General features: G+C 37.5%; 1 protein-coding gene and 1 long non-coding RNA gene across 2 annotated transcripts; both read left to right on the top strand.

The window, feature by feature from the left end:
- The first annotated feature begins 37,727 nt into the window (after positions 1 to 37,727).
- LOC141664410 (autophagy-related protein 18h-like) lies at positions 37,728 to 38,687 on the top strand. The gene is made up of 3 exons (XM_074470352.1): positions 37,728 to 37,864; positions 38,018 to 38,311; positions 38,543 to 38,687. Exons 1-3 carry the CDS (start codon positions 37,835 to 37,837, stop codon positions 38,597 to 38,599), a joined length of 381 nt encoding a protein of 126 aa, XP_074326453.1. The 5' UTR covers positions 37,728 to 37,834; the 3' UTR covers positions 38,600 to 38,687.
- Positions 38,688 to 38,781: 94 nt separating this feature from the next.
- On the top strand, positions 38,782 to 40,494 carry LOC141664189 (uncharacterized). The gene is made up of 3 exons (XR_012551873.1): positions 38,782 to 39,013; positions 39,454 to 39,792; positions 40,404 to 40,494. It is a non-coding gene; the product is annotated as an uncharacterized LOC141664189 (long non-coding RNA).
- Positions 40,495 to 72,089: the final 31,595 nt, after the last annotated feature.

Here is a 72,089-nt window from a genome sequence, read left to right as displayed (position 1 = left end):
ATAAATCAAAACTTGAAGAGCCAGTGACAGGTTCTGATACTTCTTATGAGTCTTGAGTTGTGGTAGGATCTTCAGCTTGCTCCCCCTGGACGGGTGCATTTTCCCTTGGAGTAGTTACCATAGTTTCAATGACATCAGGATTTAACCCATCAGAACTTACAGGATCAGAGTTTAAGTCATTAAAATTTACAGAATCAGAATTTAAATCTTCATTTTCAAATCTCAGCTGATCATGATCATTGAAATCTTCAAGTCCAGTAATCTTCTTATCATCAAAAGATACATTGATAGATTCCATGACAACCCTTGTTCTTAAATTGTAGACTCTGGAGGCTTTTATGGAAAGTGGATATCCAACAAAAATTCCTTCATCAGCTTTTAGATCAAATTTTGACAGCTGTTCAGGATGAGTCTTAAGAACAAAACACTTACATCCAAATACATGAAAGTATTTCAGATTTGTCTTCTTTTTCTTCACCATCTCATATGGTGTTTTTCCATGCTTGTTGATGAGTGTAGCATTCTGTGTAAAACAAGCAGTCTACACAGCTTCAGCACAAAAGTAGGTTGGTAACTTTGCTTCATCAAGCATAGTTTGTGCAACTTTAATGAGAGTCCTGTTTTTTCTTTCTACAACTCCATTTTGCTGTGGAGTTCCAGGTGCAGAAAATTCCTGTTTGATTCCATGATCTTTGCAGAACTCTTCCATGATTGAATTCTTGAACTCAATGCCATTATCACTTCTTATAATCTTGACAAAATCTTTGACCAATTTATCCAGCTGTTTGACATGATCAGTTAGAATAGATACAGTTTCATTCTTCTTTTGCAAGAAAAACACCCAAGTGTACCTGGTGAACTCATCCACTATAACCATAACATATTTCTTCTTTGCAATAGACATGACATTGACTGGACCAAATAGATCAACATGCAATAGGTGATAAGGCTCAAGAATTGAGGATTCAGTTTTGCTCTTAAAAGAAGATTTTCTTTATTTTTCCTTTTGACATGAATCACAAAGGCCATCAGGAACAAATACTGATTTTGGCATACCTATCACAAGATCATTCCTTACAAGCTCATTTATGTTATTAAAATTTAAAAGAGAGAGTCTTTTGTGCCAATTCCAGCTTTCTTCAATTGATGCTCTACTCAACAGACAGATTGCAGAACCATCAGTACTTATTGAAAGTCTGGCTTCATAAATGTTACCATGCATGCAACCTTTCAGAACCACTTTGCATGTAGAATTACTTACAACTTTACAGTGTTCTTCAAAGAAATCCACATGATAACCTCTGTCACATATTTGACTCACACTTAGCAGATTGTGTTTAAGTCCTGAGACAAGAGCTACTGTTTCAATGATGACATTCCTAAGATTTATATTGCCATATCCCAGAGTTTTTTTCATGTTGCCATCTCCATAAGAAACTCCTGGGCCAGCTTTCTCCATAAAGTCTGATAGCAGGGCTTTATTTCCAGTCATATGTCCTGAACGTCCACTATCCAGAACTAGGATATTTTTCCTCCTGCCCTGCAATCACAAAGACCACTAATGGTTAGTTTTAAGGACCCAGACTTGCTTGAATCTTTTGGCCTTTTTAAGTTTGTTAGCATTTGCAGCGAATTTAGTTTCAGAGTTTATGCTAACATGTTGTTTATCAGAATTTATATCAGACTTTACACTAGAAGGAACAATCTTTTTTTAAAGAAGGTTTTATTTGATAATAATCCTAGTACAAACTATGATATTCCTTACAAGTATAAATGGAATGCCATAAACTACCACAATGAAAACAAGGATTTTGTGGCTTAAGCCTAACAGACTGACTCTTAACTCCTGATTTAGGAGGTAAAGAGTTTATATCTTTATTCTTCATGCAAAAAGAAGCAAGATGGTTAGAGTTTCCATGGTTATAACATTTCTTTCTAGGAGCATTAGGAACAGGCATATAGTTATTGCTTTTATTCACACCTTCCTTTCCATTCCTGTTTTTCCTAGCTTTCTTTACCTTGTTGACATTCCTAATCTCTTTCAGCTTATACTTAAGCTGCTTTTTAGTCATTAAGCCTATGTTGACTTCAGCTGGTTTATCCTGTTTAAATTTGTCAGAAGTTGACTTATCTTTGACTTCTGTCACAGACTCTTTCATCTTTTCAGAATCAGACTTTACAGTTTTTGCTACAAACTTAACAGGATTTACCTTTGGATTAACAGTCTGTTTAACAACATATGGCTCAATTTGTTCAGTTCCTTTTTCACTTTTATCATCGCCATAACCTAAGCCCTCTTTCCAGTTTCCACTACTTAACAAATTCTGAGTTGATCTGCCAGAGTTAGTCCAAGTTCTGATAATCTCTCTTTCCTTTTCTAATTCAGCTTTTAAAGATTTATTCAATTTCAACACTTCATCTCTAACATATAAAGCATCATCTTTTTCTTTCTTAGTTTGATGAAAAATAACTAACTTCTTTTCTAAATAATCATTTCTCTTTTTATAAGCAGAATTTTCAGATGTTAATCTTTCACATGTTAAAATATGATCTCTATAACTAATAAATATGGTTTTAAGATATAATCTCAACTCAGTAATATCATCAGTATAAAAGCATAAGTTGTTTGAGGTACCTTCAATTCAGCAGTTTCAGGGCTGCTTTCAGCATTTGTCATCAAAGCATAGTTCACCTCACTTTCAGAATCTGAAGTGTCTGTCTAGCTTTTCTTCTTTGTGACAAGTGCCTTGCCTTTTGTCACTTTTTCCTTTCTTGCAGTCAGGTTATATGTGGCCTCTTTCACCATAATTGTAGCATTTGACATTTGAGTTGTCTCCTCTGTCAAACTTTGCACCTTTGCCTTCAGACTTTCTGAACCCTTTCTTATCAGAACTTACACATATCCTGGAAAACTTCTTGCCCTTTCTGAATTTCCTGTAGGCTATCTTTGTGATACCCTTCACCATTAGAGCACACAATTTCATCATCTCTTCATCAGCATCCATTTCAGGTAAACTTTCAGTTTCTGAATCATCATCATCAGAATATGATGACTCTGAATCAGACTTTAAGATGAGAGCCTTTCCCTTGCCCCTCTTTGAGACAACAACTTTAGGAGATTCCTCCTCAGCCTTAAGAGCAACTGTCCTTGACTTTCTTCCATGCCTCTTGCTCCTTTGATCCATCACAAGTTCATAAGTTTTGAGCATACCATAAATTTCATCAAGAGTAGTTTCATTAAGGTCATAGTTGTCTCTTATGGTAGTTGACTTCAAATCCCAATTTTCAGGAAGAGCTAAAAGGAATTTTAGATTTGAATCTTCAAGATCATATTCTTTATCCACCAGTGACAGATCATTCAAGAGTTTGACAAACCTGTCATATTAGTCAGTTAAAGACTCATCAGCTTTTGAGTCAAAGTGCTCATACTCTTGAGTGAGTATTGTCCTCATGTTCTTCTTGATTGCATCAGTTCCTTGGCATCTTTTCTCCAGAGCTTCCCATATCTCCTTTGCAGTCTTGTAATGAATTACCCTGTTTGACATGTGTTAGGTCACACAACACTGTAGAAGGGGGTTGAATACAATGTAGAATACAATCAAATTGATTTAAAGCATAAGTAACAGAAAACAGATGTATTCGATATAATAAACTTTGTTACAAGGGAACTGTTCTCTCTCAGTGATGAACAAATATCACGAGAGCTGCTAGGTTACAATATATGATCTTCTCGATGATCGTAACTCTTATAGAGTAAACCTATGTCTGTGTTTATATAGACACACAGTTACAAGATAACTTCTAGTTGATATGGAATATAATTCTGTCTCCTAAAATATATCAACCAGATATCTTATATAATTCTTCTAGTCCTCTAACTCTTTCCATGCATATCTTCTTCTTGTATTAGTCTTGATCTTCTTTCCTGTAAATCAGCATCCTTCCTTAACTGTTAGTCCTCCAGTACTTAATTCTGATATCCATCTTCTGATATTATCTTCTGATAATCTAAGTCCTGATATCCTTAAGTCCTGACTTCCAGTAAGTTCTGATTCCAGTAAGTACTAATATTTCCTGTAAGTTAAGATCTGAAAACTAAACATGAAACATATTAGACATGACATCTCAAATATATCCAACAATCTCCCCCAACTTGTAAAGTATGCAAGAATATACAAGTTAATAGATTTGATGATGTCAAAAACATTTAAGTTCAAATGCAATAAGAGTTTAATAAGACTATTAATTACAACTTACAAAACATCCAGCTTTACTAACATTATTGAATCAATCTGAATCCATAATGATTCTTAACAAAATCATTTATCAGATTATCTTTAGCTTTCTTCAGAACTTCAGCTAACTGTGCTTTGACTTGCATCAGTTCTTCTTCATTACTATCACCAATTTGATAAATGGCTGTTCTGAGAGCTTGAATGGATGTTCTTTCAAGTCTATCACCAAGTCTGATAACCTTAGGATGTGAAGAGTTTTCATTATAACATAAGCATCTTCCTTTCAGAATAACTTCCACCTTAGCAGAATTCTTCAGCATAGGAATTTCTCTTCCATCATCTTCAGTAATCATTGGACTGTAATGAGAAGTCTTTGTACCAGAGATTTTGAATAGATCTCTTATAGCCTTCAAAATATATTCTGATCATCTTCTTGTAACATCAGATTTTACTTCCAGAAGATAGTGAATATGTTGAAGTTCTCTGATAGACTTCTTTAATACATCAGTATCAGCTAATCTATAAGTCCTTCCATCATTGAGAAATAAGATCAATTTCTCTTTTAGATTCTCTTTATCATGAGCATCTATCACAACTTGAGCAGACAACACCTTGTCAAGGTGCCTTTTTTTGATTTGTTCATATGGTTTGTCTGTCAATATGAAAGGATCTCTTAGAGTAACCTCTACTCCTGTTTGAATCTTCTCTTCGTCAGAACCTAATCCTGCTCTATCTCTAGGTTGCTTGGCTTTCAACCCAAATGTAGCAAGTTGATTAATCATGAGATTGGATTTTGGTTCAACTGGAGTAGCTTTCTTCCATAACAGCTTCTTCTTATCAGCAATTGTCATTTTATCCAAATCAACTTGAGCATTATCAGTAGTTGATGTCTTGATAGCTTGATTAGAATTTGTTGTTTCTTCTGTACCTTCATGTCCTTTATTCTGAATAACAACTTGAGCAGTTTCAGAGGTTATTTTAGAATCTTCAATTATATTTCTTCTTTTCAGAATTTGAACAGTTTCATCTTCAACAAGATTATCATCAGTTACTTGAACCATTTTGCACACTGGTTTCATCAGAGCTTGAGAAGTTTTCAAGTCCAGTGACTTGGTTGGTTCATAAATTTTTCCTTTCCCTTTGTCTTTGGGATCACTCTCAGTCTGTGATCTAGTTTTGATCTTTGAAGTTTCAGAATTTGACTTTTCCTTGATCACAATGCCTTTTTCCTTAGGCCTAGGAAGTTTCTTTGCATCAGAAGCTTTAGACTTAGGATTTGTCTTCTCAGCAGCAAATCTAGCTTCTTCCTCCTTGAGAGTTTCTAAATCCATTCCTGGATTGTGTTTCAGAAATAATCTTCTTACTATCTCCTCATCAAGTGTCTGGATTTTAGGATCTTTGTAATAAACAGTAGTCTGCTTCCCCTTTAACTTCAGAGTTTGCAAGAACTTCTGAGAGTCTTCAGATCCTGACTGAATCAGAATATCAGAACTTGACATCAGACTTTTCTTATCACCGCTTGACTTCAGTCTTTGAGCATTCACAGCATCAGAAGTTGACTTGTTCTGAATAGAAGATTTTTCTTGAACTTTTCTTTGACCTCTGCTCTTTTCAGAGTTTCCCTGGTCATCACCTTTATCATCCTTTTTCTTCAGTTCTTGAGTAGGTGAGTATTTGGACTTAACTACCTTCTCCCCCTTTTTGGCATCATCAGGAAGCAAGAGAGAAGGAAGAATTTCAACTGAAGATTGAATTTCATCCAATTGAGTTGTCTGAGAAGCTTGATTAACCAGAACCTCAGCAATTTGGGCATGTTGCTTCTCTTGAGTTTTCTCAATGGCTGCAACTTTTTCAGAAATAGGTCTGATATACCTCTGTTTGTCAAGCTTAAGCACCTGATCGAGCTTATCATCTTGTTCTCTGAGTGTATCAACCTTTTCATGAGTAGCAGTACGTAGACCTTGAAGATGATTTGTAGACAGAGCTTTGATCTTGAGTTGTGTCTTGAAATCATCATTTGTGAGCAACTCATCTGCTTTTGCAATATGCTCTGTCAAAATTTTAGATAATGGAATAAAATCTGATTCATTCCACTTCTTGGTCCACTCAACACCTCTGTGAGTATCCTCCCAAGGAATAGGTGCTTCCTTTTCAACAAATTTCTTCACTAATTCTTCCTTTCCCATAATAGGTACTGGAGTCTCAGCAGAAACACTGTCATCAGAACTTGAGGAAGACTCATTCTGTTCTGAGAGCTCAACAGTGTGTGAAGCAACTGGAGATTCAGGAATTACATCATCTAAATTCTGATCAGCAGAATTTATCTCCAGAGCTGGTGTCTTTGATGTAAATGGAGCTTCCATATACATAACTTCAGGTATATTCAAATTATGAATATCTATTTCAGAAATATCAGTTTGTTCTTTAGCATCATATGTAGCTTTAATATGAGAGACAGGAGGAGTAACAACTGTGTCATTAGCAGTGTCTTTGGCTTGAGCTAGAAGGGCTACAATAATAATTGGTTCTTGTAAGATCAGAGATTTCTGATCCTCTTCCTCAGCTTCTTCAGTAGCCAAATACCTCCTTGCCTTCATTTTCTTCAATCTCCTTGCCAATGAAGGAGTTGCTTCAGCAGCATTATAATTTACAAATTTCCTTTTCAAAGTATCAGAACTTTGAGCTGTTGTTTCTTTCTGAGAAGTAACATTCTCAGCTTCAACAATCACATGTTCAGATGCATGAGCTCGTGCTTCAATTGTTTCCTCAAATCATCAAAATTTATTATTGACCATTATTAAATCAAAACATTCATCACAGGATAAAGTTAAAAACGATGAAGTAAAGATTAACAAATTGCAATTAAAACATGCACAGTCATATAATTTGAGAAACAAAGAACAAATCTTGCAATTAAAGGAAATTTCATTAATATATCAGATGAGTACATTTCATGAAATTTATCAATTACATGCAAAAATTACAAAATAGTTCTATTCTAAGATTCTTAACATCAACAGCCTTAGTCCTAGTCTAAGAAGACCTATCGACTAGCTCCTTCTGCCGCTGACGAAGAGCACTGCAAGACGGATGATCCATTCTTGCTGACGGAGAGCTTCTCTCCTTTCCTCTTCCAAACGATCAAGATGGAGGTGGTATTCCATCGAAAAGAAGAAGAGGTCTGTGTGAACCTCTTATGGAACTGAGTTCCAGATCTCTTCAGGAATGGCAGTGACATGCCACTCCTGTTGCCAATCATCACAACTCAACTCGATATTGAAGGTTTCATATTTCAGGAACAGGTTGAAACGAACCATTTTTGTTGATAAGAATAAAAAGAGAATGAGTTTGTGAGAAAATGGAAGATGTTTTGGCTGAATGAATAGTCGGTTTAAATAACCAATAGAATACCAAGGGACGCGAGGAGTGTTTAACAATTACAAGTGAAAATAATGTTTCCTCGACTCCCTAGACTGATGTGTAATAATAACAGTCAGTAAAAGATCTAAAGCAAGAGTTAATGGGCACGAGAAATAATTAGCAATTACCGTGCACATGCAATTTTTCAAGACATACACGTTAACCACTAACCCATAATGATTATGACTGTTTTTAACTTGCCTAAATTTATTCTGATTTAAATATGACTGTTTCAGATTTTACCACAAATAAGTCAAGTAAAGAAAAATGCCACGTAAGCATCAAAAATTCCATCAGGATTTAATATCAGAACTTAACTCATATCAGATTTTAACAGTCATCAGAACATGGCTTCTGTACTCAAAAAGTGAATATCTTTTTCTGTGATTCTTCATACAAATACTTACTTGTTTTCTTCAGAGTTTAATCATCAGAACTTCTATCAGAACTTGTCCTCAGAATTTATAATGACACTTAACTGTTTGTCAAAAACAACTTAATCACCACAGTAATTTTCATCATTTATATGGAGTGAAAGTGTGTGCATTCAGCAAAATATCAGATAGAGATTAAAGTCTGATCAACTTCAGTAAATCTTAGAAATAAGGCATAACTCAAAAAAATGCTTAAAATCTGTCATCAGTCATGATGTCTACTATAGAAAAACTTTATGCATGAGTCCACCTCAACTGTTTGTGCTCATTTTATGCATCTTTTGAAATTCCTTTTTACAGTGGCTTCTTAGTGTAAGTGAGTCACGACTACTTATCAAAATTTATGCTGTAATCAGAGTATTTCTCCAGTAATCATAGAGTGTGAAAAGTCACCAAGAATTTTTTTTTTTGCTTTTCTAATGCATATTACTTAATACCAGCAATGCACTTGGGTCTTCCCTTCCACATTTTTTACTCTAGATCTCAAAGGAGTACCTGACTTTTATTCTTTTCTTTTCTTTTCTTTTGATAAGTGAGGCTTATCAGTACTTAATTCATTCTCAAGATTTACTAACTACAGAATTTGACAGATAAGAAACAAGAATCTAGTTTGTGACTAAGTAATAAGATACACAAAGTAAACTTGACTAGGCTCAATATCAGAATCTGCTTGTGTTAATGAGTTTCCACATAAACAACTACTTCAAATATGGGATTTCTAGTATGTTAAAGACTACTAGGTCAGCATCTAGCACAGTTATCCTCATTGGATTGAATAGTCACAGAACATTCAAAACACTTATCAGAGTATATAAATCCACATCAAATAACAATCAGCATTTAATGAATTTTCAAATTAAGCACAGATTACATATAGATAATACAATCTGTAAACACTGATCATAAAGTCTGATATAAGAGAACAAAAACTAAGCAGATTTAGAGAAAGAACCTGAAACCATTCCAAGTTCATTTACCAATATTATAAAAGTAGCTTCACATAGTGGTTTTGTGAAGATATCTGCTAGCTGTTGATCTGTTGGAAAAAAATGCAATTTCATTGTACCTTCATCCACATGTTCCCTTATGAAATGGTACATTATGTTGATGTGCTTTGTCATTGAGTGTTGAACTGGATTACCTGTCATTGCAATGGCACTTTGATTATCACAGTAAATAGGGATTTTAGAAAATTCTAACCCATAATCCAGTAATTGATTCTTCATCCAAAGAATCTGTGCATAACAGCTCCCTACAGCAATATATTCTGCTTCTGTAGTTGATGTGGAAATTGACTTATATTTCTTGCTAAACCAAGAAACCAATCTGCCTCCAAGAAATTGGCAGCTTCCACTAGTGCTTTTCCTGTCTATTTTGCATCCTGCAAAATCTGCATCTGAGTAACCAATTAGCTTAAAATATGATTCCCTAGAATACCACAATCCTAGATCAGCTGTACCCTTAAGGTACTTGAAAATTCTTTTCACGGCTAATAAGTGAGGTTCTCTTGGATCAGCCTGAAATCTTGCACAAAGATAGGTAGCATACATGATATCAGGTTTACTTGCAGTTAGATAGAGTAAGGAGCCAATCATACCTCTGTAGTTAGTAATATCTACTGATTTACCATTATCCTTATCTAACTTGGTTGATGTGGCCATGGGAGTGGATGCAGTTGAACAATCTTGCATTCCAAATTTCTTCAGTAAATTTCTGGTATACTTGGATTGACAGATAAAAGTGCCTTCTGCAGTTTGCATGACTTGAAAGCCCATAAAATAGCTGAGTTCTCCCATCATACTCATTTGATATCTTGACTGCATTAGCTTTGCAAACTTCTCACACGGTTTGGAATTAGTAGAACCAAATATGATATCATCAACATATATCTGTACCAAAAGTAAGTCCTTTCCATGATTGAGGTAGAATAAAGTCTTTTCAATTGTGCCTCTGTGAAATCCACTTTCCAGAAAGAATTGAGTTAAAGTCTCATACCATGCTCTTGGAGCTTGCTTAAGGCCATAAAGTGCTTTGTCAAGCCTGCAGACATGATTTGTAAATTTAGGATATACAAAGCCTGGAGGTTGTTCAACATATACCTCTTCATCCAATTCTCCATTGAGAAAAGCACTTTTTACATCCATTTGAAAGACTTTAAACTTCTTGTGAGCAGCATAAGCCAAAAAGATCCTTATGGCTTCTAATCTAGCAACTGCTACAAATGTTTCATCATAATCAATCCCCTCATGTTGAGAGTAGCCTTTAACAGCCAGTCTTGCTTTATTCCTTATAATTATGCCATCACTGTCAGTTTTGTTTCTGAACACCCATTTTGTACCAACAACTGATCTGTTCTTTGGTCTTGGCACCAGGGTCCAGTATTTATTTCTTTCAAATTCATTTAACTCTTCCTACATTGCTTGCACCCAATCAGCATCTTGAAGAGCTTCTTCCACTTTCTTTGGTTCAGTCTGAGATAGAAAAGAATGATAGAGAGATTCATTTGAAGTTGCAGTTCTAATTCTGACACCTGCTTCGAGATCTCCAGTGATCAGATCAGGTGTATGTGCTTTAGTCCACTTCCTTGCAGATGGAAGTTGATCTCTAGAACTGGATCCTCCCCTATAATCCATGCTATCTCCATCAGCATTTTATGATACTCCCCCTGTAGTTATGCTCTCTGAGACTTCATAATATGAATTTGATTTTTCAGAAATTGAAGAATCAGAGCTTCCAGAATTATCAAACTTTGGCTCATCAGAACTAGATGAATCAGAACTTGAAGAGCCAGTGACAGTTTCTGATGCTTCTTGAGAGTCTTGAGATGTGGTAGTTTCTTCAGCTTGCTCCCCCTGGACAGGTGCATTTTCCTTTGGAGTTGTTACCACAGTTTCAACGACATCAGAACTTAATCCATCAGAACTTACAGGATCAGGATTTAAATCTTCATTCTCAAATCTCATCTGATCATGATCATCAAAATCTTCAAGTCCAGTAATCTTCTTTTCATCAAAAGAGTCATTGATAGATTCCATTACAACTCTTGTTCTCAAATTATAGACTCTGAAGGCTTTTGTGGAAAGTGGATATCCAACAAAAATTCCTTCATCAGCTTTTAGATCAAATTTGGACAGTTGTTTAGGATGAGTTTAAGAACAAAACACTTGCAACCAAATACATGAAAGTATTTCAGATTTGGCTTCTTCTTTTTCACCATCTCATATGGTGTTGTCCATGCTTGTTTATAACTGTTGCATTTTGTGTAAAATAAGCAGTCTGCACAGCTTCAGCCCAAAAATAGGTTGGTAGCTTTGATTCATCAAGCATTGTTCGTGCAGCTTCAATGAGAGTGTTGTTCTTTCTTTCGACAACTCCATTTTTCTGTGGAGTTCCAGGTGCAGAAAATTCATGTTTGGTTCCATGATCTTTGCAGAACTCTTCCATGATTGAATTCTTGAACTCAGTGTCATTATCACTTCTTATGATTTTAACAGAATCTTTGATCAATTTATCCAGCTGTCTGACATGATCAGTTAGGGTAGATGCAGTTTCAGTCTTCTTGTGCAAGAAGTACACCCATGTGTACCTTGTGAACTCATCCACTATAACCATAGCATATTTCTTCTTTGCAATAGACATGACATTGACTGGACCAAATAGATCAACATGCAGTAGGTGATAAGGCTCAAGAATTGATGACTCGGTTTTGCTCTTGAAAGAAGATTTTCTTTGTTTTACCTTCTGGCATGAATCACAAAGGCCATCAGGAGCAAATACTATTTTTGGCAGTCCTCTCACAAGATCTTTCTTTACAAGCTCATTTATATTGTTGAAATTTAAATGAGAGAGTTTCTTATGCCAATTCCAGCTTTCTTCAATTGATGCTCTACTCAACCGACATATTGCGGAACCATCAGTACTTGTTGAAAGTCTGGCTTTATAAATGTTACCATGCCTATATTCTTTCAGAACCACTTTGCCTGTTGAATTACTTATAACTTCACAGTGTTCTTCAAAGAAATCCACATGATAACCTCTATCACAGATTTAACTTATACTCAACAGATTGTGTTTAAGTCCTGAGACTAGAGCTACTGATTCAATTATGACATTCCCAAGATTGATCTTGCCATATCCCAGAGTTTTCCAAATGTTTCCATCTCCATAAGAAACTTCTGGGCAAGCTTTCTCCACAAAATATGATAGCAGGGCTTTATTTCCAGTCATATGTCCTGAACATCCACTGTTTAGAACTAGGATGTTCTTCCTGTTGCCCTGCAATCACAAAGACCACTAATGGTTAGTTTTAAGGACCCAGACTTGCTTGGATCCTTTGGCCTTTCTAAGTTTGTTAACATTTGCAGCGGAGTTAACATCAGAGTTTATGCTAACAATTTTAGTATTAACAGTATCAGATTTTGCATCATACTTTACACTAGAAGGAATTAAAGCAACTTTCTTCAAAGAAGGTTTTATCTGATAATAGTCATAGTACAAACTATGATATTCCTTACAAGTATAAATGGAATGCCATATACTACCACAATGAAAACAAGGATTTTGTGGCTTAAATCTAACAGGCTGACTCTTAACTCCTGACTTAGAAGATAAGGAGTTTATATTCTTATTCTTCCTGCAAAAATAAGCCAGATGGTTAGAGTTTCCACAGTTATAGCATTTCTTTCTAGGAGCATTAGGAACAGGCATATAATTGTTACTTTTATTCACACCTTCCTTTTCATTCCTATTTTTCCTAGCTACCTTTACCTTGTTTACACTGGTAATCTCTTTCAGCTTATGTTTAAGCAGCTTCTTTGTCATTAAGCCTATATTAACTTCAATTGGTTTATCCTATTCTAATTTGTCAGAAGTTGACTCTGCTATCACTTCTGTCTCAATATCTTTCATCTTTTCAGAATTAGACTTTACAGTTTTAGCTACAAATTTAAAAGGATTTACCCTTGGCTAAGTAGTCTGTTTAACAATAATTGGCTTAACTTGTTCAGTTCCTTTTTCACTTTTCTCATCTCCATAACCTAAGCCCTCTTTCCAGTTTCCACTACTTAGTATATCCTGAGTTGCTCTACTAGAGTTAGTCCAAGTCCTGATAATCTCTCTCTTTTTTTCTAACTCAGTTTTTAGAGATTTATTCATTTTTAGCACTTCAGGATTTACCAAGATTTTCATAAGTTAATCTTTCACATGTTAAAGTTTGATCTCTATAGCTAATAAACTTGGTTTTAAGATATAATCTCAACTCAGTAATATCATCAGTATGGAAGGCATAGGTTGTTTAAGGAACCTTTAACTCAGCAACATCAGAATTGCTATCAGCATTTGTCATCAAGGCATAGTTCTCCTCATTTTTAGAATCTGAGGTGTCTATCCAGCTTTTCTTCTTTGTGACAAGTGCCTTTCCTTTGTCACTCTTCCCTTTCTTACAGTCAGGAGATATGTGGCCTTTCTCACCACAGTTGTAGCATTTGACATTTGAGTAATCTCCTCTGTCAGACTTTCATCCTTTGCCTTCAGATTTTCTGAAACCCTTCCTATCAGAACTTCTTCCTTTCATGGAAAACTTCTTTCCCCTTCTGAATTAACTGTATGTAATAACCCCAAAAATTTGGACTTTTTGTAACCCTTATGAATAGTGATTTTGCTGATTATGCTGAATAAGAAAACTTTTCATACCACACTTTGTAGGGGTTCTTTTATTGTTATTCTGAGATCTTATTGGTATTCTATATGGTATATAAGTGTATGTAAAGATCGTCAGAATCCAAATTCGAACACTTTGATTTTTCCCGAAAATCCACCAGATACCGAAAGAATTGAGTATAAGGTAACAGGATAAAAATGATTTAAATTCAAGGATTATAAGAGAGGGTCATAAAAGGAATATAATGTATTGGGAAAGGTTATGCGAACCCAAGTAATAAGATCCCGAGTATGATCCCTCAAACGATAAACGAAAACGAAAGTTAAGCGAACCGTATAACAGATCAGCGATCATTAGCCAAGTAATTAGGAGTTAATCAAAGAGGTTAGTGATGATGATGTCATCACACCAACAAGAAGAAGACAAGTGTAGGAAGATGACATAAGAGGATGACATAAGCATGACACAATGGGAAGGAATTGTTGGTTGATTATAAGCCACACAAATTTTACCATGGTAAAAGGTTAATTAACAACAAAAACAAAGCAACCAAGCAAACACATTCATTTCTCTTCACCCCATCTCCTTGCTCGCGGTTTTTTGAAGAAAAACAAGAAAAAAAATTTCCAAACCCAAGCTCCACTCAATCATAATTCAAGAGGTTTGTTTCTTTGGATCCTATATTTCATAACTAAGAAGAGCAAATGTTTGAGTGCTTGAATCAAAGGTTTTCTGTCTCAAATAAATCATTTTAGTTTAGGGTGAATAGTAACTTTCAAGAACAAATTTTTGGTTCTTGATTTTATTGGTAAGGTCAAGGTAGCTTAAGCATAGATAAAGGCTTCCATGGGCATTCTAAGGATCTTTCATGGATTAAAAGATTCAAGGAAGGTATAAAACTTCAAACCCTAGTTTTACTTTGAATATTTAGGAGTGGTTTTGATTAGTATAGTTCATGAGAAGCATAATGCTTGTGTGTTTAAAGTTTGGTTGGGTTTGTAGTAATTTGGATGATTGAATCTTGTTTATAGTTAATGAAACTTAAGTATAAGCTTTTAGTTCATGATTGAGAGTAGTATAAATTGGAAATATTGAGATGTTGGGGCTGTTGTAGTAGAGTATGGATGGAGTTTAGTTGTAGTAATGATTGTGGGATTGATTGTGGATTTATTTGGAGTTGTACAAATTTGGTAATCGCGTAAACATAGCCGTCGTAATGCCCGATTTACCTTATACTGCTTTTGTTCTCAACATCAGGACCCGTGAACTCACTGTTAGGTTTTGACCATTGCCATGATTAGATATTTCATGTTACGAGCTTCGTTTTGATATGTGGTTCGCTTAAATCCGATGTACGGTTTAGGAGAAACGACCGTTTTAAGTAACGGCGTTTCGCGACCGAACCATTACCCCTCGCCTTACTTTGAAACCTTGGTTAAGGCCCTTAAATGACTAATTGGAATATGAAACAATTATGTAAAGTGGATTAGGCAGTTGGTAGGGTATTCGCGAAAGCTTCGCCTTAAAATTCGTAACGGTTAATTTATTAAAAATGGTGGAGCCGAGGGTACTCGAATGACTTATGTGATTTGTTAAGCGTAGAAATGACCATAAGCAAACGTTAGGGTTCAATTGGTTAAAGTCTAGTTTCTTAAGCGACCGTGGTTTAATTCCGGCTTATGTTATTGTTCATAGGTTACCGGACCCACTCTAAGCTTAAATCTACCCCGGAGCACTCAGGCAAGTTTTCTACCTGTTATACTGTTGTTGTGATGTATATATGTATATGCATTATCTTGTGATAAGTGCATGATTGTTATTAGCAAATCTTGCGATATATTGGAGCATGCTGATATGGTATATATGCATGTCTGTTTCGTAATCTTGATATCTAATTGTTGATTCAATTGCTTATAAGTTGCATAATACCTATGCTAGAGATAAGCAGTAGTTGCGTATACCCTTAGTATAGGGGACCCAAAGGTGAACATATTTTCTAAACAGGGAGACGATGTTCCCGAGTATATTATATATATATATATATATTTATATATATATAAATAGTTTTCAAAACTATTATTCGAATAAGGTTTATTCGATAACTTTATTTCACTTAATGAATATTATTTTGAATATTCATTCGAGGACTTATGACTCCGCTTATTTTATTTAATGAATATTGTTTTGAATATTCATTCGAGGACTTATGACTCCGCTTATTTTATTAAATAATATTCTTTATTTTATTAAAGAATAATGTTTCGATAATGAAACTTATTTTCGATTATTCAAATAAAGATCGTACTTTCGCATAAGTATATCTTTGGTTATTTATTATTCATTTCAAGTATGAGTTTTAAAACTTCTACTTCAATTATTTTTATAAAGATTATTCTTTATGGGAATATTATTTAAATAATAATATTCAGATATTTTCTAATACATTGGGACTGATTTATTTTATTAAATCAGCATTACTCCAAACATTCTTAAAAATATTTCGAGTCTTCAAAATAATTTTTAAAGGTTAGGGCGGATCCCAAAACTCATTTTTTTTTTATATTTAAGATCTTTCTTTCGAAGGGGATTTAAATACTCGCTCAAAGCCTGAGGGATCCGGCTCTGTGGTGTATTTTATATTCGCAACAAGGTTGTTGTTTTGATAAAAGAGTTTTTGATTACTTACCCAACACTCGGGAAGTAAAATTCTTGGAACAAGTTAATCCATTAACAGGCACCGCCTGGGAAATATCGGTGAGTTTTCCTTTCCAACTAGATACGACTTCTTGGTGGAGCCGTATCAACAAGTTTCTACTTGGAGAAAGGGGGGACGAGCTTTACGTTTCAGAGTCATGGATTTCATCTGAACTAGGAGTGGCGTAAGTGGTCGAGTGGCGCCGGCCCAGCCTTATTATATTGGCCCAAATGGCCTGGTGGTTCCGCTAAGATGGTCCATTCCTTAGGAGTCCAGGGTTCGGTTGACAAGTAAATCCGACTGTTCTCCTCTACATGTAGAAAATTGTGGGGTTGCACTACTGCGACTGATCATCGTGAGTGGTCTTCCTGGCGCGGCAAACTCCCGTAATGAGTTCATCATCCAATTGGATATTTCTGCAACACTACCCAGAGCACTTCGATAGAAAGGCTACGGTTGGGCGATTGTTGAGTATTGGCAGGGTCGAGTTTTCAAAATGATGTTTTCATCAAATGAAGTATCTCGTAACTTTATTTCATTTTGAGGATATTTCAAAGATTGAATCTATTCAAGTCTTTTCTTGTAGTCTCATCTATGTGATGAACTTTTGAAATTGATGATACCTTGAACGGTGGTAGTTCAAGTAGTATCCGGAAAAGATATAAGTATATTGGAGTATCTTGTAACTTCATCTTTTCAACTTATATCTGGTTAATGATTATCTTATGCATGACAAAGATTTTCACAAAAACGTTGAGACAAGGTTAGATATATGAGATCACCTTGCAACGATATTTTAATACAGTTATCAACTGGAACTCTGTGTATATTATGCATGGAAGAGGACTTCCAAGATTTTGAAAAGTATATATACATATATAATGAATATTTTGCGACTTGGTCGCGATAAGATATCAAACTTGGTTCATTTTTTTTACTTGACCAAGACTTTCATGAGTACTATGAGAATGCTCATATATTGTTAATCATTATACATATTATTTCGGTGAGCTTGTTGCTCACCCTTGCTTTCTTCTTTCATCACACAACATCAGATAGACAAGATGAACAGGACCAAGCTCCCAATTCGCGAGCGGATAGGAAACGTTTCGCAGTTTCCTATAGGCGTTGATGTCCCTGTAGCTGAGGTAGGAACTACCAATAGGCTATGCTTTCAACTTTTGATGTACCAGACTTATGTATCTTTATCAATTGTAATAATGGCAAAGAAATGTAAATTTATTCAGAAACCCTTTTAAGGTGTAATGGCATATAATTGTGGAATAAAATGACTCGTGTTATTTTTGGATATTCATCTCTGAGACTATAACTTATGGTGTGTGTGTTTATTGTGGGGTCACAGTACAGAGTAGTTGATTGTTTATTAAGATTGGGTGTTATTAAGGGAAATGGAACTCGTGACAACCCGGATCCCCGACCCCGGATTTGGGGGTGTTACAGAAATGGTATTAGAGCTAAGCGTTATAAACCTCAGAGATGAAGTGACGTTAAAATAATAAGTTCACTAAGATAAATAAGAACTCTTGCCAAGTTCATAGTCGGACTACCTAACGTAGTACTGACAGTTAAAACCCTTATGGGAACCCTTATAAATATCGTGATAGGAGCGTAGTTCGTTATCATATATGGTAGCGGGACTCCGAACCCTGAGGTTGAGGAGCAACAACGCGATGATGTTTTATTAGTTATTGGAGATCAGATTGTGGATCCGATAGAGCGTCCTAACACGGGACCGGATGATGTTCATATTGAGGATGTAGCGGTTGAGAATGTTGTCCTAGAAGGGATTATCGCTGAGAAGGATCCCGTGAAGGATCCTGACAAGAATGAATAAAGGACCACTGAGGAATTGATGACCATGGTTAGGGCGACTACCAGAGGTAGGATTGGCCGGTCACTATAGGAGGTTCATTCAAGTTCGTAAAGATAGTATCCCCTTTAACGCAGCTTACTCATAAGACTGAGAAATTCAAATGGACAGAGAAATGCGAGAACAACTTTCAAGAACCGAAGCAAAGGTTGGTGACGGCTCCTATGTTGGCGTTGCCAGATGGAAAAAGAGATTTTGTGATTTGTAGTGACGCTTCGCATAAGGAATTAGGGTGCTTCTTATACAGCACAACAAGGTAATCGCGTACGCGTCAAGACAATTAAGGGAATATAAAATTCGATATCCCCACCCATGAGCTTGGGCTCGTGGCAATAGTTTTGCCCTAAAGATTGGAGGCACTACTTGTATGGAGAGAAGTGTGAGATTTACATAAGCCATAAGTGCTCTAGGGCATTTTCACGCAGAAAGAGCTCAACATGCGCAAGAGGAGGTGGTTAGAGCTAATCAAGGATTACGATTATGAGATTCTTTATCATCCAGGTAAAGCCAAAATGGTGGCTAATCCCCTTAGTATAAAAGAGAGACTCAAGATGAAAATGTCTTTGGGAGAGTTGACAAGAGATTTTGAGAAAATGGAAATAGAAGTGAAGGTAACCGAAGCCGGTACCGAAAAGCTGTTTGAGATTGCAATACAGCCCGAATTATTGGAGAAGATCATATTGTGCCAAGAAAAAAGTGATGAATAGAGGCAGAGAATAAATGACCGGAGAAGAGATTAATACCTAGAAAGATGATGAGGGAATAATGAGGTATCCCTACAGAATTTGGGTTCCAAATGTTCAAGAGCTTAAGGACTGGATCTTAGATGAAAGTCATAGTTCGAGGAATAAGATTTAGGGCAAACCCTGAATGTGATAGTCAGGGAGGTCGCCATCAAGAAAGAAAGAACCCATAATATAATGAAATGAAAAACAAGGATTTTAACGTATAAGATAACCCTGATTATGGGAGAAGGATGAAACATTTCATACTGAGAAAACAGAAGTCGAGCAAGATAAGGAGACCCGAGACGGTACTCTTATACGAAAATTCATGGACCTCTCTAAACAGAACTTATACTTTTATTCCCAACCATCACCTTGAGGAAACAATGCGATAGGAAATTCTTTCATGACCTTTAAGTCGCTACGCTCTCAGAGTTCCAAGGAAATAGCTGACCCAGTCGAGGCAAGAGCCTGGCTAAAGGAAATACAGGAATCATTTGAGATTATAAATGATTGACGAGTAACAAAAGACTGTTTTTGTCACTTACCCTCCAAAGAGAGAGGCCACCCGCTGGTAAAGGCCAAGAAAGGCACGGAGCTAGAGGTTATAATAAACTGATTAAAGTTTAGTCAATTGTTTTCGGGAAAGTACTTCCCAAGGTTATGGAGGTAGTGTAAAAGCTTTAGAGCCAGAACAAAAACGGACGAGTATGATGAATTATGAATCTAAGTTGTAAAGGTTGTCAAGATTCATTCTGAGGACACGAATCCAGAATGACGGGATGTTTGAAATCAATGCTTATGTTGTGATGGTTCATGTAATGGTTGTAATGGAAATGAAAATAAAAGACTGAAAAGGGGAGGAGTATAAAGGGATATAAAGGAAATAGAGTTGAGAAGTGATAAGGGAGTTATGTATGGGAAACCCTAAGAAACCCTTGCAATAAATATAGAGAAGTGTGTCATCATCAGCGCGATGGTGACTGGTCATGAGATAAATTCAAGGTTTGAAGGCGTAAGCGATACGTATAGTTAATTCCCTTGAAGTTGACAGTATTCGATGAAAATTTGAGATTGATCGATTGATTAATAAGGAAACACGGATGGACTGAGGAGACAAGAAAGTAAGAAATTAGGAAAATTGGATGAAGGAAGTGACCTTCAAGAATGTGATGTGTAAGTAACGCAAGTGAATTGATACCCAAAAAGGGGGATGCCAGACATAAAAGATATCCCAACGTTGAGATGACTGTTGAGATAAATAAAAGAAGTAAATGAGTAGTTAGAACTAAAAGGTTCACGTTGAACACGACCAATATCTTCTAGAACATCCCTGTTATCATTACTGAATCAGGCAAGAAAAGTAGATAACCGTAGTTATCTTTTGAAGGCCATATTGATTGATCTCATTTTGAATACAGATGTTATTGTGAAATTAGGCATATACTATCGAGATGGGAATGATTGAGTAAGATACCCTTATCAGGGATATATGACTTGATTTATCCATGTAATGATGCAAGTACCTTTTTAAAGGTAGAATTAAGGACATAACCTCAATAGCTTGAGATGAACCATGGGGGATGCATGGCATTTCACCCTTAATAGGGACATTATGAGTTGGGTAGTATGGAACGAAGGACTAAGGTAACAACAACCTTTAAAGATCAGTAGAGAAATTTTTCAGAAGTACTTAAACAATGGTTCTAGTATTAGTAAATGGTATCTTGATATGCCCTGAACCTAGGGAGTACCAGATGAAGAATTTAAGAATAACCTTAGAGGTTTTACAAGGAAAAAGGTAATATTCAAAGTTCTCAAGAATAGAAATTTTGATAAAGAAAATATGACATAATTATAATAATGCCAGGTGGGCATGTATTGAACCATAAAAAAGTATAGATCGACCCAATGAAGGTCGAGATTGGTGAAAACGAGAAGGACCCAAGATAAGAGACGTCCTAAGTATGATCGAGAGTCAGTCGTGACAATGTTCACATCTAAAGACTAAGGCAATGACTTATGGAAAAATGGTGATTTTTTTTCTCTCACCAGGATTTAAGAAAAGCATTTTCACATAAGCAGTGATTGAAATGAGGTAGAAAATTTAGTTGAAGGTGGTTAAAATGACATTGATTGTAAGGAAATTTTACTATCAAGAAAGGCCAAAGAGGTGGCCAACACTTTAAATGTAAGAGGATAATTATAGGCGCTCGTGCCAGAGGAATACAGTGATGATGGTTGAAGCCGTGAAGGTTGTATTATGGTTTAGAAGATTGACATTCCTTCTGATGACTGTGCAATACCCAACCTTAATAGTAGTTTGGTAAAGATTTAATTCGTGTAATCGCCATGAGCGGGCTATCTATCTTATAAGGACATATCTTGAGATAAGCCAGGACCATGTTACGAAAGGACTAAATGAACCTTTGAGCTTCATGTCTCCTGATAAAGACATATGATTAAGAATGGTATTAACCTGTTATCGTTGCTTTTATTGAAACTCTTCCGCAATTTTATCTGCTTCATGTCATGAAAGTACGTCAGGATCTGGAGTGTTCTTCATGAATTATGAATGGTGATTTTGTTAACTCCTTAGAAGAATTTGATACGACAGGTATGGACTCCGTATGGTTAGCTATTAATATTCCAAGGAAAATGAATGACGACAGTAGGTCAGTGGTGAACCCTAGTAATACAGCAACGATTCTTTGAATAATGAGCCGATTACAACCGTGAGAGTTGTAGTGTAATGGATGTTGAGATTGGGTACCACTAATCGGGTTGTGGTGATGTATAAGTTATCATTAATTGACTAATTAAGTCGATTATTTATCTATTGAATACTTATTCCTTCTTATCAATAGAGAGTCGTATTACTATACGAGGAAGGTTGCGGTGCAAGCATAGAATTCTAGTAACGATGATGTCTAGAATGAGATCCCAGATTCGATTTTCGATGTCGAGGGAGTTTCAAAGGTGATTGTGTATAAGCTCGAGCAAGAGCATGGGTCCATAGAATGATGGACAGAATATCAAAAATATTTAGGCATGTGAAATACGATGCTATAATACCTGATGTTGATATATATACGTATATGTTTTGTTCTCCTATGACAAACCTCTATAGTTCAGAGGTAGATTCCAAGCCAGATATTTTGTGGCAGTATATTATATATATATACAATTCTCTTCAATTCATTCTTTTCTCTCCTTTTTATTTTGTATAAGCTGAGAAGAACAACCCTTCCAGAAGGGGAGGTATCGCCGAATGACTATCTATCTGTGTGATAGAAGCCTAGTAGGATACCACATGTTGTTTAATTGCTTGTCAAGTACTAAAGGCTGGCCACCTTCTGTACTAACTATGCAATAGAACAAGTGTTCATGATCATAATGATCTCTCAACAAAATCTTTTACTTCTATACGATAGATCAAGTTTTCGAAGATGGAAGCAGCAAAAGGAAGTAGTATCAGTGCGTGGTATTCCGAATCTAACGCGTTCGTGATACTAAGGTTGGCGTGGTTATTAAAAGGTTATAGAATGCTAACGAGCAAAAGTATAACCAGTATAATATTACGAACTGGAAAAGAATGGGTATTGAGAAGCAAAAGCTATAATGCTAGAAGCTATGATGAGGGTCTGTACAATAGACTTGAAAGAATTTGGAATGATCACTTAACGCGGATTGAGTTTTCTTACGATAATAGATCATATGTCAGTATCGAGATATTGCCTTATAAGATCCTTGAGGGAAGAAAATGTCGATCTCCCTTATGTTAGGATGAAGTTGTAGAGCGCAAGATGCTCGGACCCGCAGTGGTCCAAAGGACCAAGGATATAATTGATCTAATCAGAGGACGGCTGGTAGTAGCCCAAGATGGACATAAGAAGTATATTGATTTGACACGAAAGGACAAAGAATAGGAAGTAGGGGACCTAGTGTTGTTATAGGTATTCCTTTGGAAGGGATTAATGAGGTTCGGAAAGAAAGGGAAACTAAGCCCAAGATACATTGGACCTTTTGAGATACTAAGACGGATTGGGAAGTTGGCTTACGAGCTAGCCTTACCCCCGAACCTACAACAAGTTCATAATTTGTTCCATGTGTCAATGCTAAGGAAGTATCATCGGGATGCTAGACACATAGTGGAGTACGAGTAGGTGGATATGCAACCAGATCTGACTTACGTGGAGAAACCAGTAAAGATTAAGGATAAGAAGGAGCAGGTGCTTCGGAACAAAGTGATCAAGCTAGTCAGAGTGCTATGGCAGAATCATAATGTGGAAGAATCAACTTAGGAACTAGAGAGTGCAATGCTAGAAAAGTACCCCCATTTGTTTTCTATTTGATTCCGGGATGGAATCCTTTTAAGGAGGGGAGACTGTAATAACCCAAAATTTTGGACTTTTTGTAACCCTTATGAATAGTGATTTTGCTGATTATGCTGAATAAGAAAACTTTTCATACCACACTTTGTAGGGGTTCTTTTATTGTTATTCTGAGATCTTATTAGTATTCTATATGGTATATAAGTGTATGTAAAGATCATCAGAATCCAAATTCGAACACTTTGATTTTTCCCGAAAATCCACCAGATACCAAAAGAATTGAGTAGAAGGTAACATGATAAAAAGGATTTAAATTCAAGTATTATAAGAGAGGATCATAAAAGGAATATAATGTATTGAGAAAGGTTATGCGAACCCAAGTAATAAGATCCCGGGTATGATCCCTCAGACGATAAACGAAAACGAAAGTTAAGCGAACCGTATAACAGATCAGCGATCATTAGCCAAGTAATTAAGAGTTAATCAAAGATGTTAGTGATGATGATGTCATCACACCAATAGGAAGAAGACAAGTGTGGTAAGATGATATAAGAGGATGACATAAGCATGACACAATGGGAAGGAATTGTTGGTTGATTATAAGCCACACAAATTTTACCATGGTAAAAGGTTAATTAACAACAAAAACAAATCAACCAAGCAAACACATTCATTTCTCTTCACCCCATCTCCTTACTCACGGTTTTTTGAAGAAAAACAAGAAGAAAAATTTCCAAACCCAAGCTCCACTCAATCATAATTCAAGAGGTTTGTTTCTTTGGATCCTATATTTCATAACTAAGAAGAGCAAGTAGTTTGAGTGCTTGAATCAAAGGTTTTATGTCTCAAACTAATCATTTTAGTTTAGGGTGAATAGTAACTTTCAAGAACAAATTTTTGGTTCTTGATTTTATTTGTAAGGTCAAGGTAGCTTAAGCATAGATAAAGGCTTCCATGGGCATTCCAAGGATCTTTCATGGATTAAAAGCTTCAAGGAAGATATAAAACTTCAAACCCTAGTTTTACTTTGAATATTTAGGAGTGGTTTTGATTAATATAGTTCATGAGAAGCATGATGCTTGTGTGTTTAAAGTTTGGTTGGGTTTGTAGCAATTTCGATGATTGAATCTTGTTTATAGTTAATGAAACTTAAGTATAAGCTTTTAGTTCATGATTGAGAGTAGTATAAATTGGAAATCTTGAGATGTTGGGGCTGTTGTAGTAGAGTATGGATGGAGTTTGGTTGTAGTAATGATTTTGGGATTAATTGTGGATTGATTTGGAGTTGTACAAATTTGGTAATCGCGTAAACATAGCCGTCATAATGCCCGATTTACCTTAGACTGCTTTTGTTCTCAACATCAGGACCCGTGAACTCACTGTTAGGTTTTGACCATTGCCATGATTAGATAGTTCATGTTACGAGCTTCGTTTTGATATGTGGTTCGCTTAAATCCGATGTTATGGATTAAAACTAATATATATGATTGCTGTATCTATAAGGAACGTGAGCTTCAAGGCACGATTTTGACTATTCTTGTATTTCGTGACTCAATCTGCCTTAACAAGATGCCTATGTACCTTGCTAATTGCCAAGGATCAAGTCAAAAAATGTAGTTCTGATCTGTGGGGTGAGGACCCTTATATAGATGTTGAGAGTCCTTGAATTGGACTTGGTATAGGAGACTTGGTGGGCAAGTCTCATAATTAGAATGGACTTTGGAGTCCTAGATATTAGGAAACTGATTCCTTATCCTTTTAGGCCCCCTTGAGGCCAATCTACAAGGATTTATATCCCCACTAGGACTTATCTTAATAGTTGTTTTTCTCCCTTATTTATTAATTACGAATTTAATAAATAATCAGGGTTTTTGGGCCTTCTTTGTCTCATCAGGCCTGATCCGGTCCATCAGGCCTGATCAACATGTTAACCTTTCTGGTCTGAATGTCATACATCTTCTTATTGGGCCTTGGAGCCCAAACTGTAATAACTAATTATGCAATCAGGATTTATTCATCCCTATCATTTGCCCCCCAACTTTTGGGAAACATTGATTAGGTTTCGTTTTTGCGTAAAGTGTGGAGCGACCTACACGTTTACAACGATTGTTCCTTTTATCCAGGAATTATCTTAATTTCCGGGAATTTTTCCCTTACTTCCGGGATTGTTCCCTAATTTTCTGGATTTTTCCCTTAACTTCTAGGATTTATCCTTAATTTCTGGATTTTTCCCTAATTTTTCGGGATTTATCCTTATTTTTTCGGGATTTATCCTTATTTTTGGGGATTTTTCAGATTTCCAGCCCTTTTTCGACCAGGATCCTAGTCAAAATTTCGACCTGGATCCTAGTCGAAGTAGGGGGCAGCCTTGCAATCCTGGTCGAAGGAGTTCGACTAGGATCCACGACCTGGAATTCGACCAGGATCCTAGTCGAACTTTCGAACTGGATCTAGGTCGAATACTCATCCCCCCCTTTTTTTATTCCTGGACTTGAGCCTATCGACCAGAACTCTAGTCGATATTTCGGCCTGGATCCTGTTCGAGAACTCTTTGATTCTTATGCTTCCTGGTCGAAGGATTTCGACTAGGATCCACGACCTGGTTTTCGACCAGGATCCTAGTCGATCTTCGACCAGGGTTTTTATCTGGGTTTTTTAATCCCCATTTTTGAAAAATGCTTGATTCCTTCGACCTCGTTCCTGGTCGAGGTTTTGACCTCAATTCAGTCCTGCTATTCCAGTAATTTTCGGGTGTCTGCTCGAAAAATTTCGGGCAGGATTCACGACCTGAATTTCGACCTGGATTCTGGTCTTTTTTACCCGTTATTTTTGGGTGTCTGCTCGAATGATTTCGGGCACGATTCGCGACCTGGATTTTGACCTGGATTCTGGTCTTCCACTAGCCTTCTTCATTGGGCTTTACATCTTTTAGGGCTTTAATTTAGGGTATTGTATTTTCCAAATCCTAATTGGATTTGGGTCTGGCCTTCTTTTATTGGGCTTTATCAAATCCTACTGGGCCTCTTTATTGGGCTTCACTTCTTTTAGGGCTTTAATTTAAGGTATCGTATTTTCCAAAACCTAATTGGATTTGGGCCTGGCCTTCTTTTATTGGGCTTTATCAAATCCTACTGGGCCTCTTTATTAATCTGGGCTTAATATTGATCTGGGCTTATTATACCCTGTTTAGAATCCCTAGGAATATTCTGGAATATTCCTTTTTATGGGCTTTTTCCTTTGGGCCTTTGTCCCTAATGGGCTTTTGTCCCTTCAACTTCCCTTTTCCTCTTATATAAAGAACTGAGGAGAGGTTACTACTCCTCACTTTCTCATTTCTAAGTTCTTCTTCTTTCTCCTCCTGCTAAGATTCTCAGAGCAATAACAGCAAGTCGGAGCTCAAAGCCTTTTTTAGGAGCGCTTCTTCAGGTAAAATCCCTCCCTTTACTTTTCGTGTCTATTTTTCCATTGTGTGCCCTTTTAAGATAGCCTTTCTACGTGCCCCTTTTTTTCAGATGGCTGACAAGAAAATGACTCGCTTGGCCAAGATGAACGTGGCTAGAAAGTCCAATGAATTTCCTATTCGATCGAGGTACACTTCCTTAATCGACATGATCAACACTCGAGGGGATGAGTACCCGTCTGATGCGCATCTGGACGCGCACGACCATATTAGTGCTTTGCGGGATCCCAAGGAGCTGGAAAAGTTGAGGAGCTGCTTCAAAATCAAGGAACCTTTCAAGCTGGTTCTTGCAGGTCCGGCCGATAGGGCCTGCCAGTAGAGGAAGGACGCATTATGCGTCTATAGGGATACTCTAAGGGCAGGTATCAGACTCCATTTTCATCCGTTCATTCCTCTTTTACTGGCTGATGTGGGCATCAGCCCTTGCCAACTTCCCCCTAATTCTTAGAGGCTTATTCTGTGCTATCTGTCACAATGTGCCAAGCACAATGTCCCCACTTCCGTTGCCGTTTTCAGAAAGATTTACCAGTTCAAAAACAGCCCTGATAAAAGTCCGGGTTGGGTTTCTCTAAACCAGCGCCCTACTATTCCCCACATTGTGAACGGGAAGTCCATCCCTGACAACAACTTGGGGTGGAAGAAAGATTTTTTGTTCGTTGTTTGGGAGGGTGGCGATTGGGGCACCCTGTTTCGATCGTCCTTTGGGCTTGCCGTCGATGGGAGCCCAAATGACATAACTTTGTCTGAGGAGGAGGCTAGAGCTTTCAACCTCCTCACACAAGATAATGGGACTTCCCATTCTTGGAATCTTATCCTGGAGACCGTTCTTGTAGAACGCGGCCTCTCTCCCGTCCCTAAGAAAAGTAAGTTTCCTTCCTTATATCTCTTTTTTATTTCCTTCATTTTCTATTCCGCTGATTCTTCAACATATCTCACTTGTTTGCAGTGGCTGAGAAGATTGAGGAGGCTACCAAGCCTAAAGACCTGGAGACAACCAGGATGAAGCGGGCTGGGAAGGTCTTTAAAGACCCGCGCCTTGGTGATCAGTTCCCTGAGTTCCTACTCCAAGCAATGGAACCAGGCGAGGAAGGCCCCAGCCAAGTTATGCGTACCAAGCAGAGGCCAGGGGCCTATTTTCAACCTGCTTGGGGAATCCGGGGCAAGGATTCAATCGTTGGCAGCACGGCGCTTGCCAAGGAATGGTCTAAGCATTCCATCTCCCCAGTGGATTATCAAGACTTTGTCCTTCAACAGGACTTAGAGGGGAACGAGCTTTTCGGAGCCCAGGCTTTGGCGAAGGTACGTTTTTTTTTTAATGCCCTTCATACTTGCCCTTTTCGATTTTCTTATCTCATACTTTTGCTGCTTCTCTTATAGGCTAACGCCCACTTTCAAGGGGCGATTCACCAAGCCAAGGCTTGGAAGGTTGGCCTGGAGGATGCTAATAAGAAGTTGGAGGAGGCCAACTAGAGAATAGAGGCCCTTGAAGCTCAACTTGCCTCTTCCACTTCTGACTTGGAAACGGCCCGGGCTGAGAATGTTATCCTGAAGGCTCAGAAGGATAAAGCCTTTGATGGCTGGATGGACACTCAGGAGTTCAAGGACTTGATGGTGGAGCACGATGCTCTCCTACATCCAGTTAGCTATAGAGAAGGCTGGGATGCTGCTGTGGAGGCCATACAAGATGAATTTCCAGAAGTCCTCGAGCAGTCCTCCTTTCCATGCCCTATGCGAGTTCCAGAGCTTGGGGGTGTTACTGAGAAGCTTGCTGATATGATCAAGGACGGCCCTTCAGGGAGCCAAGGAAACAAGAGAAAAGAGCTTGGGTCCAGCTCCGGAGAGGAGGAAAATTCTTCTGAAGAGGAGTTTGAGCCTGTCACTAAGAAGGTCAGGGTGGAAGAGCCTCCAAGACCAGCGCCACAGCAACCAACATCTCCCGCAGAGGGAACCTCTACAGGGACTTCGGAGGGGACGACCGAGACGTCCGAAGGGACGACTGAGACATCCGAGGAGACTTCGGATAGTGGTTCCGAGGAATCCCAGCCTACCCAGGCCTAAGTTTTTTTTATGTATATCTTCTTTTTGAACTTTATTCATATCAGAACTTGTTACCCTTCGGGGTTATATTTCATATGCTGCTTTTCTTACTCGCCTTTCTTTCCAATACTTAATACGCGTTTAGGCATGAATTTTTGTTATACCCACACAAGGTATTATCATAACTTAAACATCCAAAGGTTGAAATAATTTCAAACTCTTAATCATGAAGTCTGGCTTTTCAAAACCTTACATGGTATGGGTTCGAACCTAATCAATAATAACTAGACAATATAAATTCTACTGGAATATAAAATCCTACGCAAGCAAAGCTTCAAGGTGCTTTTAAACCTACTTGTCACAATGACAAGTGAGAATCGTACTTCGACTATCTTACACGTAGTAAACCTTCAGGTTTTGTGCGTGCCAGGTTCTCGGGACTTCAAAACCATCCATAGTCTTCAGCTTGTAGGTTCCTCTACCCTGAACGCTCTTGACTATGTACGGCCCTTCCCAATTTGGGGCAAGTTTTCCTTTCTGTCCTACACCAGAAGCTTCCACTTTCCTTAATACCAAATCTCCTTGCTTGAAGAATCTCTCTTTAACCCTTAGGTTGTAATAAAACGAAGCTTTTTTCTGGTATTCCACTATCTTTACATGTGCCTCATCTCGCACTTCATCAATTAGATCCAGGGCTAACCTCTGCCCTTCCTCATTTTCTTCTGCATTGAAAACCCGAATCCTTGGAGAGGAATGTGATATCTCCACTGGAACTACAGCTTCTGCCCCATATGCCAACATGAAGGGCGTCGCTCCTGTCGTGACTCTACAAGTAGTCCTATAGGCCCATAATATGGGAAGTATCTCATCCACCCAATTATTTCTTGACTTCTCGATCCTCTTTTTTAGTCCATCCAGGATTATTCGATTTGCTACTTCCGCTTGCCCATTGGCTTGTGGGTGAGCCACAGAGGTGAACCGTAACTCAATTTCATTTTCTTCATAATACTTCTTGAATTCCTCATTGTTGAATTGTGTTCCATTGTCAGTGACGAGGATACGGGGAATTCCATATCGGCACATAATGTTTTCCCACAGGAATTGTGCAACCTGCTTAGTTGTGATCTTGGCCAAGGGTTTGGCTTCGATCCACTTGGTGAAATAATCAATGGCTACAATCAGAAACTTCCTTTTTGTTGTGGCCATGGGAAAAGGCCCCAAAATATCCATTCCCCACATAGCAAAAGGAATGGGCGAGTTGATAGAGGTTAGCATCTCGGGGGGTTGTCTAACAACAGGTGCATGCTTCTGACAGCGGTCACACTTCTTCACGTATTCTTTGGCATCAGCCATCATTTCTGGCCAATAAAAGCCTAAACGAGTTATCTTATGAGCCAAGGCCCTGCCCCCCAAGTGTTGTCCACAAATACCTTCATGCACTTCTTCAAGAGCTAAGCGTGCCTCATCGGGCCTGAAACACCTCAAGTAGGGAACCACGAAAGATCTTTTGTAAAGAATCCCATCTATCAAAGAGTACCTTAGTGCTCGAACAGTTAACTTCCGTGCTTCAGTTGCATCACTTGGTAACCAACCGATTTGAATGTGAGCCTTGATAGGATCAATCCATGACGTCCCCAGGCCTATGGGAGCCACAAGCTTAACATCTATGCTTCGTGTCTTCAAAACACGGAAGTACACACTTCCTGAACTTTCTTCTATCTCAGATGAAGCAAACTTTGATAGCGCATCTGCCTTAGCATTTTCTTCCCTTAGAATGTGTTCAACATGGCATTCATTAAATTGGGTCATCACAGCCCTTACTAGGCGGACATACTTAGCCATCGTATCATCTAATGCCTTAAACTCTCCCTTTACCTGGGATATGATCAGCTTCGAGTCTCCACGGACCTTTAAGTTTTTGACTCTAAGTGTCCCAGCTAGACCAAGGCCATCTATCAGGGCTTCATACTCTGCCTCATTGTTTGTGGTTGGGAAGTCTAGCTTCATAGCATACTCAATTAAGAACCCATCAGGGCTTTACAAAACCAACCCTGCTCCACTGGAATTTGTTTTTGATGCTCCATCAAAATAGAGAACCCAATATTCTTTCTCCTTATCAACCTTCTCTCTGTCCCCATTATCGACTCCCTTGTCTTGAGGTATGGTATCTTCCTGCCCCCTGACTTCTTGGTTGGGTATGGTACATTCCACCACGAAGTCAGCTAGTGCCTGGGCTTTTATGGCCGTACGTGGGTTATACTTGAGATCGAACTCTCCCAACTCTATTTCCCACTTAATCAATCTCCCACTTGCCTTGGGACTGTGAATGATATTTCTCAGTGGCTGATTCGTTAGCACCTCAATCTGATGAGCCTGAAAGTAAGGACGCAGTTTTCTCCAAGCCATTACCATGGCTAGAGCAAATTTCTCAATAGTTGAATAATTCAATTTAGCACCATGCAGAATTTTGCTGACATAATATACGGGTTTCTGGACTTTTAGCTCCTCCTTAACCAACACCGCGCTCAAGGCGCTCTCTGAAACAGCCAAGTACAAGAATAAAACTTCATTCAAAGATGGTTTGGCCAACAACGGGGCCTGAGCCATATATTTCTTTAACTCTTCGAATGCCTTCTGGCTTTCCTCATTCCATACAAAGTCTTTGATATTCTTTAGTGACTTGAAGAATGACAAGCACTTGTCTCCTGACTTGGAGATGAATCGTCCTAGCGCAGCGACCCTTCCTGTGAGCTTCTGAACATCCTTGACAGTTTTTGGTGGTTCCATGTCCAGGATTGCCTTTATTTTATCGGGGTTAGCCTCAATTCCTCTCTTTGAGACCATCAATCCCAAGAATTTTCCAGATCCTACTCCGAAAGCGCACTTCGTAGGATTCAACATCATCTTGTGTTACCTCAGGATCTCAAAAGCTTCCCTCAAATGGGTTATATGATCAGTCTTTACTAGACTCTTGACTAACATGTCATCAACATAGACTTCCATAGTCTTACCAATAAGATCCTTAAAAATTTTATTTACCAACCTTTGATAGGTGGCTCCCGCATTCTTAAGACCAAACGCCATAACAAGATAACAATAAATACCAAAGTCTGTGATAAATGATACCTTTGGAATGTCATCCTTGTGCATCTTAATCTGATTATATCCGCTAAATCCATCCATGAAACTCAGCATCTCATGCCCATCAGTGGCATCAATCAAAGTATCAATCCTTGGCAATGGAAAACAGTCTTTAGGGCATGCATCATTCAGATCAGTGAAGTCTATACACATCCTCCACTTTCCATTAGCCTTCTTAACCATTACAGGGTTTGCTAACCACTCCGGAAATTGAATCTCCTCAATGAAACCAGCCTCTAAGAGCTTCTCTACTTCCTATTTTATAGCCTCTTGTCTTTTCGGGGCAAAATTTCTTTTCTTTTGTTTCACTGTCTTCCGGCTTGGATCCACGTTTAGCTTGTCAGTAATCAACTCCGGGTCTATGCCTGGCATATCAGCTGCTGACCATCACTATTTTCTTGCAAAAATCTCACCAACTTCCCTCTAAGGGGCTCCTCTAGTGTGGCTCCAATGAAAGTCATCCTCTCAGGATTCTCGGGGTCTAAAGGAACCGAAACCAAGTCTTCTGCTGGCTTTCCTCTCTTCTCGTCATTTTCTCGGACATCCATATCTTCAATAGGAAGAACCTGCCCCTGACTCCATCTGCCCTCAAAGAGGCCACATAACAGCTTCTTGCCATTTTTTGATCTCCTCTTTCTTCTCCAATCCCATCTCGAGTTGGAAATTTCATAACTGAATGATAAGAAGAAGGGACTGCCTTAAAGGCATGTATCCCTGTTCTTCCCATGATAGTATTGTAGGTCGAACTAGCCTTTACTACCACAAAGTCCAACATCTGTGTTGCTTGCCTTGGTTCCGTACCTATGGTGGTTGGCAACTTGATTATCCCTTATACAGGACATTCTGCTCCAGCAAATCCATATATCGACATATCGGTTGGCGTCAAATGGGAGTCGTTATACCCCATCATTAGAAAGGTATCGTGGAGCAAAATATCCACAGAAGTACCATTATCCACAAGGACCCTTTTAACTGGGCTATTTCCTATTATCGGTGTTATGACCAGGGGGTCGTCATGAGGAAACTTTACACCCTCTAGGTCAGAATCATCAAAAGCCAATGTTACTTCTGTCCTGGCCCTCTTCGGGGCTTCTCCTACAATATGCATAACCTCTCTAGTATATGCCTTTCTGGAACTTTTGGACAATTCAGCAGCAGTTGGACCTCCAAAGATCGTGTTTATCACAGGCCCTCGAGGTCGCTGCCCTCCAAAAATTGCATTTATAACCGGCCCTCTAGGTTGGGGATTCCGTCCCTGGTCGTCTTGGTCCCTCCTACGATCTTCAAAGTTCTTCCTTCCATTATTATTCTTGTCCCCTCCTTCTCCAGTATATTTGTTCAATCTTCCTTTTCGAATCAAAAACTCAATTTTGTCTTTCAATTGCCTACACTCATCGGTGTCATGGCCAACATCTTTGTGAAATCTGCAATACTTGCTCTTATCTAGTTTGGCGGGATCAGCCTTCAAGGGCTTAGGCCAGCGAATATCTCTATCTTTCTCAATCTCCATCAAAATCTGGCTTCTAGGAGTATTCAGCTTAGCATATTCAGTGAACTTTTGCCCAGGTCCTCCCTTCTTGGGGGTTGAATCAGAATTTTGTTCGGTTCTAGGATACTTGTCCTTTGCAATATATTCTAAATCAGTTTTCCTCTTCTTGTTTCCAGTGGGCTCATTACTTACTACGGTCTTCCTCATACTTTCTTCAACCTTGATATACTTCCCTGCCCTCTCTTGGAGCTGCAACATGCTTTCAGGGGGACGTTTAGCCAAGGACATCTTGAAAAACTCATCCCTAGTTCCTTGTTGCAGTGTTATCATGGCCACCTTATCATCAAGGTCCGGGACTTTTAAAGCCTCCTTTGTGAAACGATTCAGGTAATCTCTCAAGGATTCCTTAGCTCCCTGCACAATACTCATAAGAGATGCTGAACTTTTCTCATGGACTCTCCCACTGATGAACTGCTTAATAAAAGCCTGACTTAACTCTCTAAACGATCCAATAGAGTTTGGGGGCAAGCGACTGTACCATCTTTGAGCCATACCCGACAGGGTTTGAGGGAAGGCCCGACACTTTATAGCATCATTCACGGGTTGCAGTAGCAGTGCATTAGAGAATGTCCTAACATGATTAGCGGGGTCTCCCATGCCATCATAGGCTTTGATAGTGGGCATCTTGAATTTCCTTGAGATATGGGCATTCATTATCTCTTCTATGAAAGGTGGAGTTGGATCATCAGGATCTCCAAGGGGAAGGAGATTGCTTGGATCAGTTCTTGGGGCGACAGCCCTTCTTCGTACCGGACCATCCAGGTCTATAATAGGAGGAGGATTCCCCCCCCCTAGGAGGTATCTGGGGTCTGGTGGCCTGGTGAGCTTCCAAGTCACGCCTCAGCCTTTGGATCTCAGCCTCATGAGCCCTGATCCTTTCCTGCACTTCCTGGGGATTCGCCCCTTGGGTGCTTCGAGGGCGTTGCCTTCCATCGGCCATCGGCTCTTTTCCAGGACGTCTCCTTCTTGGGGCCACTTCATCATCCGGAGATTCAGAGTCTCTCTAAGTGTAAGGACCAGAAAATTCTCGATCCTCGGGGATAGGAGCCAAACCTCGTATATAGGGGGGCGATTGCCCTCGTGCTTCACTTCGCCCAGCATATCCACTTCCTCCAACCTCGGGGTGAAGGGGCATCCCATAAGGGGGGTTAGTAGTAACAACAATTGAGTATTCATACCCGACGGGTCGGGAATTCACAGGCATATGTACTTGTTGAACTTGAGGATTCGTACCTTGAATAGTCGAGGGAGTCGTCCCTTGTAGCTGAGGTTGAGTTGCCCCTATCTGGGTTTCCGCTTGAGTAGATGCATAAGTTGAGTGGGGAGGTATCTCCACGGTGGATGAAATCATCTGGGTTGTTCCTGACGGTATTCCTTCCTCCAGAGCTCTAGTTGTTCTCTGTGTTCTCGCCATGGTTGTTGTTACGCTTTCCCACAGACGGCGCCAAATGTTATGGATTAAAACTAATATATATGATTGTTGTATCTAATAAGGAACGTGAGCTTCAAGGCTCGATTTTGACTATTCTTGTGTTTCATGACTCAATCTGCCTTAACAAGATGCCTACGTACCTTGCTGATTGCCAAGGATCAAGTCAAAAAATGTAGTTCTGATATGTGGGGTGAGGACCCTTATATAGATGTTGAGAGTCCTTGAATTGGACTTGGTATAGGAGACTTGGTGGGCAAGTCTCATAATTAGAATGGACTTTGGAGTCCTAGATAGTAGGAAACTAATTCCTTATCCTTTTAGGCCCCCTTGAGGCCAATCTACAAGGATTTATATCCCCACTGGGACTTATCTTAATAGTTATTTTCTCCCTTATTTATTAATTAGGAATTTAATAAATAATCAGGGTTTTTGGGCCTTCTTTGTCTCATCAGGCCTGATCCGGTCCATCAGGCCTGATCAACATGTTAACCTTTCTGGTCTGAATGTCATACATCTTCTTATTGGGCCTTGGAGCCCAAACTGTAATAACTAATTATGCAATCAGGATTTATTCATCCCTATCATCCGATGTACGGTTTAGGAGAAATGACCGTTTTAAGTAACGGTGTTTCGCGACCGAACCATTACCCCTCGCCTTATTTTGAAACCTTGGTTAAGGCCCTTAAATGACTAATTGGAATATGAAACAATTATGTAAAGTGGATTAGGCAGTTGGTAGGGTATTCGCGAAAGCGTCGCCTTAAAATTCGTAACGGTTAATTTATTAAAAATGGTGGAGCCGAGGGTACTCGAAAGACTTATGTGATTTGTTAAGCGTAGAAATGACCATAAGCAAACGTTAGGGTTCAATTGGTTAAAGTCTAGTTTCTTAAGCGACCGTGGTTTAATTCTGGCTTATGTCATTGTTCATAGGTTACCGGACCCACTCTAAGCTTAAGTCTACCCCGGAGCACTCAGACAAGTTTTCAACCCGTTATACTGTTGTTGTGATGTATATATGTATATGCATTATCTTGTGATAAGTGCATGATTGTTATTAGCAAATCTTGCGATATATTGGAGCATGCTGATATGGTATATATGCATGTCTGTTTCGTAATCTTGATATCTAATTGTTGATTCAATTGCTTATAAGTTGCATAATACCTATGCTAGAGATAAGCAGTAGTTGCGTATACCCTTTGTATAGGGGACCCAAAGGTGAACATATTTTTTAAACCGGAAGACGATGTTCCCGAGTATATTATATATATATATATATATATTTATATATATATAAATAGTTTTCAAAACTATTATTCGAATAAGGTTTATTCGATAACTTTATTTCACTTAATGAATATTATTTTGAATATTCATTCGAGGACTTATGACTCCGCTTATTTTATTTAATGAATATTGTTTTGAATATTCATTCGAGGACTTATGACTCTGCTTATTTTATTAAATAATATTCTTTCACTACGCCATAGATAGCCTATCGCAATGGTTTAATCACGCGTGTTACAAAATTATGTTACCTTAGGTATGCTCATCTTAGCCTACTGCAACCTAGTGTTTTTGATGTTACCATAGCCTTCGTAACATGTTACTATAGCTTCAAAGTGTTACATACGGTAACATGTGGAAACTTATGTTACAATAGGGTGTTAATCGATAAAAAAGTAATATTTTACAAACAATTAAATTTATATAATTATTTGACTTCAAAGTTAATCAATTTTGATAACATAATTAAGCAATAATTTTAATATTAGCTAAGATTGATAAAATAAATTATTTTTGTTAAATTTTGTAAACTGTACTAATTAGTAACTGATATTTTTTTATTATTAAAAAAATTGGAAACTATTTAAACTTAAAAGTTTAATAAAAAAATAGCGATGTTGGGCTCTCGATCAGGCGGACTAAAGTAGGCTCAAAACTTTTGGAGAAGCAGTAGTTTTCTGGACTGACCTGGGTAAAATTTTAGAAAGTCAAAATTTAAAAATTTTAATATAAAAGTTTAAAAGTAATAAAAAATTAAAATATTATAATTCTCTTTCATTCTGATACGAGCATTGATGTACACATTTTTAAAAATAAAATTTATTAAAATGTAAATATACAGATTTATGTAAGTAACAAAATACATAACTAATTTTGTTCTAAAATAATATTTTCAATATTATTTACTACAATTATAAATTATAAATTATAAATTATATACTTTTTTTGGAGACTTGAAATTTTTAAAGGGGGCAAAATTTGAAAAAAAATTCAAACGGAGCGCCCTTTTTTGATGAAAGTCGCCCAACCCACTTTCTATCTCGTCATTACACTCTCTTCCTCTTCTCTCTCTCCTGTACTCTTCCTAAAATTCTCTCTCTCTCTCTTAAACCTCTCTCTCATACACCGCCTCTTTTCCTCTTCTCCCTCTTCTCCCTCTCTTGTACTCTTCCTAAAATTCTCCCTCTCTCTCTCTTAAACCTCTCTCTCATACATAGCCTCTCTATAAATCTCTTCATCTAAAGTAATTTTCTTCTTCAAATTAGGGTTTTTTCAATATAGTTTGGCAAAGGCTCTTCCAATTAGGGGTTTCTTATTTTCAGTTCATATGACTCGATTTCTTCGCTTAAACATCAGGTAATTCAAGTTTTTCTTTGATTTTAGGGCTTCTTTAATATGGATTTTAAATTTTGAGTTTCACAAGTTTGAATCTAGTAAGACCTTCTCGATATGCATCTCTGGTATCATCGGGTTGACTATTGCTCACGAGTTCCTTTTAGAGTCTGATCTCTCTGTTGCTGTTGTGGACGCTGATGTTCCTTGTGCTGGCGCCACGAGCGCAGGTAAATACAAGTTGTAATCCCGTGATGTAATTAATGTATTTAATAGCTGAATATTTTTTTTTTGTTTACTTGGAGGATTAGTAAACTCTGACATTTTAAGGTTGTTGTTGTAGATGCTTCAAATGTCACTGAATTGGTCTCACTTTCTTGCAGATGCAGCCCATCCCTGCAAAGTGCGATGGTTGTGAAGGATTCATGGATTTGCATCCTCTGCTCTTGGTTGTGGCAAGTGAAAAGACAAGATGTTCTGATCCAGTACAACATGGCAGGGATAGTTCATTAAGGGATAAATATGAACCTCGTGTTGGAGCAGTTATTCATTCTCTTACAGCTATCCATTTCTACTCATTAAGATCTCACAGTTATGTTCATGTTTTGAGATTCCGATCAGCTATGTATATGGTCAGATGTAGCTCAAAACTAGTGGCTATTGGTCTTGCTACACAAGTAAGTCTGTACATCTCAGTGTTTTATGGTTTTTTCTATTTGGTGGTGTTATATCATACAAGTATTATAGGCTAATATTATAAGGATCAAGAATGCCTCTTCCATTCTACTAACAGTGCAATCAACAATTTTAGCCTAGATCTCATATTTAAAAATACAGTAATTACTAGTTTATTTATTTGTTTACTTGCAGGATTAGTAAACTCTGACATTTGAAGTTTGATGTTGTAGGACAGGGGTACATATGGATGGTACATAAGACGCCTCGTACGTCTAAGTGGGAGCTAGCTACTCGAAGCCGGCATCTCTGGGAGGAGTTTGTAAACACTGTTACTCACCAAGGACTTGATCCTCTACATTTACTTGGCTGGAAAAAGACCGGTCAGTTTTGATATTGTCAATTCCGTATATTCACTATTCACCTTAGTAAAATTAGTTGTACTCTATATTAATTTTGGCTTTAGGTGAGTGAGTTTTCGGTCAACAGGGAGTTTGTTAGTTGGTAAAACTGCTGAAGAATCTGTCGTATTAAAACAGAGGGTAGATCAGCTGTCTAAGGCTGGGTTCAAGGCCCAAATCTTGTCAAGTACTGATCTGCTGGTACAGGAACCTGCGCTTGAGCTTGACAGAGAAGGTGGGGCGTCTTGTCTACTGGATGATTACCAATTGGATGCTCGACAAACAGTTGCTTATATCGAGAAGGTTATTTAAAATTATATGCTACAATATTTACATTTTGTATTGTGTTGTATTTCGGAGAGTGTAGTTATTGGAATCTCGAAATGGGAGTAGTTTATCTGTTCCACAACTTCAGTTTATTATATTTCGGCTGAGCAAGGTAACATTACACCCTAATCTGAATGTAAATAATATGCTTAAGTAGAATATACATCTTTTTTTATTTTTATTTTTCTAAACACATCTTTAAGATAACTAATTATAGATGCATATGCATTATTTTTCTAATTGGATGGTGGATATGAAACTGTTCAGCATGTTAATTTTATGTACTGCATTAAGTCCCTCTGATAATTAGAAGTACACAAACAGTAGAAAGAGAGTTATGCATGTTTAGTTAGCTTGTTTTCCAAAGATAAAAGCACAACAGACAGTGTTAACGAGTTTTTATATTTTACTTTCAGCAAGCAAAGCTTTTGATGGGTACAATTTTTATTTTATTGGGGGCTTTCAACCTTCATATAGAGGGTATCTACATGATCTTTTAATTGCTGCTGGTGGAATAGTTCTGCACAGAAAGTCAATTTCAGGAAGCAATGAAGCTGTATTATCGACATACATCATTTATAGCCTGGAGCTACCTGATATGTGTAACTCGGGTAATAGAATCTCGATTATCAACAGTAGACGAACTGATTCAGAGAAGCTAGCAAGATCCTGTCAGGCTGTTGAGGCAACAAATTCATGGGTTTTAAACTTAATTGTTGCATGCAAGTTGCAAAATCTTGCTGAATAAATCTAATGTAAGTCTTATTGTTATTACACATATATTATCTCATATTTGATAGGTCATTGGGTGTGTGATGTTGGATGAATAACGGTAGTATCTATTTTGACAAGTAATTTATAAATCAAGTTCTCGTGAAATATTCAATAAATGTATGGACAAGAGTCTTCTACTTCCCATCCCCGACTTTTTCTGAACATGCTATTCTTCTTCTGTATGTGTGGAAGCCTGGAAGAATTGTGAGCTATACCTCCTAGTAAACTTTGAGGATACAATTTTATTTGCAGTGACATTGCTATACTTTCCGTCTCTTCAGTCTTCACTGAGAGACAAGCTCGTGTTATGTATTTCCAGTGACAATGCAAAGTCCGGAACAGCAAAGATAGTTGCTAATACGTTAGTTTTACTCATGTTTTTGTTAATTGGTATATTGATCTAAATCTGAATTTTTGTTAATTGATGATGTATTAATTTTTGCTAAATTTAAATGTTATCATCTTCTCTACACTATCTCCTACTTTTTCTTATACTTATAAGTTATGTTAGTGTTAGGGGTTGGGTAATTTGTTAGCGCAATTTGTGTTGTCTAACTAATTTGTGCATTATTATCTTTGGGGTATCTTGCAGTTAGGGACATGCCGGTAAAGGAGGACACTTAAATAAAAGAGGACCAAACACTTGCTTCTGAAGTCGAGGAGAATGTGAAGAGTTTCCAGTGTTAATATTTTATTAAGTTTATCTTTTTTTTCCTAATGTTTAGTAAAGAGCCTGAACTATTTTATTTCGTTAAAATAATTGTTGTTATCATAGTTTTAGACATGTGATGGTTTGAATGTTTAAGTTGGTTTGGATGTAATACATTTTGTGGTATGTAATGATATTTTGGGATTGTTCGATTTCCAATAGTAGAATTTCATGTAGTATTGCTTTTTTACGTATGAAAAACATGTTAATGGTATATATGTTCAAACTACAAACAAATCCTATCAAATTAATATAATACAAATCATTATAAAAAATGGGGCCCACCTGTGGGCCCCATCTTTTTTTTTTGCAAATTCGAAGTACAAAGGTAACATACATAATGTGATACTATAGACATACATTGATGTTACCTTTGACGTCTATTGTAACACAAAAGTCCATGTTGCACCAGGGCAAAGGAAATGTTACCTTAGGGGCCAAAGGTAACTCGAAAAAAAGCAACTTAAATTTTATGTTACCTTAGGTCTTTTGGGTGGCTATGGTAACATTTTTTTGGCCTGTTGTAACATTTTTTGGATGTTGCTGTAGGCCATCTATGGTGTAGTGTTTATTTTATTAAAGAATAATGTTTCGATAATCAAACTTATTTTCAATTATTCAAATAAAGATCGTACTTTCGTATAAGTATATCTTTCGTTATTTATTATTCATTTCAAGTATGAGTTTTAAAACTTTTACTTCAATTATTTTTATAAAGATTATTCTTTATGGGAATATTATTTAAATAATAATATTCAGATATTTTCTAATACATTGGGACTGATTTATTTTATTAAATCAGCATTACTCCAAACATTCTTAAAAATGTTTCGAGTCTTCAAAATGATTTTTAAAGGTTAGGGCGGATCCCAAAACTCATTTTTTTTATATTTAAGATCTTCCTTTCGAAGGGGATTTAAATACTCGCTCAAAACCTGAGGGATCGGGCTCTGTGGTGTATTTTATATTCGTAACAAGGTTGTTGTTTTGATAAAAGAGTTTTTGATTACTTATCCAACACTCGGGAAGTAAAATTCTTGGAACAAGTTAATCCATTAACAGGCACCGCCTGGGAAATATCGGTGAGTTTTCCTTTCCAACTAGATACGACTTCTTGGTGGAGCCGTATCAACAAGTTTCTACTTGGGGAAAGGGGGGACGAGCTTTACGTTTCAGAGTCATGGATTTCATCTGAACTAGGAGTGGTGTAAGTGGTCGAGTGGCGCCGGCCCAGCCTTATTATATTGGCCCAAATGGCCTGGAAGTTCCGCTAAGACAGTCCATTCCTTAGGAGTCCAGGGTTCAGTTGACAAGTAAATCCGACTGTTCTCCTCTACAAGTAGAAAATGGTGGGGTTGCACTACTGCGACTGATCATTGTGAGTGGTCTTCCTGGCACGACAAACTCCCGTAATGAGTTCATCATCCAATTGGATATTTCTGCAACACTACCCAGAGCACTTCGATAGAAAGGCTACGGTTGGGCGATTGTTGAGTGTTGGCAGGGTCGAGTTTTCAAAATGATGTTTTCATCAAATGAAGTATCTCGTAACTTCATTTCATTTGGAGGATATTTCAAAGATTGTATATATTCAAGTCTTTTCTTGTAGTCTCATCTATGTGATGAACTTTTGAAACTGATGATACCTTGAACGGTGGTAGTTCAAGTAGTATCCGGAAAAGATATAAGTATATTGGAGTATCTTGTAACTTCATCTTTTCAACTTATATCTGGTTAATGATTATCTTATGCATGACAAAGATTTTCACAAAAATGTTGAGACAAGGTTAGATATATGAGATCACCTTGCAACGTTATTTTTATACAGTTATCAACTGGAACTCTGTGTATATTATGCATGGAAGAGGACATCCAAGATTTTGAAAAGTATATATACATATATACTGAATATTTTGTGACTTGGTCGCGATAAGATATCAAACTTGGTTCATTTTTTTTACTTGACCAAGACTTTCATGAGTACTATGAGAATGCTCATATATTGTTAATCATTATACATATTATTTCGGTGAGCTTGTTGCTCACCCTTGCTTTCTTCTTTCATCATACAACATCAGATAGACAAGATGAACAGGACCAAGCTCCCAATTCACGAGCGGATAGGAAATGTTCCGCAGTTTCCTATAGGCGTTGATGTCCCTGTAGCTGAGGTAGGAACTACCAATAGGCTATGCTTTCAACTTTTGATGTACCAGACTTATGTATCTTTATCAATTGTAATAATGGCAAAGAAATGTAAATTTATTCAGAAACCCTTTTAAGGTGTTATGGCATATAATTGTGGAATAAAATGACTCGTGTTATTTTTGGATATTCATCTCTGAGACTATAACTTGTGGTGTGTGTGTTTATTGTGGGGTCACAGTACAGAGTAGTTGATTGTTTATTAAGATTGGGTGTTATTAAGGGAAATGGAACTCGTGACAACCCGGATCCCCGACCCCGGATTTGGGGGTGTTACACTGTAGGCTATCTTTGTGATACCCTTCACCATAAGAGCACGGAGCTTCATCATCTCTTCATCCGCATCTACTTCAGGTAGACTTTTAGTTTCTGAATCATCATCATCAGAACTTGATGATTCTGAATCAGACTTTATGATGAGAGTCTTTCATTTTCCTTTCTTTGAGACAACATGTTGTGTATATGTTGTGTACTTGATGATTTCATGAACAAAACATCTTGGTAGATTTTACTTAGTGAAATAATGTAGCACTCGACGGATAAGGTTTAAACTCCCGACGGATGACTCAATATAGTCCCGACGGATGATAACTTATTATCCATCGAGTGAGTAGCTTATGTTATAATAAGTCTGAAGCACATTTCTGCATATATATTGTTTGGAATCTGTAGTAGTACTTAAGTTATATTGACTTTAGTTAAATATGCAGAATAGGTTGATTAATTGTACATAAATGATGTCTTGTAATTCTGCATAAGTGAAATGAAGTCAAGTGCCCGATTGCTACCCGACGGATAAACTACAATGAATTCGACGGATGATCAATAACTCGACGGATGATCAATAACTCGACGGATAAAGAATTCAAATATCTGTTGACAGTGACAATACAGTCACATGCGTCGAGTGGATGCAAATGGAATGTGGTAGCCTATTCAACTGGGTTTTTGAGAACAATGAAGCATTGCCATTTCCATACTATTATGAAGATATTCAAAGATGCTGGAATAGAGTAATGAAGTAGCATTGTAATAGACTAGATAGTTTTTGTTTTATTATCCTATCTCATTACTTTGTAATCTTGGTGATATATATAAACCAAGAAGTAGCAACTATAGAAATTGAAGAAAACAGAAGCAGAGAAACATTTGTAAGCAGAATTCTTAGTATTTCTCTGCATTCTTAGTTGTTCAATATTTGTAAGCAGCTGTGAGCATTTTTGCACACAGGTTTCTCTCGATATATAATATATATCTCTGGTGGAATCATTCAAATCCACCAGAAAGTTTTTAAAGACTCTTGTTTTTAATTACTTGTGTTTTGATTCATTTAAGTAACTATTCCACATTGTGCTAATCAATTCACACTTATATATATATATATATATATATATTCGAGTTAGAACATTATTATTACAAGAAAAAGTTTCAAGAATTCCATTCAACCCCCCTTCTGTAATTCTTGTCTTATTATTAAGGGACTAACAATTGGTATCAGAGCAAGCTCTTAACTTACACAGAGTTTAAATATCAAAACAATACAACAAGATGAACAAGAAGGATGTTGGAGTCAAGATCCCTTTTCTGGATAAAGATAATTACCATCATTGGAAGGTAAAGATGCATCTTCATTTGCTTTCTCAAGATGAGGCCTATGTTGACTGCATAGAAAGAGGCCCTCATGTTCCAATGAGAGCTGCAACAAGAAATGAGCCATCAGTCCCCAAGCCAAGGCATGAATGGTCTGATCCTGACATTGAACAAGTCAGGAAGGATAAAAAGGCCATGAATATCCTGTTTAATAGAGTTGATGGAGATATGTTTGACAACATTATCAACTGCAAAACTGCCAAGGATGTTTGGGATACAATACAGATCATCTGTGATGGCACTGAGCAAGTTAGAGAAAACAAGATGCAGCTCCTGATTCAGCAATATGAGCATTTTCATAATGAAGAAAGTGAGTCTCTCACTGACATTTTTAGTAGGTTTCAAAAACTACTAAATGCTCTAAAGTTACATGGAAGGGTCTATCAGATAAAAGACTCCAATCTGAAATTCCTTAGATCTCTTCCAAAGGAATGGAAACCGATGACAGTCTCATTAAGAAACTCACAAGATTATAAGGAGTTTACTTTGGAGAGACTGTATGGTATCCTGAAAACTTATGAGCTTGAAATAGAGCAAGATGAGAGGATGGAGAGAGAAAAGAAGAAAGGAGGATCCATTGCACTAGTTGTTGAGTTGGAAAAAGAGAAGGAAGTGAAAATGGAAGTTGTTGAGTCAACTTCAAGGGTCTGTGAAAGCAAGGGCAAAGGGCTTGCAGCTGAATATGAAGATTCTTTTAGCCAAGATGACATGGAGGACATTGATGAACACCTAGCATTTCTTTCTAGGAGATTTTCCAAGCTCAAGTTCAAGAAGAACTTTAGAGCAGCCAAGCCAAATAGAAACATGGTGGATAAATCAAAATTCAAATGTTTCAAATATGGCTTGGCAGGGCATTTTGCCAGTGAGTGTAGAAAGTCAGATTCCAGTAAGAAAAAGTTTGAGCCTGTGGATTATAAGCAAAAATACTTTGAACTGCTCAAACAAAAGGAAAGGGCTTTCATAACACAAGAAAATGACTGGGCAGCAGATGGTCTGGATGAAGATGAAGATGTCAGCTATGTTAATCTAGCCCTAATGGCCAAGTCTGATGAGACAGAAACAAGTTCTTCAAGTAATCAGGTAATTACTACAAACCTTGCACATTTATCTAAAGCTGAGTGTAATGATGCCATAAATGACATGTCTACAGAGTTATATCATTTGTGTGTTACACTTAAGTCTCTTACTAAAGAAAATGCTAAAATCAAAGAAAAAAATTTGTTTTTGAGTGAGAGAAATAATGTGCTTGAGTCTCAGTTCATTGATTTTAAAAAGTTAATAATTGAGTGTAAGATTGCCAAGGAGGAATTTACTGAGTCCTTGAAGAAAGAAGAAATTTTAAAGAAGTAGCTCGAGCGTGAACAATAGGTGATTAAGGCATGAAAAACATCCAGGGATGTCTATGCTCACATCACCAAAGTTCAAGGAATTGAGTCTTTCTGTGATGCAGCCTGGAAAAAGAACAAAGAGAAACTAGGACCAAATTTGGTAGATGGAGTGCTAACAGATGTAGACTCGACGGATGATGAGGATCATCCGTCGGATAACAAAAAGGGTTATCCGTCGAATGATGAAAATCCTCATCCGTCGGCTGTGAACAAGCCTATCAGTAAAGCCAAACTTGTTAAGTTGAATGAGAAGTATGGGTCTGTTTCCAAGAACTTTGTTTCAGGAGAATCGAGTCAAGCTAAGAAAGGGAAAAAGGTTAATGTTGGTCACATGACTGTCAAACAGTTAAGTGACAGACTTGAAAAGATTGAGGTAAAAACAGAGGCTAAAAAGAAAAACAATAGAAAAGGTAAAGTAGGGATTAACAAACACAATAACTACACACCTTATAAATATACTCCTAGAAAAATCTGTGTCAAGTGTGGTAGTGTAAATCATTTATCTGTTAATTGCAAATCTGCCATGCCTACTTCCATGTCTATGCCACCTCACTTTCCTAACATGAATGCCATGCCTCCCATGCCTATGAATGTTATGTCTACACATAATATGAATGCACAGTTTGCTAACATGCCATTCGCACCTAATCCTTATTATGTTGCATTTAGTATGCCACAAATGCCATTTATCATGCCTTACTGGAATAACATGTTTACTAATAGCATGCCATTCCCTGTTGATTATAATATGCATGATAATTCTGTTGCAATGAATGGTATCAAAGGCCCAACTCAAATGACCAAGGATAAATCTGATATCCCCAAGTCAAATAAGATAAAGCCTAAGAAACAGAAAAAGAAAGCTAATAAGGCAGGACCCAAGGAAACTTGGGTACCAAAATCAACTTGATTTGATTTTGATGTGTGCAGGGAAACATAAAGAATCTTTGGTACTTGGATAGTGGTTGTTCAAGACACATGACTGGTGATTCTACCCTGCTCACAAAGTTTAAGGAAAGAGCTGGCCCAAGTATTACTTTTGGAAATGACAACAAGGGTTATACTGTGGGATATGGCTTGATTTCAAAGGACAATGTCATCATTGAGGAAGTTGCCTTAGTGGATGGTCTCAAACACAATCTGTTGAGTATCAGTCAGCTTTGTGATAAAGGCAACTCAGTAACCTTCAACTCAGAAGCCTGTGTTGTGACTAATAAAAGAAGCAATAAAGTGGTTCTCACTGGTGTGAGAAAAAGAAATGTGTACCTAGCTGATTTTAACTCATCTAATACAGAATCTGTTACTTGTCTTCTCTAGTAAAGCAAGTCAGGATGAAAGTTGGCTATGGCACAAGAAGCTATCCCATTTAAACTTCAAGACCATGAATGAGCTAGTAAAGAAAGAACTGGTTAGAGGCATTCCTCTAGTGGAATTTTCTAAGGATGGACTGTGTGATGCTTGCCAAAAAGGGAAGCATATTAAAGCATCATTCAGGAAGAAACTTGATTCAACAATTGAAGAACCTTTGTAACTGCTGCACATGGATTTGTTTGAACCAGTCAATGTGTTATCTATCTCAACGAAAAGATTTTACCTAGTAATTGTAGATGATTTCTCAAAGTTCTCTTGGACATATTTCCTAAATTCTAAAGATGAGGCTAGTGAAATCATCATCAATCACATAAGGCAAGTCAATAATCATCCTGATTTCAAGGTTAGAAGAATCAGGAGTGACAATAGAACTGAGTTCAAGAATTCTATCATAAGAGCATTTTGTGAGGAAAATGGGATTGTGCATGAGTTTTCAGCAGCAAGAACTCCACAACATAATGGAGTAGTGGAAAGGAAGAATAGATCACTTATTGAAGCTGCAAGGACAATGCTTGAAGAATCTAAACTGCCAACATATTTTTGGGTTGAAGCTGTTAGTACTGCATGCTACACTCAGAATATCTCTCTGGTTAATCAAGCAAGATGCATGACTCCATATCAATTATTCAAGAATAAGAAGCCAACTCTAAATTTTCTTCATGTCTTTGGCTGCAAGTGCTATATTCTGAGAAATCAAACTGATCAGAATGGGAAGTTTGATGCTAAAGTAGATGAAGGAATTTTTGTTGGATATGCTGTTGGTAAAGCATATAGAGTCTACAATCTAAGAACCAACATTGTTGTGGAATCTATACATGTTGTTTTTTATGACAAAAAGATTGAAGGAATGCAAGATGGAGATTACCATGAGAGCCTCAAATTTGATAATGTGGAGATGGTTAGTGATGACAGTGATGATGAAAGTGATCAAGAAACAATATCTAAGGATAATGCAGAAAAGTCTACTACAAATGAAGCACAAAACTCAACATCTGTCGAGTTGCATAATGCTTCATCCGTCGGGAGGCAATCTGTGTTATCCGTCGGGAGACAACCAGCTTCATCCATCGGTACTAAAAATTCACCATCTGTCGGGTTATCAAGAGAAGCTGGAAATCAAGATACCTATAGAAAGTTCCCCTTTCTCAAATTATAGATCCACAAACTCAGGGGGAGTTTCTAACAATCACTCAATCACACATCAAGACAACAATGAGGCCTCTTCATCTAGAGCTAATCTACCTCAACAAAGAAAATGGACAAAAGATCACCCCTTTGAGCTAATAATTGGTGATGTTTCTTCTAGAGTTCAAACCAGAAGAGCAACTCAAGAAGAATGTCTATACAGCAGCTTTCTTTCCAAGGAAGAACCAAAGAAGGTAGAAGAAGCCTTGTTGGATCCTGATTGGATTTTAGCTATGCAGGAGGAGCTAAACCAATTTGAAAGTAATAATGTATGGAAGCTGGTGCCCAAGCCTAAAGGAAACAATTCAATAGACACCAAATGGGTATTCAGAAACAAGATGGATGAAAATGGCATAGTAGTCAGGAACAAAGCTAGATTGGTTGCTAAGGGATATTGTCAACAAGAGGGAATAGATTTTGATGAAACATTTGCTCCTGTTGCAAGACTTGAAGCCATCAGAATTTTCTTAGCCTATGCAGCCCATGCCAATTTCAAGGTCTATCAAATAGATGTCAAAAGTGCCTTTCTGAATGGAGATTTGGAGGAGGAAGTCTATGTCAGTCAACCTCCTGGTTTTGAAGATCCAAATTTTCCAGAACATGTCTATTATCTTTTGAAAGCACTTTATGGACTGAAGCAAGCACCGAGAGCCTGGTATGACACTTTATCAAAGTTCCTTTTGGAAAATCACTTCACAAGAGGTATTGTAGATAAAACTTTATTTTTTAGAAATGTTAATGGTTCTAGTATACTTGTTCAAATTTATGTAGATGATATAATTTTTGCCTCTACAGATGAGAAACTTGGCAAAACGTTTGCCAAATTGATGCAAAGTAAGTATGAAATGAGTATGATGGGAGAACTGACTTACTTTCTTGGTTTACAAGTTAAGTAAGTCAGTGATGGAATATTCATTAGTCAAACTAAATATATTTTTTATCTTTTAAAGAAGTTTGATCTAGTGGATTGCACATCTGTAAAAACTCCCATGGCCACTGCAACTAAACTTGAATTAAACACTACTGAAAAGTCTGTGGACATTTCAAGTTATAGGGGCATGGTTGGCTCACTTTTGTACTTAACAGCTAGTAGGCCAGATATAATGTTTTCTATATGTTTATGTGCTAGATTTCAGGGTGTACCTAGAGAATCTCACTTAATAGCTATTAAGAGAATTTTCAGATATCTCTAGGGAACACCAAAACTTGGCATTTGGTACCCTAGAGATTCTGGTTTTGATCTAACTGGTTATTCAGATGCAGATTATGCAGGTTGTAGAATTGATAGAAAAAGTACAATAGGAACCTATCAATTTCTAGAAAACAAGCTTGTGTCCTGGTTCAGTAAAAAGCAAAATTCAGTTTTTACTTCTACAGCTGAAGCTGAATATATTGCTGCTGGTAGTTGCTGTGCACAAATACTATGGATGAAAAATCAATTGCTAGACTATGGTTTGCAAGTTGAGAGGATTCCTATTTTCTGTGATAACACAAGCGCAATTGCCATCACTGAAAATCGAGTACAACACTCAAGGACAAAGCACATAGATATCAAATACCACTTCATAAGGGAACATGTAATGAATGGTACTATAGAACTACATTTTGTTTCAAGTGAGAAGCAGCTTGCAGATATCTTTACCAAGCCACTAGATGAATCTACCTTTTCAAGGTTGGTAAGTGAGTTAGGTATGCTTAATTATTCTTAAATCTATATGAGTTAATTTGCAAGTTGAAATGCAGCCAGAAATTTAATTGATTTCTCAGTCTAGGATGAAATTTTGGCTAAGTCAAAATTTACATCTCGACGGATGATCTTTATCCATCGAATTTGATCATCCATCGGTATACTATTTGCTAATTAAAATCAATTATTTTTCTGGAATATTTTATGACTCGACGGATAACCGATTATCCTCATCCATCGAATTGTCTTAATCTTAGCCGTTAATTCCCTGTACATTATCCATCGAGTATACTTACAGTTTGTAAGCATAACACGACGGATAATGGGTAGAATTTTTACAGTTTATTTTTAAACGGCTATTTTAGGCAATTTCTATTGGTTACTTTATTTTACTTTATTATTTTTAACAGTTATTTTTGAGATAGTATAAAAGCGTATTTCATTTCAATCGCTTTTCTTTTATCATTCTCAATTCAACTGCTCTAATTTCATTCTCTCTCAAAGCAATTACTCTCTTTCTCTTCAAGCTCTTATTCTCTAACAATGGCACATGTTGTAAAGATTATGTCTCAAACTGGGTTCATTTATGAGAAGAACAATTTCACTGCACTAGTGAACAAGGGTATTCAGCATTCTGGTGACTATCACAAGATGATGGACTTTGTGAAGAATTGCAAGCTCAATTATGCCATGCTGGAATTACCCACAATCTTCTGTGAAGTTGTTGAAGAGATGAGGACCACTGCGACCTACAACTCAACAGATAAGACAATCACACTCACCATTAAAGGTAAAGAGTTCTATATTAATAGTGATGTTATAAAAGCATGCTTCAAGATTCTTGATAACACTGTGACCTCACCACACATTGACACTGATATAATCAATATGCTTAATTCCATGAACTATGCTCTTTCTACTTCTAAGTTAAGTGACATTAGGAGAATGGGTCTTAGGAAAGAATGGAGTTTTATGTGTGATGTTGTGACAAAGGTCTTTTCAGGTAAAGTCAGTAATTTTGATTCAGTCAATATCTCAATGCTTAACATGCAATACATGCTAGTTACTGATAAATTTTATAATTTCAGTGACCTTGTCTTGTTTGAGTTAGGCTTTAAATTAGGAGAGTTAAATAAAAGAGGTAAAAATGTGTATTATGCTAGATTCTTTATGATGTTAGCTAACCACCTCTGTGAAGAGATTGTGCTTGAGAACCCTAACAACAAACTAGATTGTTGGGTTCAAGAGAGAAGGCTCATTGCAGATTTGAACAGGGCCAGTCATCACAAGGATGTGCCATTGTTCTATTTTCCTGTAATGCAAGCACCTCACTAATTTCTTTGAGTTCCAGTGTGGCTATGGCAACTGTGTCAATGACCAAACATTTGCCTACCCAAGCTACCAAAACTGCAAAAAATTTCAAACCCAAATCAAAGAAAGCCCACTCTGGTATCTCTCAAAAGATGCCAGTTGTAAAATCCACTAAAACCAATTAGGGGAGTGTGAAGGAGGGAAAGATAGGTGAGGGAAGGGGTGAACATAAAAGAAACCCTAAGAATAAGGATGGAGAGTTGAGTGGATCCCAGCCTAGCTACACTGCAGTTTCCCAACAAACTGCAGTGCTTAAAAAGGATAAAAGCTCATTTCTAGCTGCATCCTTCCAAAAGGATGTAGTTATTGAACAAAGCTCTCAACCAAGAGCACATGCCAAGAGGGTTAGGGACACAAGCTCACCCCAAACTTATGCCAGAAAGAAGAAGTCTAAAACCCTTGGGGATGCACAGGGTACACACACTGTGCAAACTGGTGCAGAAGACACAGTCACTGCACCTTCACAAATTCAGTTTGATGTGGCTCCAATAAATGTGGAGTCACAGCCAAAATCTCTAGTTATAGAAGCACCTCAAACACCAAACTCACCAACAAATTCTCTGGATGTGGATATGATAAATACATCAATCCCTGATTTCCCTTCTTTAACTCTGTTGGGGAAGCCAAAATCTAGTGCAAGTGAGCATCATCTTTTAGATGATTTGTTGGCTCAATTGCCAATTCTTTCAGGAACTGTTGTATCATCAGTGCCCAAAATATCTATAATCAGCACAGAGTCAACAATAGTTTCTTTTCCCAGTTCATTCATTTCTACTCTCTCGATGGACATTGCTCATCCGTCGAGTAGTGATTGTATCCCGGCGGATAAGCTTAACAGCAGTTATCTGTCGGATAGCAAAACCACTCACTCGATGGATATCACTCATCCGTCGAGTATCTCTGCACAGCTTCAAACTTCATTTATTTCAAGTGCAGAAGATTTAGTGGCTGTACAGTCACTATTAGGCTTGAGAGAGAAGAGTGTTTTGAGTGAGAGTCTAGGTTGCTCCCAGGAAAAAGGAGAGGAAATGAGTGAAACTATGCAATCCATTTCTTCAGGATTGGAAAAAGAGAGTGAGAGGAGTCCCACCTTAGTAGGTGAAGGTGAGGGTGTGAGGGTGGGGAGCTAGGGTGAGACCCTGATGCAAAAAAAGAGAGAGAAAATGAGAGAAATACAGGTACTGGAGCTATAAGGATGGATGTCATTGCTAGTGAGTCAATGAATGTCCAGGATGCAGAAAGGGAAGGACTATCTCAGCATCCTAAAGCCGTTATAGATTCCACTTCCCTTGATGCTGAGGCATTTACTCACCCTATTCCAGCTTATCAACTCCTAGCTGAACAGGGCAATGACAATGCATAAAGGATGCTGAATTTGGTGCATACCACACAGTCTATGATGAGAGCTAAGGATGCCATTACAGCTTTGCCTTCTACAGCTGGTGATGTGGACTATAAGACTGGTGGATCAGCTGATTTCTTTGGTGATGAGAGTGGGGATAGTGAAGATGAGACAATGGACATAGAGGGAGAAGTAGGCTCAAGTTCAAGATCAGGTATGCCATCATGGGCATTCTCAAAGCACTATGATGAGCACTACTTCAAGACCACCCTGATCCAACTAATCAATCAGACAAATACTGCTCTTCAAACCACTACTAATGCCAGCACCAAGAAGCTCCTTCAGGCACATCTAGCCTCCCTGCAACTTCAACAAATCCAGGGCTTCCAGCATGCTAGGGATGTAAACACCATAAAGGGTGATATTGAGGAGATGAAGAAGGCCCTTTCAGACAAGATAGATTATAAACTTCCAGAAGCTACAATGCTTGACATCAAGAGGCAATTAAGGAAAAATTTTGATGTGTCAACCAAGATAGATGCCTTGGACATAAGAATGTCAGGCATGGAAGCATCTTTAACAACCATTCATCTTCATCAAGCCCAACAGACAGATTTACTTCAAAAATTGGTGGCTGCTCAAACCTCATCCTCTACTCAACTTGATGATAACAAAAAGGGGGAGAAAGGACCAAGTGAGGGGGAGAGGCTTCAGATTCAAATCAGTAAAGTAATTGTGCCTTCAATTACTATCTCTAAGCCACCAGTTACAAACAGTATTGATCTGATCAATGTAGCAGCAGCCAACATAAGAGCAGCTGATAAGGAGAAGTTGAGTTTAGTCAACTGGGAGAAGATTGATGAGGAAATACAGAAGAAGTTTGAACTTGTCAAGGAGCCAATTAAGTCAGCCATCCATTACTCTCAAGTCAAGCAAATTAGTGTGAAAGAGATGAGCATGAACTATCGGGAAAGAGGACAGCCATCCTGCATCAAATCTCCAAAGGCTGAAACAATTCTGAAACCAAGGGTAAACTACTCAAAATCATCATTGAAGAACCCTTTGGATACTATGTATGAGACACCTAAGCCTGATAAAAAGAAGCTTTTGTTAAGATCAATTGCTTTCTACAAAGATCCAGCTGATTCAGCTTCAAAAAGAAGAATTGCTAAAATTTTCAGGAATGGGAAAGAAATTTGTGTGGTGGCTGGACATCCTCAATTTGCTCAAGCAAAGAGAGAAGAAAATGCTAGATTGAAGCAGGAAAAGAAGCAAGCTGCTCTGGATGCTAAAAAGACTAAATAAAAGAAAGAGCAAATTACTATCTTGGCCAAGCTACATGCTGTAAATTCATCACAACAAATTCCTGACTTCTATTTGCCAATCCTTAACAAGCCAAAGAGAACAAAATCAAGAGCAGTCAAGAAAGTGAACTTGTCACCTCTCAAATCCAAATCTCTAGTCAAAGCTCAATCTAAAGTCGGTAAGGGAGATTACATGTACTTGTGTGACATCAAAGAATTTTCTGATCTAAACCTCTATCTAGATGAACTAGATGAAGTGAGAGGAATTGATGCATACAGAAACCTACCTGAAAGGTTAGTGTTCAAGTACAAATGAGGAAAGGAGATTCAGTGGCCACTTCACAGGATCCTTCAAGAAAGCCAAGCTATACTGATTAAAGTTTATTCATCCTTCAAGAAGAACTTTGGGATCAATATTACTGCAAGAAGATTGGTACTGAAGAAGATTGAAGAACTAAGGAGTGTTAGAGCTAAAGATGCACTCCCAAAGACTCTAATTATCCCTTACACAGGGAGAAGAGTGCATCTAAGGCCCTACTGGCTGATGGAGTTCATGGATGACAAAGGAGTGAGAAGATTTTTCAGATTAGAAGACCAATTGAGCATCTCCAGCAATGAGACTCTTTTGGAAATGCAAGGAAAGTTAAATCTCTCAAAATCTGATGAACTGGAATTCCACAGGCAGCTCCAAAATCAGATTGAGGAAAACAACAGAATGCTTGGAAAGAGATCCAGACCTTCAAGGAACTAGATAAATCTACTCAGGCTAGAGGAGCATCTTGAAAAAGACTGTAAGCAAAACTTTGTACATTTTTTTAATTGAAGCACTTCTCAGTAATATCTACTTTCTTTTAAAGTTATATTTTTAAGATGTTTTGTTATCATCAAGTGTCTCTTAATTTATGGCTACAATTTCAGTCGACATAAATTGGGGGAGATTGTTGTGTATATGTTCTGTACTTGATGATTTCATGAACAAAACATATTGGTAGATTTTACTTAGTGAAATAATGTAGCACTCGATGGATAAGGTTTAAAGTCCCGACGGATGATAACTTATTATCCATTGAGTAAATAGCTTATGTAACAATAAGTCTGAAGCACATTTCTGTATACAAATTGTTTAGAATCTGTAGTAGTAAGTAAGTCATGTTGACTTTAGTTAGATATGCAGAATAGGTTGATTAATTGTACATAGATGATGTCTTGTAATTCTGCATAAGTGAAATGAAGTCAAGTGCCTGATTGATACCCGACGGATAAACTACAATGAATTCGACGGATGATCAACAACCCAATGGATGATCAATAACTCGACGGATGATCAATAACTCAACGGATAAAGAATTCAAATATATGTTGACAGTGACAACACAGTCACATGCGTCAAGTGGATGCAAATGGAATGTGGTAGCCTATTCAACTGGGTTTTCGAGAATAATGAAGCATTTCCATTTCCGTGCTATTATGAAGATATTCAAAGATGCTGGAATAGAGTAATGAAGTAGCATTGTAATAGACTAGATAGTTTTTGTTTTATTATCCTGTCTCATTACTTTGTAATCTTGGTGATATATATAAACCAAGAAGTAGCAACTATAGAAATTGAAGAAGACAGAAGCAGAGAAACATTGTGAGCATTTTTGCACATAGGGTTCTCTCAATATATAATATATATCTCTGGTGGAATCATTCAAATCCACCAGAAAGTTTTTAAAGACTCGTGTTTTTAATTACGTGTGTTTTGATTCATTTAAGTAACTATTCCGCATTGTGCTAATCAATTCACACTTATATATATATATATATATTCGAGTTAGAACATTATTATTTCAAGAAAAAGTTTCAAGAATTCCATTCAACCCGCCTTCTGTAATTCTTGTCTTATTGTTAAGGGACTAACACAGCCACTTTGGGGGATTCCTCCTCAGCATTAAGAGCAACTGTTCTTGACTTTCTCCCATGTCTCTTGCTTCTTTGTTCCATCTCAAGTTCATAAGTCTTGAGCATTCCATAAATTTTATCAAGAGTAGTTTCATCAAGAGCATAGTTATCTCTTATAATAGTAGCTTTCAAATCCCAACTTTCAGGAAGAGCTAAAAGGAATTTTAGATTTAAATCTTCAATGTCATATTCCTTGTCCAGTAGTGACAGATCATTCAAGAGTTTGATAAATTTGTCATATAAGTCAGTTAATGACTCATCACTTTTTGAGTCAAAGTGCTCATACTCTTGAGTGAGTATAGTCTTCCTGTTTTTCTTGATTGCATCAGTTCCCTAACACCTTGTCTCCAAAGCATCCCATATCTTCTTTGCAGTTTTGCATTGAATTACCCTATTTGACATGACATTATCATTGGCACTATGCAACAAATGCCTTACCTTTGCATCCTTGATAATAGATGAGATATCTTTAGTTGTGTATTCACTTTTCTCCTTTGGTATGGTCTTTGCTAGCTGATCTACAACTACAACAGAGAGCTTGGTTGGCTTATGCGGTCCTTCATAAATTCTGTCAAGGTATTCTGGATCTGTAGCTTCCAGAAACATAGCCATCTTCACTTTCCATATGGGATACTCAGACGGTCTCAGCATGGGAACCCTGATAGTCTCATATCGACTATGGGTTTGAATCTTTGGAGTTTCTTCAGTTTTAGCGAGCTTGGTTGGATTTTCTGCTTCTTCGGACATGATTGTTTTGGATCTTTACTGTATTTGTGTTAACAGATAAGCTCTGATACCACTTGTTAGGTCACACAACACTATAAAAGGGGGTTGAATACGGTATAGAATACAATCAAATCGATTTAAAGCATAAGTAACAGAAAACAGATGTATTCGATATAATAAACTCTGTTACAATGGAATTGTTCTCTCTCAGTGATGAACAAATATCACGAGAGCTGCTAGATTACAATATATGATCTTCTCGATGATTGTAACTCTTATAGAGTAAACCTATGTCTGTGTTTAAATAGACACACAGCTACGAGATAACTTCTAGTTGATATGGAATATAATTCTGTCTCCTAAAATATATCAACCAGATATCTTATATAATTCTTCTAGTCCTCTAACTCTTTCCATGCATATCTTCTTCTTGTATTAGTCTCGATCTTCTTTCCTATAAATCAGCTTCCTTCCTTAACTGTTAGTCCTCTAGTACTTAAGTTCTGATATCCATCTTCTGATATTATCTTCTGATAATCTAAGTCCTGATATCCTTAAGTCCTGACTTCCAGTAAGTTCTGATTCCAGTAAGTACTGATATTTCCTGTCAGTTAAGATCGGAAAACTAAACATGAAATATATTAGACATGACATCTCAAATATATCCAACAACATAACATTATCAATGGCACTATGCAGCAAATGTAACGACCGAGAATTTTGCGTCGTAATTAAGAAAGTAAAGTATGTGTTATGTGATTAGATTATGTGATTATTTGTCTTATCTGTATACTAGAGTTAAAGAGCGTGGATAAAAACGTTCCAATTTAAAGAGTCAGCTTAAAAGTCAAGCTGTGGTTTCGGGTCGTCAGGTAAAACGGAACCCGTCCTAGTATGAAAATTAAATAATATAAAATGTGAACTATATGTAAAGTAAATGAAAGAAGTATTTCATCTTAAGAGACGTGTTGATTGGCAAAGGTAATGAGAAGCGTATTCGAAACGCTGAGCGTCGGGCCGTCAGGCTGAACGTGACCCGGTACGCGTAAAAAGGGAATAAAGATTAAAGAGGGATAGATTCTATGATCAGACCTGAGTCGTTATGTGACTATATGCGTGTGATTGCTTGACTGTGTGCATGATTATATGTTCTGTGTTAATTTCTGTGAATTTTAAAGGAATTATGTGATTTACATAAGGGTTTATTTAACCTTCGTGCATTTTTATAAAATCATCTGAGATGGATAAAAACATGGATTTGTTCTGTTATCTTCGTAGAGGTCTTAGAGACTTTTTAAAAATGATAAGTGAATTTAATTGTGGGTCTTGGCATTTTTAAATTGATTTTATGTGGAAAAGGTATTTATTAAGGCAAGTTTGCGAAATTCATATAAAATCAACCGCTCGCTCAAATTCTTATTATGAGTAATGGATGAAAAGCTAATTTCGAGACCTACGCGTTAAAAATGTTATTTTCAATAATTCTCGACTTTCCGAGAGAGATATATTTTGTATTTGAATTTTATCGCATTTAAGTAAAAAGAAAAGGAATGAGTGATTAAAAGGAAGTTGGTAAATTACTAGATTGCCCTTATTTCTAAGTGTTATATATAATCCACCTTTCTTTCTTTTCTTTCTTTTTGTGCTCTCACTTTCTCTTCTCTCCTTTCTCCCTTTCTCTCCCGAACTCTCACTCTCTCTCTCTCTCGGCAACTCTCTCTCTCTTTGATTTCTCTCGGTATTCCTCTCTTTTCTTTGATCAAACACACCAATCATCCCTAAATCTTCTTGTTAAACACTTATTTGTAGGTATAAATGTTTGCATGTGTGTGATTAAGCTTGCATGTCGATGTGTGGGTGTTGTGTGTGTTCGGTGTGTGTGTTCACCCGAGAACCACATGGTTCTTCTTGTTGTTGATTGATGTTATCTTGTTTAAAGCTTGATTCTTTGCAAACAAATGATAGAAAAGATGTGCATGTTAGTTATTTTGCGTAATTGACGAAAATCGGGGGTTTCGTGGTTGGACACCCTCGAATGAGGGCACCACCGTGAAGCCACCGCCACCGGTGATGAACTCCGGTGAACCGGTGGTGAGTTGTGATGTGAAAACTGAACTCTACACAAAGTACACTTAAATTTTCGTAGATGCATGTGGTGTTTTTCTATATAACCGAATGGGTTTATGTTCTTAAAGTGATAAAGTTGATTTTTGACCATGAAATCAATAGTGGATAGTTGTTAATAAAAGTTGTAATTTATAAACTTGAAATGATGCATGCATGTTAAGATTTCTTGAAAATTTGGAAAAAAGTTTTTGGCTTCTTTGATAAAAATCGAGTGGGTGTTTGATTAAATTATTCCTTTGATTGTAAATGAATGTGTGCATATGATTGTGCTTAGAAAAATCAAAAATTGAGGTTGCATGTGAATCTTTGCTTCGGGTTTTGTGGACTTTTGCTTCGGCTTTTGTTAATAAAGAAGAGGGAATCGGTTTTTGTGGGTTAATCTTGTTGAATACTAAGTTTATGTGGCTTAAATGTGATTGCATGATAGTTTTAAAGAAGATCAATTAGTGCATGTTAAATGATTAGTCTTTGAGTTGAAAACCATGTTTTTGCCGAATGAAAACAAGATAAAAGGGGGTTAATTATTGATTGAGCAAATGCATGTTGGTTGAATGAGTTAGATGTTGTATGGAAAAAAAAAACTCGAATGGATTCTTAGGAATAAAAAGGCGAAATTAAGTTGATTTAATGGCTAAGTAAGATTTTGATTGCATGACAAAAATTAAGAAGTGTTATGTTCGAATTTTGGTAATTAAACGGAAGTGTTGATTTTGATCTTAATAAAAGTAAGATTCGGAGTTTTTGGTTAAAAAGGGATGAATTTTAAGTGCTAAATGATCCTTGTGAATTGCATTAGTTGTGCTTGCTTATATGAGATTGAAAATGAATATATGTGGATGTGTTTTTGTATGTGTGGTTCGAATTAAGGGACAAAGGAAAAGGTGATTAAGTTGATAAATATAAGCGATAGTATGCACGTAAATGTTTGGTTTAAATAAGGTCTAGTACTCGTAAAAGAGTCGTGTTAGTGTGATTTGAGAAATAGCCTAGGTCAAGCGAGTACGCTTTGATTGCTAGGTATATAAGGATATAAAAACTACGAGAAAGAATTGTGCTATGTGCTATGTGCTGTGTGCTTATTTGTATAAGCTATACTCGTATAGTTCGAGTCAAGAATATAATCGAGTTATTGTATAGTGTGATCGTTCCGGGAACGAGAGTTGGGAATCTAATTAAGGTTTTGGTTTTTATTGTAGAATCGGAGCGTGAGGGCATTCGGGCTAGGAAAGGGAAAAGTATATTAGGTGGCAGTAGTTCAACCCACAGGAAAGCAATTTCAGGCAAGTAACTCTGATTACTTGTGTAAATGATTATAAAGGAAATGTTGTTCATACCATGTAGAGTATTAAACTGTTAAAGTATGAAACCCTTGCTTTATGAAACCCTGATATTGATTTGAAGTACCCTTTGTTCTTGATAACCTGTTATTGATAAGCCTATTGATTTCACTCATTGATAACCTAACCTTTCTGTTCAAGTTACCTATAATGCCATGATCATATTGAACCTTTAATTATCTTGGTTAACCTTGTTTAATGATATTCTGTTTCTTTTGATCACCCTATTGATCTCTAAATCAATGTTTATCCTTCTAGTTTAGTGTCTTGTTATCCTTGATACAGAATTCTTGAGAATTGTTCCTTGTGTATCTTTGATTCACTCCCTGAACTTTGTTTTATTTAAATCTGAATGAAGAATGAGTTTCGACTTGAAAGAGTCCGAATGATTTCAAAGGCTTGGTAATGATAAAATGAATTTTAGAAAACCTATTTGTTTTTTTTTCCAACTCAAGGTTTTCCGAATGAATTCCTGATGGATTGGATTGAGACGTAAGAGGCTAGTGGGACTAGTCCAGTCATGGTAAGAGGCTAGTGGGACTAGTCCAATTTAAGGCTGAAATTATGCCGAATGGTACCTTAAAGACCGGAATGGAGGTCGATACGGGCTGATCACCCGTATATAATGAAATGGAAAGATAAGTGATCCAATCAAGGGTTCTAAATGATTATTTAAAAGGGAACTGAAACTTTTGTTCAGTAAATGGATTTTTGGAAATGAAAATGGTTTATATTGTTTTGAAAAGAGTTGATTATGTTATTGTGGAGCTTAAAGCTCAGAACCCTGATTCCTGAAATTATTGATCATATGAATGATTCTATATCTTGAAATAATGTTGCTTTCCTCTATCGAAAGATCTATTTTGATCCTATAATGGTTTGTGTTGAATGTCGGCTTTCATCCTGTTTCGAGCCTTGTTTCTTGAAAGCCCAACTATTCTTCGGATACCTTTCCTTATCCCAAAGAAAACAAAAAAAATGAATATACGGAAATCTGATATTGAGATTTGATATTGTAGAACTGCTATATAGTTACTTGCTGAGTTTTATACTCATTGTTTTGTCTTAATCTAACCATGGCAGTTAAGCAAGAAGATGGCCAGGCTTAGGCGCACTGCTCGTAAGAGCGTACCTGGTGGTCCCTACCGTGTTGAGGGCTTCCAGTTGCCAGAGCAGGTAGTACAGGTTATGAGTGAGCTCGCGCCTAGTAAGAGGTGTTTAAAGATACAATGGGTTATCTGTCGGTTCCCAGCCGGAATCGATATGGATTATTTAATAATATTTTGGGTTTGTAAGTTATATTCTATGATTGGTAGTTGTAATCTTGTCTCATACTTTATCCTATTGATCCTGTTAGTAGGAAATCGGGGTTTATGCATATTTAATTAGTAGATTAGAGGTGTGTGAGTCCTCATTTCCTAACCCCGAGATTGAGGGCGTCACAAGTTGGTATCAGAGCTACAGGATCTAATCCCTGAGACAAGTTAGGTTTTAAAAAGGGGTATTTTGGGAATATATCTATATCGCGAGAGAGTTCGACTCATGTAGAGTTGAGTTAGACTATTAGGTATAGTCTAAGGAAAGTGTTTGATTGGTAAAGCAGAAACTAGAGTTAGGGTGTGAGTTAGCTGGAAGCTTTATTTGACCCTAACATTGTTTTTTGGTTGCTGTTTTATGTTTTCTCTCAGGATCCTAGTAGTGGTAGTGACTCAGACTCTGAGATTAGCTTGACTGGTACCCCCATGGACCCTATTCCACCCTCTCCAGAGGAGCCTGTATATGTTAGTTCAGACCCAGAGGAGGACCCTTCTGAGAGTAGTGAGATCCCCATGTAGATTTCACCCTTGAGGCTTGATTCAGAGACCCCTGCCCCTAAGCCAGAGTCGGAGATGCCTAAGACTGTTCCTGTCAGTATTGGTGGCAAGTTAGCCCAGGACCGAGACTTTGTGTACTCCCGCATTCCTGAGTTAGGAGCTTTGGTGGATAGACTAGCCAGGGAGTCTAGGCAGAGTGCTTCTGTTATGGATGATGAGTGGCGAGTTCGAGTGAAGATGGTGGAGCAGGTTGCCAGGAGGAGATTGGATGAGGGACCATCCACTAGTGATGCTGATGCTGAGGCCCGGAGGCTGCATAAGATCATTCGCTGGATGTTGGTTGTGTTGAGAGAGATCCTAGATGATTAGACGGGACTGTTGGTTGAGCCCGTAGATTGTTGTTGTTGTTTTCAGCGCCGGTAGGCTTTGGGATACTTGGTCAGATGCCGGGATCCCTTTTTCATTTATCTTGTTGTATTTCAGACCAGTGTAGTGATAGCAGTAGTTGGAAGTTAGGGGTAGATAGGGGGATGTTTTCCAGTTTTCCTCTGTTTAACCCTGCTATTTATTGTACCTTGTTTCAGAACCTTAAAATCCAGAATATTTCCTATGTAACCCTTGATTTAAATAAATCTATTATCTTGCTTTCCTTTGTGCACCTTGTTTATCTTATAAACTGTTCTCAATGCCATGTTTTTTTGTACAACCATGTCTAAAGACCGTAAAACCCTATTCCGTGCCATGATAAAACAACACTGATATGAGAATTATGTAGTAATAGGATTGCATGTGCAAATTGGGTAAAACTTAAAACCCACAAAAGAGATTTCATAAAAATTGTTGTGTATGTATGCCATGCTATCGTATTGCTAAATAATTGCTCAATCAGATTTGTAAGAAATGGCCAACTCACCAAATCACCAAGAAGAAGAAATTCCCACCCAAGATCCAGAAATAAACCCAGAAACCACTTTGATGAGCAGACTTGCTCAGCTTTTGCAACAACCTGTGACCCCAAAAGTTGGAAATTTCAAGCACTTTCAATCTGTTCACCCTCCAGAGTTCTTAGGTTTGCCAGATCCGATTAAAGCACAGTCGTGGTTGAGAGAGATGGAAAAAGCCTTTGAGCTAGCCGAAGTTAAGGACGATAAGAAAGCTCAGTACGCAAGTTATTACTTGAGGGATGAAGCAAGTTTCTGGTGGGAGTCTTCTAAGGCATTGTTGGAAGGCAAAGACTTATCTTGGGAGAAGTTTACTGAAATGTTTCTGGAAAAATATTTGCCAAGTTATATGCAAGATCAGTTGGAGATGAAATTTTTGGATCTTAGACAGGAGGAAATATCGGTAGGAGAATATGAGGTGAAGTTTTCGGAGTTGGCGAGGTTCGTGCCAGAGTACGTGAATACTGAAGCAAAGAAGGCTAAGAGGTTCCAGCAGGGACTTAAGCCGTGGATTAGGAGTCAAATAGCAATGTTGGAGATCAAGAACTATGCTGCCTTGGTTCAAAAGGCAATGATAGTGGAAGGTGAGCGGGAAGCTGCTCGAAGAGAAAATGAAGGAAGAAAGAGGAAGTTTGAAAGCTCTGAGCAAGAGCAAGGAAGTTCAAAGTTCAGAGGAAATTTTGGAAAGAATGGTGGAGGTCAGAACAAAAAGTTTCAGAAGTTTAGACCCGGGAATGGAGCTCAGAAGAACCGTTTCCAGAAAGCTGGACAACCGGGAAAGGATAGCAGGCCCCAGATGCAGGAATGCAGGAACTGTGGAAAGAAACACTCGGGGAGGTGTAATAAGTTGGATATAACATGTTTTAAGTACAACCAGAAGGGGCATTATTCTTCGGAATGTTCAAATGAAATAAGGAAGCCTGATTTGGCTTGTTTCAAGTGTGGCAAGGTAGGCCATATGGCTAGAAATTGCAAGGAGCCTGTGCAGAAGGCTAATGTTCTCAGAATTGCTGGATCGCCGTCTCTCCCAGCACCATCAGCTCAACCCAGAGCTAGGACCTTTAACATGTCAATGAAAGATGCGGTGCAAGATGTGGATGTGGTAGCAGGTATGCTTGTCTTAGACTCAGTAGAAGTAAAAGTTTTGATGGATTCTGGAGCGACCAGATCTTTTATTTCTGAAAGCATTCTTGATAAGTTAAATTGTGTTGCGTACCCTCTAGAGCCTAATTTGATTATAGAGGTAGCAAATCAAGAGAAAGTTGTTGTTAATAAGATTTGTCCCGATTGTGATGTGTCTATAGAAGGTCGGCATTTTTCTGCTGACTTAATTCCTTTTAAGTTAGGAGAATTTGAGGTTATTCTAGGAATGGATTGGTTGTCAAATCATGAGGCGCAAATAGAGTGTAAAAGTAAGAAAGTGAAGTTAAAAACCAAGGATGGTTAGGAAGTAATATTTAAAGGAAAAAGGCAAGATAAGAAGTTTCTAACGGTTATTGAGGCAAGAAGATTAATACGACAAGGATGCGAAGTTTATTTGGCTCATGTCATGGACGTGGAGAAAGAATCTGTAAGGATCGACGATATTCCGGTAGTAAGAGATTTTTTGGACGTGTTTCCTGATGAATTGCCTGGACTACCTCCAGACAGAGAGATCGAGTTTACGATTGAATTGGCTCCTGGTACGGAACCAGTGTCGAAAGCTCCCTATCGCATGGCGCCGGTTGAAATGAAGGAATTGGCAGCTCAGTTGCAAGAGTTGTTGGACAAAGGAGTAATCCGACCGAGTGTATCCCCGTGGGGCGCACCGGTGTTGTTTGTAAAGAAGAAGGATGGAAGTATGCGATTGTGTATCAATTACCATGAACTGAATAAGTTGACGATCAAGAATAAGTACCCTCTACCGCTGATCGATGACTTGTTTGACCAATTAAAAGGAGCTTCGTGCTTTTCAAAGATTGATTTAAGATCTGGGTATCATCAACTAAAGATCAAAGTGGAAGATATACCCAAGACAGCGTTCCGAACAAGATACAGACATTATGAGTTTTTGGTGATGGCATTTGGCTTGACGAATGCGCCAGCTGCATTTATGGATCTTATGAACAGAGTGTTCAAGCAGTATTTGGACAAGTTCGTGATTGTGTTTATTGACGATATACTTATTTATTCCAAAACGGAGGAAGATCATAAGGAGCATTTGAGGATTTCCTTGGAAATTCTGCGAAAAGAGAAGCTGTATGCAAAGTTTTCAAAGTGTGAATTTTGGCTAAAAGAAGTGCAATTTCTTGGTCATGTAATTAATAAAGAAGGAATTAAAGTGGACCCAGCCAAGATAGAAGCTGTAATGAATTGGGAAAGACCCAAGACTCCGACGGAAGTCAGAAGTTTTCTGGGATTAGCCGGATACTATAGAAGATTTGTGCAAGATTTCTCAAAGATCGCAGTTCCATTGACAAAATTGACGAGGAAGAATGAGAAGTTTGTTTGGACAGAAAAGTATGAGGAAAGTTTCCAAGAGTTAAAGAAGAGATTGGTAACCGCCCCTGTGTTGGTATTACCAGATGATAAAGGTGAATTTGTGATATTCAGTGATGCTTCCTATAAAGGACTTGGATGCGTGTTAATGCAACACGGGAAGGTGATAGCATATGCGTCAAGGCAACTCAAACCGCATGAGCAAAAGTATCCAACGCATGATTTGGAATTGGCAGCAATTGTGTTTGCCCTCAAGATTTGGAGGCATTATTTGTACGGGGAAAAGTGTGAGATTTATATGGACCATAAGAGCTTAAAGTATATCTTTACTCAGAAAGAACTGAATATGCGACAAAGAAGGTGGTTGGAATTGATCAAAGATTATGATTGTGCGATAAACTATCATCCTGGAAAGGCAAATGTGGTAGCTGATGCTTTAAGTCGAAAGGAAAAGTTGAATATGTTAACGTCATCAGAAGAATTAATCAAGGACTTTGAAAAGATGGAAATAGTGGTGCAGACTCCAGAATGTGGAGGTGAAGCCATTTATGCAATGCTGTTTCAACCTGAAATTTTGGAAAAGATTAGATGCTGTCAAGAGCAAGTGATGAATCGCGAAAGGAATAAGTTGACGGGAGAAGAAATTAAAGCTCAAAAGGATGAAAAAGGGATATATCGTGTTAACTCACGTATTTGGATACCTGATGTTGTGGAACTAAAGCACGAGATTTTGCAAGAAGCGCATAACTCGAGATTTTCAATTCACCCTGGAAGTACGAAGATGTACCGGGATTTGAAAGAAAATTTTTGGTGGCCAAACATGAAAAAGGAAATTGCAGAATGGATAAGCAAATGTTACACGTGCCAAAGAGTTAAAGCGGAACATCAAAGGCCAAGTGGATTGCTTCAGCCACTGGACATACCTGAATGGAAATGGGAACATATCGCCATAGATTTCGTGGTAGGATTACCTAAAACCAAGTCTAATCATGATACGATTTGGGTGGTAATTGATCGACTGACAAAGTCAGCACATCTCTTGCCGATAAACGAAAGGTTTTCATTAGAGAAGCTGGTCAAAATGTATCTGGATGAAATCGTGATGCGTCATGGAGTTCCTGTATCTATCGTGTCTGATAGAGATCCAAGGTTTAATTCAAGATTTTGGCGACAATTCCACGATCATTTGGGAACGAAATTGAAAATGAGTACGGCATATCATCCGCAGACAGACGGACAAAGTGAAAGGACAATTTAGACAATTGAGGATATGTTGCGAACCTGCGCAATAGATTTCAAAGGAAAATGGGACGATCATTTGCCCTTAATTGAGTTTTCCTACAACAACAGTTATCACGCAAGTATTGGCATGCCGCCTTATGAAGCGTTGTATGGAAGAAAGTGTAGATCCCCTACTTATTGGGACGAAGTTGGTGAGCGCAAGTTAATTGGCCCCGAGCTAGTGCAGCAAACGAAGGAAAAAGTTGAAATGATACAAAAGAGATTAATTGCAACTCAAGACCGACAGGCAAAGTACGCGAATCAAGAGCGGAAAGATGTGCAATTCAAAACTGGAGACAAGGTCTTGTTGAAGATATCTCTTGGGAAAGGTTTAACTCGATTTGGAAAGAAAGGAAAGCTAAGTCCAAGGTATATTGGACCATTTGAAGTATTGCGACAAGTTGGGAAAGTGGCGTATGAATTAGCGCTACCACCGCAAATGCAACATCTGCACAATGTATTTAATGTATCTCTCCTGAAGAAGTATAATGCTGATGCGAGTCATGTGATCGAGTTGGAACCAGTAGAAATCCAACCAGATTTGTCCTATGTGGAACAACCAGTGCGAATTTTGGATCGAAAAGAAAGGACGCTTAGAAATAAAGTTGTACCTCTAGTTAGAGTGTTGTGGAGAAATCCACTAGTCGAGGAATCGACTTGGGAATTAGAAAGTGAAATGAAAGAAAAGTATCCCCATCTATTTGCTTAGATTAGATTCTGGGGACAGAATCCTTTTAAGGAGGGTAGATTGTAACGACCGAGAATTTTGCGTCATAATTAAGAAAGTAAAGTATGTGTTATGTGATGAGATTATGTGATTATTTGTCTTATCTGTATACTAGAGTTAAAGAGCGTGGATAAAAGCGTTCCAATTTAAAGAGTCAGCTTAAAAGTCAAGCTGTGGTTTCGGGCCGTCAGGTAAAACGGAACCCGTCCTAGTATGAAAATTAAATAATATAAAATATGAACTATATGTGAAGTAAATGAAAGAAGTATTTCGTCTTAAGAGACGTGTTGATTGGCAAAGGTAATGAGAAGCGTATTCGAAACGCTGAGCGTCGGGCCGTCAGGCTGAACGTGACCCGGTACGCGTAAAAAGGGAATAAAGATTAAAGAGGGATATATTCTATGATCAGACCTGAGTCGTTATGTGACTATATGCGTGTGATTGCTTGACTGTGTGCATGATTATATGTTCTGTGTTAATTTCTGTGAATTTTAAAGGAATTATGTGATTTACATAAGGGTTTATTTAACCTTCGTGCATTTTTATAAAATCATCTGAGATGGATAAAAACATGGATTTGTTCTGTTATCTTCGTAGAGGTCTTAGAGACTTTTTAAAAATGATAAGTGAATTTAATTGTGGGTCTTGGCATTTTTAAATTGATTTTATGTGGAAAAGGTATTTATTAAGGCAAGTTTGCAAAATTCATATAAAATCAACCGCTCGCTCAAATTCTTATTATGAGTAATGGATGAAAAGCTAATTTCGAGACTTACGCGTTAAAAATGTTATTTTCAATAATTCTCGACTTTCCGAGAGAGATATATTTTGTATTTGAATTTTATCGCATTTAAGTAAAAAGAAAAGGAATGAGTGATTAAAAGGAAGTTGGTAAATTACTAGATTGCCCTTGTTTCTAAGTGCTATATATAATCCACCTTTCTTTCTTTTCTTTCTTTTTGTGCTCTCACTTTCTCTTCTCTCATTTCTCCCTTTCTCTCCCGAACTCTCACTCTCACTCTCTCTCTCGGCAACTCTCTCTATCTTTGATTTCTCTCGGTATTCCTCTCTTTTCTTTGATCAAACACACCAATCATCCCTAAATCTTCTTGTTAAACACTTATTTGTAGGTAGAAATATTTGCATGTGTGTGATTAAGCTTGCATGTCGATGTGTGGGTGTTGTGTGTGTTCGGTGTGTGTGTTCACCCGAGAACCACATGGTTCTTCTTGTTGTTGATTGATGTTATCTTGTTTAAAGCTTGATTCTTTGCAAACAAATGATAGAAAAGATGTGCATGTTAGTTATTTTGCGTAATTGACGAAAATCGGGGGTTTCGTGGTTGGACACCCTCGAATGAGGGCACCACCGTGAAGCCACCGCCACCGGTGATGAACTCCGGTGAACCGGTGGTGAGTTGTGATGTGAAAACTGAACTCTACACAAAGTACACTTAAATTTTCGTAGATGCATGTGGTGTTTTTCTATATAACCGAATGGGTTTATGTTATTAAAGTGATAGAGTTGATTTTTGACCATGAAATCAATAGTGGATAGTTGTTAATAAAAGTTGTAATTTATAAACTTGAAATGATGCATGCATGTTAAGATTTCTTGAAAATTTGGAAAAGGGTTTTTGGCTTCTTTGATAAAAATCGAGTGGGTGTTTGATTAAATGATTCCTTTGATTGTAAATGAATGTGTGCATATGATTGTGCTTAGAAAAATCAAAAATTAAGGTTGCATATGAATCTTTGCTTCGGGTTTTGTGGACTTTTGCTTCGGCTTTTGTTAATAAAGAAGAGGGAATCGGTTTTTGTGGGTTAATCTTGTTGAATACTAAGTTTATGTGGCTTAAATGTGATTGCATGATAGTTTTAAAGAAGATCAATTAGTGCATGTTAAATGATTAGTCTTTGAGTTGAAAACCATGTTTTCGCCGAATGAAAACAAGATAAAAGGGGGTTAATTATTGATTGAGCAAATGCATGTTGGTTGAATGAGTTAGATGTTGTATGGAATGATCTTGTTAAAAACTAAAATAGGTAGAGAATGTGATGTATTGCCTTGTATGTCGATTTATGGAAAAAAAAACTCGAATGGATTCTTAGGAATAAAAAGGCGAAATTAAGTTGATTTAATGGCTAAGTAAGATTTTGATTGCATGACAAAAATTAAGAAGTGTTATGTTCAAATTTTGGTAATTAAACGGAAGTGTTGATTTTGATCTTAATAAAAGTAAGATTCGGAGTTTTTGGTTAAAAAGGGATGAATTTTAAGTGCTAAATGATCCTTGTGAATTGCATTAGTTGTGCTTGCTTATATGAGATTGAAAATGAATATATGTGGATGTGTTTTTGTATGTGTGGTTCGAATTAAGGGACAAAGGAAAAGGTAATTAAGTTGATAAATATAAGCGATAGTATGCACGTAAATGTTTGGTTTAAATAAGGTCTAGTACTCGTAAAAGAGTCGTGTTAGTGTGATTTGAGAAATAGCCTAGGTCAAGCGAGTACGCTTTGATTGCTAGGTATATAAGGATATACAAACTATGAGAAAGAATTGTGTTATGTGCTATGTGCTGTGTGCTTATTTGTATAAGCTATACTCGTATAGTTCGAGTCAAGAATATAATCGAGTTATCGTATAGTGTGATCGTTCCGGGAACGAGAGTTGGGAATCTAATTAAGGTTTTGGTTTTTATTGTAGAATCGGAGCGTGAGGGCATTCGGGCTAGGAAAGGGAAAAGTATATTAGGTGGCAGTAGTTCAACCCTCAGGAAAGCAATTTCAGGCAAGTAACTCTGATTACTTGTGTAAATGATTATAAAGGAAATGTTGTTCATACCATGTAGAGTATTGAACTGTTAAAGTATGAAACCCTTGCTTTATGAAATGCTGATATTGATTTGAAGTACCCTTTGTTCTTGATAACCTGTTATTGATAAGCCTATTGATTTCACTCATTGATAACCTAACCTTTCTGTTCAAGTTACCTATAATGCCATGATCATATTGAACCTTTAATTATCTTGGTTAACCTTGTTTAATGATATTTTGTTTCTTTTGATCACCCTATTGATCTCTAAATCAATGTTTATCCTTCTAGTTTAGTGTCTTGTTATCCTTGATACAGAATTCTTGAGAATTGTTCCTTGTGTATCTTTGATTCACTCCCTGAACTTTGTTTTATTTAAATTTGAATGAAGAATGAGTTTTGACTTGAAAGAGTCCGAATGATTTCAAAGGCTTGGTAATGATAAAATGAATTTTAGAAAACCTATTTGTTTTTTTTCCAACTCAAGGTTTTCCGAATGAATTCCTGATGGATTGGATTGAGACGTAAGAGGCTAGTGGGACTAGTCCAGTCATGGTAAGAGGCTAGTGGGACTAGTCCAATTTAAGGCTGAAATTATGCCGAATGGTACCTTAAAGACCGGAATGGAGGTCGATACGGGCTGATCACCCGTATATAATGAAATGGAAAGATAAGTGATCCAATCAAGGGTTCTAAATGATTATTTAAAAGGGAACTGAAACTTTTGTTCAGTAAATGGATTTTTGGAAATGAAAATGGTTTATATTGTTTTGAAAAGAGTTGATTATGTTATTGTGGAGCTTAAAGCTCAGAACCCTGATTCCTGAATTTATTGATCATATGAATGATTCTATATCTTGAAATACTGTTGCTTTCCTCTATCGAAAGATCTATTTTGATCCTATAATGGTTTGTGTTGAATGTCGGCTTTCATCCTGTTTCGAGCCTTGTTTCTTGAAAGCCCAACTATTTTTCGGATACCTTTCCTTATCCCAAAGAAAACAAAAAAAATGAATATACGGAAATCTGCCACCTAGATTAGCCAGAGTAGAATGCCCTAGTTTATTCAAAGTATATTGAGATTTGATATTGTAGAACTGCTATATAGTTACTTGCTGAGTTTTATACTCATTGTTTTGTCTTAATCTAACCATGGCAGTTAAGCAAGAAGATGGCCAGGCTTAGGCGCACTGCTCGTAAGAGCGTACCTGGTGGTCCCTACCGTGTTGAGGGCTTCCAGTTGCCAGAGCAGGTAGTACAGGTTATGAGTGAGCTCGCGCCTAGTAAGAGGTGTTTAAAGATACAATGGGTTATCTGTCGGTTCCCAGCCGGAATCGATATGGATTATTTAATAATATTTTAGGTTTGTAAGTTATATTCTATGATTGGTAGTTGTAATCTTGTCTCATACTTTATCCTGTAGATCCTGTTAGTAGGAAATCGGGGTTTATGCATATTTAATTAGTAGATTAGAGGTGTGTGAGTCCTCATTTCCTAACCCCGAGATTGAGGGCGTCACAGCAAATGCCTTACCTTTGCATCCTTGGAAATAGATGAGATGTCTTTAGCTGTGTACTCACCTTTCTTCTTTGGTATGGTCTTTGCTGGTTGATCAGCAACTACAACAGAGAGCTTGGTAGGCTTATGTGGTCCTTCATTAATTCTGTCAAGGTATTCTGGATCTATAGCTTCCAGAAACATAGCCATCTTCACTTTTCATATGGGATATTCAGAAGGTCTCAGTATGGGAACCCTAATAGTCTTATATCGACTGTGGGTTTGAGTCTTTTGAGTTTCTTCAGTTTTGGTGGGCTTGGTTGGAGTTTGTACTTCTTCAGACATGATTGTTTGGATCTTTACTGTTGTGTATTAAC

The sequence above is a fragment of the Apium graveolens genome, chromosome 6 (genome assembly GCF_009905375.1).
Source record: "Apium graveolens cultivar Ventura chromosome 6, ASM990537v1, whole genome shotgun sequence".
In the NCBI taxonomy this organism is placed as follows: domain Eukaryota; kingdom Viridiplantae; phylum Streptophyta; class Magnoliopsida; order Apiales; family Apiaceae; genus Apium; species Apium graveolens.
The sequence above is the reverse complement of the archived record's forward strand: the minus strand, read 5'-3'. Positions and strand labels throughout refer to the sequence as shown.

What these genes read in the sequence shown, in the direction of transcription:
- LOC141664410 (XM_074470352.1), top strand. Translation starts at nt 37,835, where the DNA reads ATGTTCCTTGTGCTGGCGCCACGAGCGCAG. An exon ending in TGCTGGCGCCACGAGCGCAG is followed by an intron (nt 37,865 to 38,017) that starts GTAAATACAAGT and finishes ACTTTCTTGCAG; the next exon opens with ATGCAGCCCATCCCTGCAAA. An exon ending in CTATTGGTCTTGCTACACAA is followed by an intron (nt 38,312 to 38,542) that starts GTAAGTCTGTAC and finishes TTGATGTTGTAG; the next exon opens with GACAGGGGTACATATGGATG.